Genomic DNA, 52,245 nt, shown 5'->3' with positions numbered 1-52,245 from the left:
ATTGGAGTAAATTAATAAGTATCAGAAACTGAAAACGGTAAATAACTCTGAGGTTGAATAATTATCGTACTGACAAAGACGATCTCACTCTGGCGCCATTATACTTACTTTGGCGGAACTATAGCGATTATATTTTAACTAAGACGCAGATTTTTTTAACTGTGGCGCTGAGACAGGGCCGCCACGGTAAACGGCCACGGAGAAAAATGTTAGGTTTATATATAGAGTTCGATAATGTAATAGTGTTTAATAGACAAACACTCACTCTTCATCAGGGTTCTAGTTTAACAGACAAACACTCACTCTTCATCAGACAAACACTCACTCTTCATCAGGGTTCTAGTTTAACAGACAAACACTCATTCTTCATCAGGGTTCTAGTTTAACAGACAAACACTCACTCTTCATCAGGGTTCTAGTTTAACAGACAAACACTCACTCTTCATCAGGGTTCTAGTTTAACAGACAAACACTCCCTCTTCATCAGGGTTCTAGTTTAACAGACAAACACTCACTCTTCATCAGGGTTCTAGGTTAACAGACAAACACTCACTCTTCATCAGGGTTCTAGTTTAACAGACAAACACTCACTCTTCATCAGGGTTCTAGTTTAACAGACAAACACTCACTCTTCATCAAGGTTCTAGTTTAACAGACAAACACTCACTCTTCATCAGGGTTCTAGTTTAACAAACAAACACTAATTCTTCATCAGGGTTCTAGTTTAACAGACAAACACTCACTCTTCATCAGGGTTCAATGATGTTTACTCAGGTTTCAGATAACAGAAAGGAAATTTTATAAAGTATAATCTGTTAAATCAAAAATTGTTCTAAATGGATAAAATAAGGAAGTTTTAAATAGAAATCAATTTAAAAATTTAATATTTTATTATTTAAAGAAAATATACAGGTACAAAAATCAATGTATGTTAATTCAGAGGAAATTCGGACTAAAGTTTTAATTTTTCATTTTTGTCAAAAATTTTGATTTCTTTCAATAATACTCTCGAAGTAAAGGTTAAATGTATTTTTAAACATCATTTTGCAAATATTATATGTGTTAAAGCTCATAAATTATTTCAAATAATTGAATGCTACGAAATAAAGAAATTCGAAAATATGTACAAAAACCATTCCTGACAATATATCTCAATAATTTGATCAGTGACCCCATATAATATTAATACCATGAGAATGAGGGCATCAAAAGTAATCTGAGGCTATAGATAGTTTAGAGTTCTTATCAGTCAGATTTTTGTAATATGAGATTTAAAATGGGGAAAAAATATAAATATGACAGAGGAAATTCGGACTGTTATAATTATCACATTTCTGGCCCAAACTCCTATCATTTCTTTATATGAAGCAATGCTGTTCCATTGCTATGATATTTCATTATATAAAGAGTTTAGTTACTTGTAATATTTTGTTTGTATAGAAAAAATTGGTCTTAGTGTGAAAAATTGAGGTATTTCCCGAGAAATACTCAAGGGTCACTTGCATGAAAAGTAGGTCATTGACCTAGTTATTTGAAATTGAAATTTAACACAAGAATCATTGGTGTACAATGTGCAATAGGTGGTTTTTCGTTCTTATCAGTGGAATTTTTGGTCATCTGAGTAAAGGTATACCTTAACAAACACTCACTCTTCATCAGGGCTCTAGTTTAACAGACAAACACTCACTCTTAATCAGAGTTCTAGTTTAACAGACAAACACTCACTCTTCATCAGGGTTCTAGGTTAACAGACAAACACCTACTCTTCATCAGGGTTCTAGGTTAAGAGACACTCACTCTTCATAAGGGTTCTAGTTTAACAGACAAACACTCACTCTTCATCAGGGATCTAGTTTAACAGACAAACAACAAACACTCACTCTTCATCAGGGTTCTAGTTTAATAAACAAACACTAACTCTTCATCAGGGTTCTAGTTTAACAGACAAACACTCACTCTTCATCAGGGTTAGTTTAACTAGTTTAACAGACAAACACTCACTCTTCATCAGGGTTCTAGTTTAATAAACAAACACTAACTCTTCATCAGGGTTCTAGTTTAACAGACAAACACTCACTCTTCATCAGGGATCTAGTTTAACAGACAAACACTCACCCACCATCAGGGTTCTATGTTAACAGACAAACACTCACTCATCATTAAGGTTCTAGTTTAACAGACAAACACTCACTCTTCATCAGGGTTCTAGTTTAACAAACAAACACTAACTCTTCATCAGGGTTCTAGGTTAACAGACAAACACTCACTCTTCATTAAGGTTCTAGTTTAACAGACAAAAGCTCACTCTTCATTAAGGTTCTAGTTTAACAGACAAACGCTCATTCTTCATTAGGGATCTAGTTTAACAGACAAACACCCACTCTTCATCAGGGATCTAGTTTAACAAATACCCACTCTTCATCAGGGTTCTAGGTTAACAGACAAACACTCACTCTTCATTAAGGTTCTAGTTTAACAGACAAAAGCTCACTCTTCATTAAGGTTCTAGTTTAACAGACAAACGCTCACTCTTCATTAAGGTTCTAGTTTAACACTCACTCTTCATCAGGGATCTAGTTTAACAGACAAACACTCACTCTTCATCAGGGTTCTAGTTTAACAGACAAACACTCACTCTTCATCAGTGTTCTAGTTTAGCAGACAAACACTCACTCTTCATCAGGGTTCTATGTTAACAGACAAATACTCACTCATCATTAAGGTTCTAGTTTATCAGACAAACGCTCATTCTTCATTAGGGATCTAGTTTAACAGACAAACACTCACTCTTCATCAGGGTTTTAAATTGACAGAGAACCGCCCACTTCTCATCAAGATTCTAGGTTGACAGGCAACCACTAATTTTAGAGATGTTGACTAAGTTTATATGGCAATCACTCTCCTGTTATATAGTTTCAAGGCTTATTTATATTAATACCATGTGAATTAGGGCATCAAAAGTAATCTGAGGCTATAGATAGTTTAGAGTTCTTATCAGTCAGATTTTAGTAATATTAGATTTAAAATGGTGAAAAAATATAAATATGACATAGGAAATTCGGACTGTTATAATTATAACATTTCTGGCCCAAACTCCTATCATTTCTTTATATGAAGCAATGCTGTTCCATTGCTATGATATTTCATTATTTAAAGAGTTTAGTTGCTTGTAATATTTTGTTTGTATAGAAAAAATTGGTCTTAGTGTGAAAAATTGAGGTATTTCCCGAGAAATTCTCAGGGGTCACTTGCATGAAAAGTAGGTCATTGACCTAGTTATTTGAAATTGAAATTTAACACAAGAATCATTGGTGTTTAACAGACAAACACTCACTCTTCATCAGTGTTCTAGTTTAGCAGACAAACACTTACTCTTCATCAGGGTTCTATGTTAACAGACAAACACTCACTCATCATTAAGGTTCTAGTTTAACAGACAAACACTCACTCTTCATCAGGGTTTTAGGTTAATAGACAAACACTCACTCTTCATTAAGGTTCCAGTTTATCAGACAAACGCTCACTCTTCATTAGGGATCTAGTTTACCAAACAAACACTCACTCTTCATCAGGGTTTTAAATTGACAGAGAACCGCCCACTTCTCATCAAGATTCTAGGTTGACAGGCAACCACTAATTTTAGAGATGTTGACTAAGTTTATATGGCAATCACTCTCCTGTTATATAGTTTCAAGGCTTATTGATATCTTATAACGGATCAGAACATTTCTGATTTATTTGCAGCTTATATCATATCGGAAATTTTTATGTTTATCAGTATTAACAGTTAAAAAGTAAAAAAAAAATGTTAGGAGTGTTACAATTTAATCATTACAACACTTATTTATTTGCTTTTATTAGTTAAGAAGGTTTTTTTTATGTTTTAAGCTTAGTAGTGCTAATAAGACAATTATTAAATCTGAGAAAATATATCTTTAAAACAAATTTCAAACAAGGTTTTACTCCAAAAGACCAATTGTTTGTAGTATATAAGGAAACTGCTATTCAGATTCAGTATGTACATGTTCCTATTACTATACCACCGATCATATCCTGTTTGAAAACTTGTAGGGTATATGTTTTTTTATGTTTTGTGTGAATTATAAGTGTGTAAATAACACAGACTTGTCACGCTAGCTCATCATAAAAATATGTCTAAGTGTAAGTCTTGTGTGATTTTAACTCCAATAATTCATAATAAACTTTAAAACGTTCCTTATATTTACATTTTACATATCTAAAATTACCAAAAAATAGTCAATATTTGAATATCTCTCTGTCCTTTATTGTTACATCTTTACTTAAGTCTATGTAGCCTAATTGTGATGTCAAGTTAGAGAAAGGTGAGTTAACTTGATATCACAATTAGGCTACATAGACTTAAGTAAAGATGTAACAATAAAGGACAGAGAGATATTCAAATATTGAGTATAGTTTTGGTACTTTTAGATATGTAAAATGTAAATATAAGGAATGTTTGAAAGTGCCACAGGGCTCTATTTTAGGTCCCTTGTTATTTCTGTTATATATCAATGATTTACCATTATCTGTTGAACATTGTAATGTTGATATGTTTGCTGATGACACAACAATTCATTTTCATGGTAACAATGTTTCACATATTGAAGCAACTCTCAATCATGACCTGTATCAAATACAAACCTAGTGTCAACAGAATCAGATGATTTTGAATACTGATAAAACAAAGTGTATGTTAATAGGAACACACCAAAAGAAATCAAAATTAGAAAATGTTAATCTTCAACTACAACTTTCTGGCCATCCCTTTGAAAATGTTAAAACAGAGAAATTATTAGGTATTCACATTGATCATACTCTGCAATATACTTGTCATGTAGATGCAGTTGCAAAACCCTTACTTATAAATTATTTACTTTACGAAAAATTAAAAAGTTTCCACCATTGCATACTAGAAAGTTATTTTATAATGCATTTATTTTACCATCAATTTTATATTGCCTTTCTATTTGGGGTAACTCTCCTCAAACTCACATCGATAGAATATACAAACTTCAGAAACGAGCAGCTAGGATTATTTTAAATGAAAAATATGATGCACTTTCAATGCCCTTGTTTAACATTTTAGGCTGGTTAACAGTTTACGAACTTCTATATTTACAGAAAAGCATGCTGATGTTCAACATATTTCATCATATGTCTCCGGATTATATGCATGATTTTTTTATTTCAAAGTTCTGGATCATACACGTTATGCTCAGAGACAAATTCAGAACTTCGTTTACCAAAATATAAAACAAATTTATTCAAAAATTCTTTACAATATTCAGGGGCTATTATCTGGAATGAGTTGCCAATTAGTATTAGGAATTCCCAATCCCTTGCAATATCTAAAAGAAGTGTTGAAAATTGTTTACTTATGAAACGTACTGGTTCTACATAAAATTTATGATTTCCTCTCTTTTCAATGAAATGTCAATATTTAATTTATCCTGTTGTAACAAAGTGTTTATAATTTATTGTTTCATATTTGTAATTATTGTCTTTATTGTATAAAACATTGTATATATGTTATAAAGAAGGCCCTGAGGAAGACTAGTGCTTGCACTAATCGGGTTACCTTCTATAAATAAAGTATTATTATTATTATGATTATTATTTATTATGTATATTTCTACGCGTGAGTATACACAAAAATAGTATTTAATTCAATATTCCATGCTATGATTATTATAAAAACATTGCTAACTGATACTGCTTTTCTTTCTTTAATCTTGAGGGGTTTGCCAAAGCAAAACATTGACACTGCTTTTTTTATATTGAGGGGCTTGTGATAGCAAAACATTGACATTGCCTTTCTTTCTTTGATCTTGCGGAATATGAATCTATAATAATAATAATAATAATAATAATACTTTATTTAAAGAAGGTAGTCCGATTAGTGCACGCACTATTCTTCCCCGGGGCCTTCTGTAGACAAAAATCAATATACAAATACACACAATCAAATAAATAATCATAAGTTATTTCGACATTGTTTTACAAATATTTTGACTTGATGTTTGAAAGCATTCAGTGTTTGAGACATTTTTATATGCACAGGTAAATTATTCCATAAGATAGCACCAGAGTATTGAAAGGAGTTCTCAAAGAGTTTACAGTTACGAGCTGGTACACAAAAGTCTAAATTAGATTCTGATCGAAGATTGTATTATTATTACACTGGAAGTTAAACATACTATTTAAATAAGTAGGGTGAGAGTTGAACAATGATTTATATAACAAAACATATTTATTTACAATAAGTTGCTCATACACTGTGAACCAATCTAGTTTCTCAAAGAGAAGTTGTGAGGGCGCATCAGGAGGAGCATCTAAAATACATCTCGCAGCGCGTTTTTGAAGCTTATATACTCTGTCAAGATTTGAGTGAGATGTATTACCCCAAATAGTTAGACAATAATCAATTGAAGGCATAATATATGCATTGTAAAACAGCTTGCGTGTATGAATAGGAAGAAACTTTTTAATTCTACGGAGGGCAGAAATTTTACGTGACAGTGTTTTACAAACATGGTCAATATGTACATTGTATTGTAAAGAATTATCTAAATAAACTCCAAGAATTTTTTCATTTGATACAATATCAAGTTTTTTGTTTGATACAAATAGATTAATTTCATTCTCAGAAAAAATTGATCTCTTTTGATGCGTACCAACTAACATGCATTTGGTTTTTGTAGCATTTAGAACCATTTGATTTTGAGAACACCATTTTTCTATAAAAGCTATATCCGTTGATAATGTATCTACAACAGTTTGACAATCTTTACTTGATGCATGTAAAGTGGCATCATCTGCAAATAATTCTAATTTGGATTTTGTAATACATAAAGGAAGATCAATAATGTAAAATAAAAAAAGAAGAGGACCTAGTATAGATCCCTGTGGAACTCCCGCTGTGACTTGCTGATAAGAAGAATGTTTGTTGGACAGATGGACACTTTGAAGTCTCTCACTTAAGTATGATCTGAACCATTGTAAAGTTATTGCATCAAAGTTATAACATTGTAGTTTTTTAAGTAGAATATCATGATTGACAAGGTCAAAAGCTTTACTGAAATCAAGAAAAACAGTACCAACAAGTTTACCTTGGTCCATTTCATTTAACCATTCATCGGTAATTTTTGTAAGGGCTGTTTGGCAAGAATGTAGTTCTCTGAAGCCTGATTGAGAATCTACTATAAGATCAAAATCCGAAAAAAGAGATCGTATATACTTTGCCACATGTTTTTCAAAAATTTTTGATAATGTTGGTAAAATAGAAATAGGCCTATAATTATTTGGACCTAATCTGTTTCCTTTTTTAAAGACTGGGGTAACTTTTGCAAGTTTAAAACTCTCGGGGAAAATACCAGTTATGATACTAGTATTTATAATATGGGTCACAGGTTTATATATTATTTGTGAAGTAAGTTTCAATAGACGTGGCCCGACGGTATCAACACCTGAAGATTTACTTATATCTAGTTTATTGAGTAAGGTTAGTACTTCGTCATGATTTATAAGCGGGATAGAAAACTTGTCTGCACCTAATTTAGACTTTAAAAAATCTAAAAGATTTGTAAAGTCATTTTCCTCCTTATTTATGCCTGAAAGAAGTTCTTGAGAAATATTTGAAAAATGAGAATTAAACAATTCTACTATTTCTTGTGTATCCTCTGTGATGTAATTATTTTTAGCAAGTGCAGCTGGAATATAATTACGAGATTTAGATGCTAAACTGTTTAATACATCCCACATTTGTTTTGGATTTTTGTTTAGTTCTATAGATGTTTTATAATAATTAATCTTGGCGTTTGCAATTAGTGATGTGACTTTATTGCGCCATATTTTGAAATTTTCAAAGTCTTTATTTTTATGGAGGTTATCACGCATGTGTTGAGCTTGCAGTATTTCTTGAGTTAACCATTTAGGTCTTGTGTCATGCTTAACTCTTTTTGTTTTTACTTTTGCATGTTTATCTAATACAGCATTAAAAAGTGAATAGAATTTGTCGAGTGCTTCATTAGGGTCTGAGAATGATTCCAATGTTTGGAAATTTACCTCTTTTAAGTCTGCAAGAAAATTATTTTCATTAAATCGTTGCATTATCAGTCTCTCCTCCTATTCTCCTGAACAAAAAATAATGATACTTTTACATATTTTTACATATTCTTGATTATGAAGAAAATATATGAAGAGTACGATCAGTATTCAAAACCAAAAGTCCATATAACAATGCAAAAGAGGAGCAGAGCAAACACGGACCTCCGAAACACAGATCTAGACCCCCAAAATATCAGAGGTGGGATCAGGTCCTATGGAGTGAGCATCTCCTGCCAATTAGTCACACCCGCCGTGTACTCCTTGTTGTGATCGGCAAATAACGGGAAAATACTTTGTCAATCCCAGAGTATTAATAATGCGCTAACAATTAGTATGTGGAACGTCAGTCAACATTTGACTGAATGATAAATTGTATATGCTGACAACGTCATTGTATCGACCGTTGAACTTACAAAATGATGATTTTAAATGATACTGTTATATCCTTGTTTCATCAACTTGTTTGTCAATAATTTACAAATTGTTCATGTGTATAACATGTTCATGTGTATAACATGCTCTTGCGTTTCTAATCAATTTAGAGATATAAACCCCGCATAAGATGGACATAAAGACAACGAACAGTATTCAACACCATGAATCGATACAAAACAGGAGCAGAGCAAACACGGACCTCCGAAACATCAGAGGTGGGACCAGGTGCCATGGAGGAGTCAGCATCCCCAGATGACCGGTCACATCACACCCGCCGTGTGTTCCTTGTCATGAGCGGGAAATCAAAGAAAAATCCTTCATCAATTCAGTGTATAAATAATGGACTAACAATTCGTATGAAAATGTCAGTCAGCATTTGACTCAATGATAAATTGTATTTGCTGACAAGCTCATTTTATCGACCATAGAACTTACGAAATGATTACTTTAAACGAGACTGCTGAATTCTTGTTTCATCTACTTGCTTGTCAATAATTTACCTGAGATATATATACTCCGTATGCAGGTGATAAAGGTATATTGCTGCATAAGTAAGGGAAGTTGATGATAGAAAATTTAAAAGTCATCATGTTTATCATATAGCTTGGTTGTTATATTACCATTAATGTCTTTTTCTAGTAAAATATTCAAGTATGAAAAAGATGTATTCTACTCTGTGCTACCTTTTATCTCAATCTCACCAGGATATCTCGTATCGACGTTAGAATGGAAATGACCATTGTTAATTGACAATACGTCGTCGATATATCTAAATGTCTAGTTGAAGGCCACAGCAAGTGTTTTCTTTTCGCGCATAATATTTTGTATAAATTCTGCTTCATATGAATATAAAAATAGGTCTGCTAATAATAGAGTGCAATTGGTACTTGTGGAAATTCCAATAGATTGCTGGTCTCCATAAACCACATAGGTCAATCAGAAACTCAAGCATCTCTTTGATGTCAACTTCAGAGTACTTGTGTGTGCAATTAGAATGCGTTTTAACAAAATAATTTTGCAAATGACCAATGACCGGGTAAGTAAGTAAATTTATGAGTTCCATTTTTATTGAAAGAGCAGCTGTCGATGATATCAAAAAACCTGCACTTTAATATATCGTGGGTAATGGTTGTGTATAAAGTTGAAAATTCGTAAGTTTTTAAGCTGTTGATTTTGGTAAAATCTTGTGAATTCAACTTGTGCAAAAGTTCTTTGGAATTTTTAAGTATTCACATCTGATTCACACCACTTCTTGAATATATTGTTGCACAGTATTCTTGAAGTTTTTCCTTCATTACTGTTAATATCTTAGTTGGGAGTAACGAAAGAAGAGATAAAACTATATTGCTGCATAAGTAAGGAAAGTTGACTATAGAAAAGTTAAATTCATCTCCTTTATCATAGAGCTTGGTTGTTAGATTACCATTTCCGTCATTTTCAGGTAAAATATCCATATACGAAGCAGATGTTTCACACTCTGTGATATCTTTTACCCCTATCTCACCAGGATACATTGTAATAACACAGGAATGGAAATTACCATTGTTGACAACACGTCGTCGATATATCAACATAAAGAATTGAAAACCACAGGTTTTTTTCTTTGCCTGTATAAGATTTTGGACAAATTCCGCTTCATATTTAATATGAATTCAAAATTGGACTACTAATAATGCAATTTTACATCTCCTATTTTACAATTTGATCTGACATTTATTTCGGGTCTCCCAGACCACTACATAGATTTTGCCAATATAATAATATTGGAGGCGGGGGTTAGGGTATCAATTACTAAATTCAGTGCTTAAAGTAACTCTAGGTTTTCTTGGTTTCAGTCATAATTTAAACTTTACCAATTCAGTCTGATCTTTTACAATTATTCACACAATTAAAAAAAATGTCACTTGAGCTTGCAATTTAACATCAATATTTAGTTGAGAATATAAGCAACCAATCTCTTGAACATTCGTGACAATTGACTGGAAATGACACAATCGATAGGAAGGAAACCTTTTGTTGTAATGGCAAACCTCGTCATTATAACCAACCCTTTTAAATATCTGTACAGGTTAAATATTTATTATATAATTATGTAAAAAAAAAAAAGCCCTACAAGGAAGATATAAAGTAATATTTTAGCCTTATTTTTTTCTAAAAGTTTCTATCTATTCAGGGTGTTTACTATAAATGATACCCACTGGTGTATTCGGGTACGCATAATAAATTGACATTCTTTGTGTTAAATAGGTTTACCACTCTATACTTCCTTATACGAATGTAGAGATAATCATCCAATGAAGAAAGCCATTTTTTTTTTATTAACCATTTACATAGAGTCATGTATGGTGATAATCATCCAATGAAGAAACCCGTTTTTTACTAAGTCTTTACATAGAATCAATGTATGAATCTCTGTTACAAAGATGAACATGCTAAGCTAAACAATTTTCTGGATATTAAGAACCTAAAAAAAGCACAATAAAATTTCAAACCGTAAATATGAATGAATTTTTTTTTCAAATTTTACAATTTACTATTTACAGAATAAACAATATTGTATCATCCTATGTTTTGACATTTCTTTTTGCAGCTTTGCCAGTTTTCGGTGCTATATTTCAACAAAGTCAAGATGATTATGATAACTGTAAATGCAAAGTACTTAAAAAAAACTCCTCTTTAAGTTCTTTATTTGAAAATTTTAACTTAATAGTATCAAAGAAATATTGATTAATCAAACTTGTAACTAAATATGGTGGAATCGCTCAGATATAACATCATACTATTTATTGACAAAGTCGCTTTTAACAAATAAAAACAACAAATTAAGCAAATTGATAAATTAACAAATTTGGAATGTATCTAAAGAAGGTTAGACATAAGATATTTAATACATATTAGAGTTGTGCCTCCGATTAAAGTCCGATGATGTGTTCCCGTTTTGCACACATTTGATAATGAGGTATAGAATCATATGTTTGAAATGTGTTTTGATGACAGTTATAGTCTGATTTCTGGTTAGGATTTACCTGGGTTTACCTGTATTTTACCTATTTATCATGAACAGGAAGAATAAAGTTTCATTTAATGTATATGAATATTCATTGGAGAAGGTGAATTTCAAAATTTTACTTAATTAATGACTATATTAAAACAATTACTGCCGTTTCTGGTAAACAAATAATTTTTAAGGCTGATATATTATGAAATTGACACTGATTACCGATACTGTTCATGATTGATTATTTACTTATAGTAGTATAAACTATTTTGTTATAAGAGTAAAGAAATAAATGAAGACTCGTAATGAACATAATTTTTGTTGGTTTAATCTCTATTTTCATTGTCCTATTCTCTCATATATAGGTTCACCTTTCCCCTGTCTACCACCTTTGGTATAGAATAAACCAATTAAGTATTAATCTCACCTGGTCAAATTCTCATTTTGCACACATTTTTGCTATGCCTAAAATTCAAATGCGTGCAGAACGGGAACAAACCAGTTCGATAATGTTAAGTATTATTACAAGAAGAATGGAGCTTAATTTGTGCAGGAAAACGTATGAGCTTAAAAAGTGTGTGAAACTGCATAATGATCGAGATATCCGTCAGTCTGTCTGTTCGTCCATTCATTTGTAAGACTTTAAGGTATCCGCAACTCCTTTTTTTGAAATGTCAATTATTTTGGGTCTCCCAGACCACAAAATGGATTTTGCTATTATTAACATTTGGTAAGCGGTGTAATTATTCAGTAACCACAGTGATCAAAGTACTTCTAGATTCTTAAACTTTCTGCTTTTGACTTCATATTAAATAAACAAAAAAAAAATTACTTTTTGTAACTCTATGTCAACATCTTACATGCATTTTTTTTCGCCATATGCAATTCATAGGAAGTTAAAAAAAATAATCAAACTATTAACCGCCAGCAATTGTTGACTTATTTTTCTTTTCTATTTTAATTTCATATTTTTTTCTGATTCTCTTGAAAATCCCATGAAAAATACTTTGAGGAATCTATTCAAAAAGTTAAAAGAGACACTAGAGTACAGACTTTTATCTGTAATTATGAATATTCAAAGAAATTGCAAAACACAGCTTTTTTACATTGTCACGTACGGTAGAAAACACATCTCAAGCTATCCGCTTTTTCCTAAAACTTCAACTTGCCATCAAAGTAAATACCAGTAATAACCTTAATCAACAAGAAGCCTATGAGCTTAAACGCTCACCTGGGTAACTCTGGTCAGGCTTTCCTTTACAAGATCCCCCGTGTCATACCTACTATGGTTCATGATAAGAAATTTTAAAAGGTTTCTTCTAAATAATTCAATTTTAAATTTCGATTCCCTGTTGTGGCCCCAACCCAGCCTCTGGGGGTCATGATTTGAACAATTTAAAATCTGCAGTACCTTTTTGGAATCTTTTTGTCCATATTCGCTAACGTCAGACCTTTTTTCATCTTTCAAAAGTGCATATATTACGTTGTAACTTTAGTTCGCGCGCAAATGGGTCACTTTACATGGTTACTAATACCGATTTGGTGGAAATCAATTTTGCAGACAAAATATTTATATGTAAGCAATAATGTCGTGTGTCATTTCATAGAGGAATTGCTTATATATGTATAGCCATGTGAACATTAGGAGTGTTATGTCTCTTTAAAATTCTTAATCCTGCTGCTTTTATTATAATACTGTTAAATCAAAGAATAGGATTAATTTTCTTTGAAAATATATACGATCCTTTCTTGTGTGTTTCAAAGGCCGTTTTTTTTAAATTAATATACATATCAAATTATTTGATCAGTTAATTATAAATGTAACTTTTGTCTACAATGTAATTTTGTATACAAGACAACTGCATCATTAAATTGATCATTTTACTCTTACATAAAATATGATTGAAACATTTAAGATGGTTTAAAAATTGTCTTTATTGTTTCATATTATAAGAAATCTATGTCAAAACACTAGATATAGGTCAGGAAAAACATTTTCCTACAGAAAACTGAAAATAAATCATGTTTTGAATCCATTATTTTAATTTATAATAATAGATTAAAAGAACATATCGCTCGGTCAGAAAGCTTCACTCTTGTCACATCTTCACAGATTCTAAAAATGTAAAAATAACAAACAATTAGAATTAACAAAAAAGAATGACAATTTTTAGGAAACACTTCAGTCAAATACAACAAATGTGTTAAGTTATACTTCTTACCATAGCATAAATACAACAATACAGATTACGAAATACTCACTTCTAACGAAGAAGGATATGGAGATAACGAACAGTGATCAATATCAAAATCCAAATAAACAATACAAAATTAGAGCAGAGCAAACACGGATCAGGTGCCATGGAGGAGTAAGCATCCCCTGCCGACCGGTCACACCCGCCATGTGCTCCTTGTCATGATCAGGAAATAACGGAAAAAATCCGTCGTCAATTCAGTGTATAAATAAAGAACTAACAATTGGTATGAAAAACGTCAGTTAGCATTTGCCTCAATGATAAAATGTATTTGCTGACAAGGTTATTGTATCAACCATAGAACTTACGAAATGATGAACTGAATCCCTGTAATATTTGTTTATTTTTAGTAGCATGCCACTTTTTAAATGATAGGGCACAACACAAAATAATTTTAAAATCTTGGTATTATTTAATTCTTTCACAGATAATCCAGGAAAGAAAGATTCCAAAAAAGAATAAGATCTGTAATACATTGCAACTCAAGTATCTCTTATTTTAATCAAGGTAATATAACATGACTCTCTGAAAAGTCTATCGTTTTTCTTCAATATCAGGAATACTGAATTTAACAACATATTAAGTAATTTGCCTTGAGGGGCAGAATCCAAAATTTCTTGTGTACCATGTGAAGGTCTTACCACTTACCCTTTAAGGTCATAGAGATTTAATGGCTGCATAATGGTTCGAAATATGATCTTGAATGATTGCATACTTATAAGCCATAAAAAAACTAGGTTTTAGTGCCTTACTTTTGCTTGGCATACTCTACGGTCAGATGCTGCATAAACTGACACGGTTTGATGATCAGAGATTTGAATGTTTCCAAGGTATGCATTAAAATTAAATTTAGAATGAATTTCTGAAAATTACAAAAAGTGGATTCATGTGTCCTACTTTTGACCTATTTTTGGTCAACATGATAATAAGTCTAACGAGATGATCCTAGTTCTAATAGTGGAAAAAATCTCACGATTTTGAAAAAAAAAATGGTCATATTCGAAATTCGAGCATGCCCTTTGCCCCAGGGAGATCCTTTGACGAGTTACATGTAATCTACAACATATCCTTATCTTCGAGTCTAAGTATGGCATTCATCTGTCCAGTGGTTGTTTGTGAAGATTTTAAGTCATCATATTTTTATTTCTTCTTTTTATCTCCCTTTTATTCAGGAGCACATCACTATTTTAAGTATTAAATACATCTCCTGGTTCGAAGATACCCTGTGCCAAATTTGACCACATTTTGCCGAGAAGTTCTTAAGATAGGGCCCATATTTAACAAGTTAACGCACATCACACAAATGCTAATAGCTACAAAGTCTTTTAAGGTCAAGTCGTTTTTCAAAGTTGAAAAAAAAATTAGGCACCTTTCATATACTAGATCTTGACTTTCAAGGACTTTTTTTTAATAAATTCTATATTTTCTGTATGCTCTTTTAAAAACATCGCAAGCAAATTAACCTATTTGGTAACAATTTTGTTGATTCATTTCATAAAAAAATGTTAATTTTGTGTGTGTGCTTTTACTTAATTTAATTGTTCCTATCGTATTGAAGCCCACGTGATGTGTCTGTAGAGATTTTTTATATTAATATCTTCTCAAACTTCTTCTTTTTCATGTCTTCATTCCGCAAAAAGTTATAGATTGTAAAAAAAAAATCAGGTATTTACCGGGATTCAACCCCAGGGCCTCTGTCCTACCTTTCCAGTGCTTTGAGATATTCAGACTCGATATATTTCCTATTTTTACATTTATTAATTCAATGGCATTTGTAAATCAGAACTATTTTTTCTGGAATAATTTAGATGCCTGCAGAGTCCGATCGTAGGAGTGTAATTAAGTCGAAAACAAAGGAATGTATCTTTATGGCTCGAGATCAAGACCTTATTATCAGGGGTTCTCTCTTACAGTTAATACTGGCAAACATCAATAAGTGCTCAATGACTATTCCTTTTAAAATCGAATTGACAACCGTTTACCCTCAATGGGCGAAGCAAGCATGAAACATGGAGCTCAGCTGAAGGAAAGTAGTCTTAAAGTAAGGCTAAGTCTCACAATTAACTAAAATTCTAGAATGTACATCCCAGTATGCAAAATGTATGCAATTCTTAATCTGATAGGGCTTGCAATTACATGGAAATAGACTTATCACGAACCTTCAAACTAGTCGCCCATCAAAAAATGCAATTCAAATCCAGCATCTGAAGCAAGTTTGAGAGTATTCATCCCTTGATGAATCATCTATGTAACTTTGGCTTCGACCGTATAACGGGTAATTTTAACTGCTGTAAATTTTTACGAATTTCGGTTGAAATAGGGTGATTTAATGGAAACAAAGAGAGACAACTCAAATAATCATGATTAAGTTGACAGAATTACAGGGAACATGGATTACAGTGTATTAAAATGTCGAAGTTTTTACTGGAAGGCGAAGCAAATAAAAAAGAAGAAAGGGTCAAAGTCTTAAAAAACGGATAAAATATTGAAGACTTCAGTCTGCAATAATTATAAGCCATTATCATAAATTATGCGTCCCGTAAGAGGAATCAGGTAATTGACGATGTTTGTATAATTTGTGCATTAATTAAGATTTGATCCTAATTGATATTCAATTAAAATGTTCCTAAAAATACCAACGCTTGTCAGTACTAATTCTTTAGCCTCCGGGTACTTAGCTAAAAATAAATACTCTCATGATACGATGTTCAAACTTCAGGCGAGGCGCTTTTTACTTCTGTGAAATTTTACGCGTTTAAATTTTACGGATTTATAAAATTCGTAAAAATTAGTAAAAATTATAGCAGCACGTAAAAAATACCCGTTATACGGTATGTATTATAATTTCTTGGGGATATATCTGCACCCGGCCATAACTTTTGCCTTGTCCATTATCTGGAAATTGTATGTCAGTTCAACACCTGAAGCAAGTCCCCATTAGTGTGCGTCCTTAGATGTATCGTTCATGCAAGTAAACTCAACATAGGGCTCATAGTTACTTGGAAATTAAACCTGCATAAAAATCTAGCCTTTTCACACATCCAGAAAATGTAGGTCAGATCAGGCATCTGAAACAAGCCTGGTAGTATGCATCCTTATCATCTATGAAAGTTTGGTCATAATAAGGCTCACAGTTTTTGCACTAAAAACCTGTTTACTCATACTGAATATGTAAGTTAGATCCAGCATCTGAACCTTATATGGTACAAAGAAACACATTAGAAGCATCTTACATGCATATCTGATGAATATAGGGCAATGAAGTTCTTACAAAGAAACTGCTCCAAAAACCTTAACCTGAGACACATCAGCTCCCTAAAATTCTTTATGTTATGGCTAGCTAAAAAACTGACATGTGCAGACTCATATCAAGTCAAGGAAATGTGACTCACAATATCTCCTTCTACAACGTCTGAGACAGGCGAACTTTGTCCTGAAGTTGTTTTGGTTTCCTCTACATCCGCCGTAAGAAAAAAGTTCACATCGTTTGGTCGATTTATTGTACCACCAACGTCGGAATGCTCCCCTACAAGGACCCACAACCTTTGGTTGGGAACAGACACCTCTGGATGTAGCTGAAAAAGATATCAAAATTTGGGCAAATGATGGGTGAAACCAATCAACAGAGGATATTTACTACTTTTAGGCATTTGATCCTACCTCTGGAACTAGCTAGCTGAAAAAAGAATTATAAAATTGGGGGATGTGTGAGACCAGTCAACATAGGTCTTGTTGTCCTCTTTTATTACACCTCTGGAATATCCAGGGATCCGTATTTTTCTCAGTGCACCGAGTTTTATTATTTCAAAGCTTCAATAAGATCAATCACTGTTTGCTATCATTCTAAATTATCTTATCATTAGAAGTTTAAATGAGTAATATTAATGCAAAACACGTTTCAAAAAGGTGCGTGTTCTTCTTTTAACAAGCATCGGACATATACATCAGAAACAGTTAATGTCTTTTATGTTCCTTACATGCCAATTGCTTTATTTGAATTTATATTTACATCATCAATATGTATATTTCCTAACATTTATGATATGAAGAACATGCAGCTCTTGTTCTAAACTTCTACATTAAATTTCATTATCAGTTTTAATTTTCTTTTACTTACGTTTAATACGTACAGGCCCTTAGAGTACAAAATACACGTTCATTAGAGCCACAGCAACGTTTACTTTACTGACGATTAATACAGGCTCTTAGTATACAAAATATATTTTCATTAGAGCCACAGCAACATTTACTTTACTTACGATTAATACAGGCCCTTAGTGTACAGAAAACGCGTCCATTAGAGTCAAAGCAACATTAAATGTACTAACGAATAATACAGGCCCTTAGTGTACAGAATACACGCTCCATTACGTTTTATACAGGCCCTTAGTGTACAGAATACGTTAGAGCCACAGCAAAATTTACTTTATTTACGATTAATACAGGCTCTTAGTGTACAGAATACACGCTCCATAAGAGTCAGAGCAACATTTACTTTACTTACGTTTTATACAGGCTCTTAGTGTACAGAATACGCGACCATTAGAGCCACAGCAACATTTACTTAACTTACGTTTTATATAGGCCCTTAGTGTACAGAATACGCGACCATTCGAGCCACAGCAACATTTACTTTACTTATGTTTAATAGAGGCCCTTAGTGTACAGAATACACGACCTTTAGATCCACTGCAACATTTACTTTACTTATGTTTAATACAGGCCCTTAGTGTACAGAATACGCGACCATTAGAGCCACAGCAACATTTACTTTACTTACGTTTTATACAGGCCCTTAGTGTACAGAATACGCGACCATTAGAGCCACAGCAACATTTACTTTACTTATGTTTAATAGAGGCCCTTAGTGTACAGAATACACGACCTTTAGATCCACTGCAACATTTACTTTACTTATGTTTAATACAGGCCCTTAGTGTACAGAATACGCGACCATTAGAACCACAGCAACATTAACTTACGTTTAATACAGGCCCTTAGTGTACACAGTACACGACCATTAGAGCCACAGCAACATTTACGTTACTTACGTTAAATACAGGCCCATAACGTACAGAATACGCGACCATTAGAACCACAGCAACATTAACTTTACTTATGTTTAATACACGCCCATAGTGTACAAAATACGCGACCATTAGAGCCACAGCAACATTTACTTCAGTTTTGTTTAATACAGGCCTTTTGTGTACAGAATACACGACCATTAGAGCCACAGCAACATTTACTTTACTTATGTGTAATACAGGTCCTTAGTGCACACAATACACGACCATTAGAACCACAGTAACGTTAACTTACGTTCAATAAAGACTCTTAGTGTACAGAATACGCGACCATTAGAGCAACTGCAACATTAACTTACGTTTAATAGAGGCCCATAGTGTACAGAATACGTGCCCACTGGAACCACAGGAACATTTACTGTACTTACGATTAATACAGGCTCTTAGTGTACACAATACACGTTCATTAGAACCACAGTAACATTAACTTACGTTTAATAAAGACTCTAAGTGTACAGAATACGCGACCATTAGAGCAACTGTAACATTAACTTTACTTACGTTTAATACAGGCCCTTTGTGTACAGAATACACGACCACTAGAGCCATAGCAACATTAACTGAACATTTACTGTACTTACGATTAATACAGGCTCTTAGTGTACACAATACACGTTCATTAGAACCACAGCAACATTTACTTACGATTAATACAGGCCCTCACTGTACAGAATATACGACCATTAGAGCCAAAGCAACATTTACTTTACTTACGTTAAATACAGGCCCTCAGTGTACAAAATACACGACCATTAGAGCCAAAGCAACATTTACTTTACTTACGTTAAATACAGGCCCTCAGTGTACAAAATACACGACCATTAGAGCCTCAGCAACATTAACTTTACTTACGATTAATACATGCCCTTAGTGCACAGAATACACGCTCCACAAGAGTCACAGCAACGTTTACTTTACTTACGTTTTATACAGGCCTTAGTGTACAGAATACGCTACCATTCGAGCCACAGCAACATTTACTTTACTTATGTTTAATAGAGGCCCTTAGTGTACAGAATACACGACGTTTAGAGCCACAGCAACATTTACTTCACTTTTGTCTAATACAGGCCTTTTGTGTACAGAATACACGACCATTAGAGCCACAGCAACATTTACTTTACTTATGTGTAATACAGGTCCTTAGTGTACACAATACACGACCATTAGAACCACAGTAACGTTAACTTACGTTCAATAAAGACTCTTAGTGTACAGAATACGCGACCATTAGAGCAACTGCAACATTAACTTACTTTTAATAGAGGCCCATAGTTTACAGAATACGTGCCCATTGGAACCACAGGAACATTTACTGTACTTATGATTAATACAGGCTCTTATTGTACACAATACACGTTCATTAGAACCACAGTAACATTAACTTACGTTTAATAAAGACTCTAAGTGTACAGAATACGCGACCATTAGAGCAACTGTAACATTAACTTTACTTACGTTTAATACAGGCCCTTTGTGTACAGAATACACGACCATTAGAGCCATAGCAACATTAACTTACGTTTAATACAGGCTCTTAGTGTACACAATACACGTTCATTAGAACCACAGCAACATTTATTTACGATTAATACAGGCCCTCACTGTACAGAAGATACGACCATTAGAGCCACAGCAACATTTACTTTACTTACGTTAAATACAGGCCCTCAGTGTACAAAATACACGACCATTAGAGCCACAGCAACATTAACTTTACTTACGATTAACACATGCCCTTAGTGCACAGAATACACGCTCCACAAGAGTCACAGCAACATTTACTTTACTTACGTTTTATACAGGCCTTAGTGTACAGAATACGCTACCATTCGAGCCACAGCAACATTTACTTTACTTATGTTTAATACAGGCCCTTAATGTACAGAATACGTGATCATTAGAACCACAGCAACATTTACTTTACTCATGTTTAATATAGGCCCTTAGTGTACAAATTACGCGACCATTAGAACCACAGCAACATTTACTTTACTTATTTTTAATACAGGCCCTTAGTGTACAGAATACGCGACCATTAGAGCAACTGTAACATTAACTTTACTTACGTTTAATACAGGCCCTTTGTGTACAGAATACACGACCATTAGAGCCTCAGCAACATTAACTTACGTTTAATACAGGCCCTTAGTATACAAAATACGCGACCATTAGAGCCATAGCAACATTTACTTTACTTATGTTTAATACAGGTCCTTAGTGTACACAATACACGACCATTAGAACCACAGGAACATTTACTTTACTTACGTTTAATACAGGCACTTAGTGTTCAGAATACGCGACCATTGGAGCCACAACAACATTTCGACGCCGTGGAAATGAAAGGTCGTATGTGGAATTTTGGTATTTTACAGGAGGCAATAAAAACTGTTTTTCAAAGAATATATTACACGACTGTGGATCTTAAGTTAAAGGCTGTTTTATTTTCTTTTTAGGACACAAGAGAACACATCTTTAATTTGATTAATGCATGAAAATAGTTAATACAGGCAAATATTTTGCAGATACGACCTTTAAGTATTTAGCAATACAGATATGAATTGTCGTAACTGCCACTTACGACCTTATTGTTGAAAGATTACGCAATAAAACAACCAGTTTTAGGTCGTAAGTGGCACTTCCGACGTTTCAACATCTTATTAAATCATTCGTTTATAATAGAATTTTTTGTTAGAAATAGATACCAAAAAATAATTACCCTAAAACACTTGATATAAAAATACAAGACATTCTAAGATTCCCATTTGAGTGAAAACGATCGGAAATTGTAAATGTAAAAATACAATGTACGTTTCTTTTCAAACTTTAGCATGTATTAACATTAAAGGAAAGTAGATAAAGAACATAATCAAACTGAAAAATATCAATATGATAGAAATGTCCCAATTACATCACTGTACTGTGGAATATTTATATGTCATTTCAATGATACAGCAGGCAAAAAAAAAAACTTGTCCTCTCATCCGCTTCGGGTTTATCTTAAGAATTTGGTTGTAAGAGAGTGCTATCTCTGGTTTTATGTGCCACATAATACATTTTGAAACATTGTGTGAATTCTCTTTTGCAAATGCCCTCTCTTAAAATAATTACAAGTGATGATGCCAATTTGTAACTTTGTTACACAATACGGCAAACACTACAGAATTGCAAATTTCTTTGTTGCCAGGCGCAGTTAATTTAAATAATGTATGCAAATAACTTCATGCCATATTTTGCATTTAGATTCATTTATTTACACATTGAAATTTCTGTAGATTTTTCGTTTTATCCGATCATGACAAGGAGCACATTGCGGATGTGACCATTCAACATAGGATTCTTACTCCCCAACGGGTACCTGATCCCCCCTCTGATATTTGTTTGGGTTCGTGTTTGCCCTGCTTCCGAATTGTGCAGTTTAAACTGACTTTGAGTTTAGATAATTAAGGAATCACTGTCTAGTTAGGAGAGTATGCCAGGGCATCAACAATAGTGGGAAACATGGGATAATTTGCATAACGGGCAAAGCCCGTTATGCTAAAATTATCCCATGTTTCAGAATTGTTGATGTCCCTGGCATCTCCTAACTAGAACATTCCTTATATTTCCATTTCATCATGTTTATTGTGAAATAAAATTGTAGACTTAGACTTTAAAAATGTAGATTAATAGATTTAGAGTACACGAGGACTTCCAAGCCAATTTCAATAGTCCTCACACACTGACGTCAAACCCAAAGGCAGCCGCACGAGATTTACATGCATATTTGGCCTCCTTAGCGTCAGACACAGAGACAGATGCGCACGAGATTTGCATGCGTATTAGGCCTCCTTAGCTGCTGACCTATCGACCTGCCTAATTTACATTCCAGCAGTATTATTAAGAAAAAAACTCCCCCCAACTTTCAATTAGTTATCACAGAGAAAAAAAATTAGAAATGGAAATATTGTTCGTTATCTCCATGTTCAACTTGATATAATTTCCCAACAACCATTTTTTTCAGTTTCATTTCATAGAAACCCTCAATATAACGTTGTATAGCCTTATTTTGTTTTGAAATTCAAAGTTAATACCTTTTGCTAAAGTAAGCAATGCAGACAACTACTTGTGCTGATATAAGAATTTTTTTTTTTACTAGATTTATGAGTATTTTCCTTTCTTTATAATGTCAAGGCATCAGATCAATTGAATTGACGACGAATTTTCCCGTTATTTCCCGATCATGACAAGGAGCACACAGCGGGTGTGACCGGTCAGCAGGCGATGCTCACTCCTCCATGGCACCAGATCCCACCTCTGATGTTTCGGAGGTCCGTGTTTGCTCTGCTCCTATTTTTGTATTGTTTTATGGACTTTGATATTGAATACTGTTCGTTATCTCCATATCCTTTTTCTGTATCATTAGATACACCTGTATTGGTGCAGTTTCTTTTTTGTTCTTTTTTAAGTTCCAGTGATATAAGCTTGCATCATTCAAATATGGTTTAACATAAACATTTTACTGCCACATGATAACAATGAGCGTGAATTTTCATGAAAAAAACTTGTTTTCAAAAATACCAGTTTAATTTTCATCTAGATAAAAAAAAATCTATCACCTTTTGTGATTAAAAGGATGTCTTCATTTTAAAATTCTTGTATCCCCCCTCTCAACATTAGAGTTTAACAATTTTAACCAAATATTTTGGAAAGCAAATATGATCAACATAGTTCATTACTTTGAATTTTTATGGCTTGTTTTATATTAGGTTTTTGTCTTTAAGCTAGCTGTCATCTTCTGATTGTTTGTATCTTATATTCCTGAAAAGTTGGCCCATTTAAAGAGAGGGACTTTTCTTATACTCTTTCTATCTCTGAAATTTAGTTAAACTTTTTGCTTCTTTATTTCAAAGGTTTTAAACGAATTTTTTAGAGAATTCTTCTCACTGTTATTTTTTTCTCTGATAATTTAAATATGTCATACTATCATCATAATTACAATTTTAACTGAAAATTATTGTTTCTTTCATATTCATTTAAGAGTTGGTTTTCTTAGTATCAAAGTAAATTTTAATGATTGTTTTAGAATAATTCTCGTATTTGTATCATGTACATAATATATTCAGTATAACTTAATCGCACCTGAATAAAAAAAATAATAATATGGTGTAAAACGTTCGCAAGTGAAATATACTCACAAATTACATCAACTTTAGTGTATATCACTTTAAAGAGCCCTATAACTTCTTGTTTTAGTTTTAGTTGAAAAGTTGCTTAATACGAGGGTTGATCCTAAAGTAATGTCACAGTGTCCATATCCTTTATATTTGGGTCGCATTATCAAATACAATTATATCAAAAGATGCATAAATGTAAATCTAATTTATATTGAAATTTTAATTCAATAATGTTTATTTGAATTTATTTTATAGATGTGTAAATCATAGAGCATAGGGGGTGTCGCCGCGTCACAACGGAACGTCACATTTCAAAGTTGTATTTTTTCTTAGAATGAAAAAGACAAACACATTAGAAAAAGCAACTTATCTCCCAATTTTTTAAAGGACACAGTTCTCATCATTTTCTAGTCTTTAAGTGAAAATTAAATGACGGCATTCTTATTTGTGATCATAAACATTGTTGTTTTACTTTGCTGAATTGAACAAAGGGATTGTCGAAATGGGAAAAAACGGCTCGACGATTTGTAACGCATTTTTGCTTTAAAATATGGGAATCATCACTAGCGACAATTACTTTAATTAATTAGACTTACTGAATAAAGAATGTAAATAAGAGACTTCTTTATAGATAGATTCAGCAATTTTGGCGGGTGATTGGTCACTGAATGATCAACAGAGGACAAAAAGACCGATAGGAGATCGGGCAGAAACGTTAAATGGTGTCTGACGCTGTCAAAAAAGACATACGCATAGATTGACATGTGATTTTTTAAATTTGTCTTATGCTACTGTTTAAAAGATTTTGACAAAGGGCTTAATTATGAAAAGAGTGAGTGTAGAAAGGTACCGAAAATTCTTAAAGAAAGTGGAATTGGTGTAAGTGTTTGCGAATCGCAAATATTTTTTTAATGAAACGAAGGGGAAACGCTTAAAAGTATGACGGTGCGTATCTGTCATATGACGTTGTATTTAGGCGCGGCGACTACCAAGAACGCATTTTGTTTAAAATCCGATATTTTGGAAAGTATACAACATATTTCTTTGAATTTTTCAGGTCTGATTTGAAATAAATAAAGCTTCTATCATGTTTAATTTTGTTGCTTTACGTCGATTTATACCAATTTTATCAAAGTTGTGACATTACTTTTGGATCAACCCTCGTATAATCTTTAAATAACATTTGTTTTTTACTTGGGTGCAGGTATCACAAAAAAAATAAAAAGTATGTTCTTAGTTACATTTAAGACTGTAAATACCTTATGAATTTTACTTAGAATATGATAAACTTACATTTTTTTAAACACTGTAAACTTATTACAATTAAATATTTGTTCAATTTAGCGCTTTTGGCGAAAAGTAGCTATTTCCAAATAAAATACATTCTTAAACACGTCTTTGGGTATTTATATAGACCTAGTACATTCAGGAATGTATTAATTTGCTTTGCTTTCTTATGGAGAATACAATTCCTGTCAAAAATATCACATGTAAACAAAACGTAATATATTTAAAGTACCAATTCTATATTGAGGCAGAAATATGTTAATACTTGTATAATAATTTCTTATAAACTTGTAACTTCTGAAGTATTATTTTTTATCAATGTAATTTTCATATCGAAAGCAATTTGTTCAACAATGCAATACTCTGTTATTACATGCATACAAAATCGGCAAACAATGTTTAAAAATAGTTACGGAAGTTTTAATTAAAGGTCGTATCTACCACATACAACCATTCAATTTTAACTCCATTGTACCAAATAATGTCGTATGTGCCACTTACAACCTTTCATATCGATGCGTTGTAGATACGACAAAATAATATTTAGTGTTACCATGGTAACTATTTGGAATATAACCACCATTTTTTGTCAGGAGATGTGATCTAATGTTCGCATATTGAATATCTAAAAATCACTATAAGGTCGTAAGTGGCACTTACGACCTTACAATTCCACGGCGTCGATTTACTTTACTTACGTTTAATACAGGCTCTTAGTGTACAGAATACGCGACCATTAGAGACACAGCAACATTAACTTACGTTTAATAGAGGCCCATAGTGTACAGAATACGTGCCCATTGGAGCAACAGGAACATTTACTGTACTTAATATTAATACAGGCTCTTAGTGTACACAATACACGTTCATTAGAACCACAGCAACATTAAATTAAGTTTAATAAAGACCGTTAGTGTACAGAATACACGACCATTACAGCCTCAGCAACATTAACTTACGTTTAATACAGGCTCTTAGTGTACACAATAAACGTTCAATAGAACCACAGCATCATTTATTTACTTACGTTTAATACAGGCCCTTAGTGTACAGAATACACGCTCCATAAGAGCCACATCAACATTTTCTTTACTTACGATTAATACAGGCCCTTAGTGTACAGAATACGCGTCCATTAGAGTCACAGCAACATTTACTGTACTAACGATTAATACAGGCCCTTAGTGTACAGAATACGCGTCCATTAGAGTCACAGCAACATTTACTGTACTAACGATTAATACAGGCCCTTAGTGTACAGAATACACACTGCATAAGAGCCACAGCAACATTTACTTTACTTACGTATACGATTAATACAGGCCCTTAGTGTACAGAATACACGCTCCATAAGAGTCACAGCAACAATTACTTTACTTACGATTAATACAGGCTCTTAGTGTACAGAATACACGCTCCATAAGAGTCAGAGCAACATTTACTTTACTTACGTTTTATACAGGCTCTTTGTGTACAGAATACGCGACCATTAGATCCACAGCAACATTTACTTAACTTACGTTTTATACAGGCCCTTAGTGTACAGAATACGCGACCATTCGAGCCACAGCAGCATTTACTTTACTTATGTTTAATAGAGGTCCTTAGTGTACACAATACACGACCATTAGAACCACAGCAACATTAACTTACGTTTAATACAGCCCCTTAGTGTACACAGTACTGTATAGCAGGTTAAAATCGCGGTCGGAAAAGATCGCGATTTGTTCAATTTTCAGCAAATCGTGGTAGTTTGAATTCGCGGAAAAGGAAAAACCATAAATTTCTTAAACAGTACTTGCAAGCATTTTTCTGAAGGTATATATTGTTTGAACTGCTATTTCTCGCCCAATATGGATTTCCATTTCACACCCTGTATGAATCCGTATTAGGTCACTACCTGACTGTGTAACTAATAATATTGTGGCGATTTTGATCCCGATTGCATAATAATGAAACACCGGACTGATCCCGATTTGAAGTCAAAATAATGCTACGCATTGAATTTTTTTTATTTGCGGGTCCAAATCAGAAAAAAATTTATACCGTAGTAAAAATGTTGAACTTTTAATCATATAATTGAAATTAATTAATTGTCGTTACCCTGTTTACAAAGTAAATGCCTTGATTAAAGGTAATGACTGCGTGATACGCACGGGTGAAATTAAACAAGCCTGTTTTATTAAATAATTACATCGCACGTCTACTAGATGGCAAAATTAATCGTTAGTATAGAAAGGAATTACTTAATTAATAAGCTTTAATAACAGCAACAACTACGTGTTTGTAATTGATCCAGACACTCGCATAATTATAAAGACAGTCTACATCTAATCACAGAAAATAATAAAAATTCAATTTATCCTTATAAAACTTTTTAAGAATTATTCACTGTATGTTGAATTCGCGGAATTTCATTTTCCGCGAATATAGCGAAAATTAACTCCGCGAGTTAATTTCCTGCTGTACAGTACACGACCATTAGAGCCACAGCAACATTTACGTTACTTGCGTTAAATACAGGCCCTTAGTGTACAGAATACGCGACCATTAGAGCCACAGCAACATTAACTTTACTTACGATTAATACAGGCTCTTAGTGTACAGAGTACGCTCCATAAGAGCTGCTACAACATTTACTTTACTTACGATTAATACAGGCCCTTAGTGTACAGAATACGCGACCATTAGAGCCACAGCAACATTTACTTTACTTACGATTAATACAGGCCCTTAATGTACAGAATACGCGACCATTAGAGCCACAGGAACATCTGTTACATCCATCAATAGAGGGGAAACTCTGTCCCACTTTGTAATATCTGCCATTATATCTACAACCTACAAATATAACAAACTCTGACCCACTTTATATTACCTGCCGTTATATCTACAACCTACAAATGTAACAAACTGTGACCCATTTTATAATACCTACTGTTATATCTACAACCTATAAATAAAACAAACTCTGTCCCACTTTGTAATACCTGCCGTTATATCTACAACCTATAAATATAACAAACTCTGACCCACTTTATAATACCTGCCGTTATATCTACGACATAAAACAACATATAACAAGCTCTGATATAATACGTCACGTTATACATACAACCTACAAATATAACAAGCTCTGTAGTACATGTAATACATCATGTTATATATGCAATCTACAAATAACACAAACTCTATCCCACAATGAAAACCCTCCCGAAATGTCTACAAACTACAACTATCAATTAATTCAAAGACGCTCAAAAGAACATGAAATAAAATGTGTAATGTATTAAATACGTATATTGTTCAGTCTTCAAATGTAAAAGGAAAAATAAAGTCTATGAATCACATGTACAAAAAATGTATGATGTTTTTATTAACTACTGTAGAATCACTTATATTTAATTTGGTTAACTTTGAAGTGTTCGTGGACTAGAAAACCTACCATAATGTTCTCCACGAATTACTTAATTTCAAAAACAAAATTATGAATTAGCATTTCTTCAGCCATGAAATCAATTCCATTAAAAACAATATTTTTCTACGAATCACTGAAATTATCTGCTTTTCATTTATGTAAATTTACAAAACTTGGTTTACACTAGCTAAATATACATGATTCAATATTGTTTCTACTACGTCATTTGACTGGATAAAAACTAGTTTCATCGTATAACCTGTGTTATCTACGTCACAATGACGCACTTTTTTATCCGCTTGATGTAACATTTAAAATCTGGTCAATTTTGAAGTCATTTTTTAAAGATAATTTGACTAAATTTTGTATGCCTTCTCCTACTGTATGAAGTGTTTGACACACCCATATGCTCCACATATACTAGTACTACTATTGTATACATACACTTAATGTACGTTCTTTCTGCACGACTGACAGGCCCTTTATATCTTTACGTACTACTTTATTGTATACCTAATACATGTTCTCTCTGTTCAGTTGACACGCCCATCTAAATGTATACCTACGCCTAATACATGCTCTTTCTATACAGCCCATCTTATTATATACCTACACCTTTTACAGGCTCATTCTGTGCAGCTGATACGCCCATCTTATTATATACCGACGTCTTATACATGCTCTTTCTGTGCAGCTGACACGCCCATCTTATTATATACCTATGCCTTATACATGCTCGTTCTGTACGGCTGCCCATCTTATTGTATACCTACGCCTTATACATGCTCATTTTGTGCAGCTGACAAGCCTATCTTATTATATACCTACGCCTTTTACATGATCGTTCTGTGCAGCTAACACGCCCATTTTATTATTAACCTACGCCTTATTCATTCTCGTTCTGTGTAGCTGACACGCCCATCTTATTGTATACCTACACCTTATAGATGTTCTTTCTGTGCAGCTGGCACGCCCTTCTTATTGTATACATATGCCTTATACATACTCGTTCTGTTCAGCTGACACGCCCATCTTATTGTATACCTACGCCTTATACATGCTCTTTCTGTGCAGCTGACACGCCCGTCTTATTGTATACCTACTCCTTATACATGCTCGTTTTGTGCAGCTGACACGCCCATCTTATTGTATACCTACGCCTTATACATGTTCTTTCTGTGCAGCTGACACGCCCATCTTATTGTATACCTACGCCTTATACATGTTCTTTCTGTGCAGCTGACACGCCCATCTTATTGTATACTAACGCCTTATACATGTTTTCTCTGTGCAGCTGACATGCCCATCTTATTGTATACCTACGCCTTATACATGCTCGTTCTGTGCAGCTGACACGCCCATCTTATTGTATACCTACGCCTTATACATGCTCGTTCTGTGCAGCTGACACGCCCATCAGTTCCACACGTACATCTGTTGCAACCGTCTATTGATGGGAAACTCTGCCCGGGTTTGTAAGCCCTGTAGTTGTAACTACATCCTATAAGAAATTATAGAATTAATTAAAATTGTAAAGTAGTACCTAGTTAGCTCTTTGTATTTGACAACAAGCATGCGTATGTCCTAGAAGAAAAAAATATACGCTTGTTCGCATTTAGAACAGAACTTGTTTTCAGTGAATTGAAATAAAAAAAATTCATTCAAGTGATTACTGTATAGAAGTATTAGTACATATCAAATACGAATTGAGTGGTTTGAACAAAAGTTAAGTTGGGGATTCAGACAAGGTTTATAAAGGGAAAGTTTGATTTCTAACAATTGACTTAAGGTAGAACCTATGTCGGAAAAGTCTTTGTCACAAGATTTTCAAACTTTTCAAAATGAAATATTAGCACTCGCTTATTAATCAGTCAAAAGCACATGATATGTTTCCTTGTTACTAAATGTAGTGCAGCCTGTGAAACATAGAATGGTATTTACATACTGCGACTACACATTTTCAGTCATTTTTAGGGGTACTTGACATAAAGAGAATATGAAAAATCTCAAAAATACTTATCTAAACATCGTCGTTCGTTGACTTTATTAACTGAACAGTATTAAACAGTATTTCTCAATAATAAATTCCTTTTTATTCCATCGACATAAAAGATAAGTCCACATTTAAGAAAATATAGGCTAATGAACTCTATTATTTTTTGTCAAATTTCGACCCTAAATTTGTCAATATTATTCAGAACCCTTTGTCACAATGTTTTCAAACTTTAATATGATGAAGAACATACCCAAATGATTATGAAAAGTGATTAAAATATATACCTTTCGCCTCTAATTAATAAGAGACAGGTAATTTACCGATGCTAATTTTCTTGACCTTTTTGCACTTACACGGTATTTAGTTTGGGGTTACTTTCAGATTAAAAATGTTTAACTTAAATTGTACTTTTTATTCAAAAAGATCATATTTAATAAAAAAAATTGTAATCAAACACCAAGAATATGAATAAGAAACAAATAATTACAAAAAAGGAGTGCACATCATTTCATGATAGATATCACAAAAATGTACACACGATCACACCATCTACAACACGTACATCTTTGACTTCGACACATTTCATCAATATATTACACTTTTTAGTTGGCAACTGAAGATTTCTTAGGATTTTTGCATTCCTTCAAAATAGTTACATACCATTCACATTTTAACAGTAAGTTGTATACAATGTACATGTAATTTCATTACACAAGATAATCTTGGATTTGTCAACTTCATTAAGGCCAAGATCCTGTAAATGAAAGGTGCCTACAGGTTTCTCTAATTCCATGCAGAAATATATTGTCATTAAGCATTTTAACCAAAAAATATATAAATTGAATTAAGACTTTTTCAGCATGATTTTAAATTTAATTCTGTGAATTTCAAAATGCAGTATTTTCTACCATTTCTACTGAAGCTGTAAAGTACGGGAAAAAGTGATATTGATATAAGTATGACGTCATAATGGATCTAGCAAAGACTAAACACATTCACTAGTTATGATGTCATACGACGTAGGTTCTACGTTAAAAGTGTAAATCATTGATTCCTGTTACTTACTTGTGGCACACGCTATAAGTGTACAGATAACCTACATCTATTACTTACTTGTGGTACATGCTACAAGTGACCAGATAACCTACATCTATTACTTACTTGTGACACACGCTATAAGTGTACAGATAACCTACATCTATTACCTACTTGTGACACACGCAATAAGTGTACAGATAACCTACATCTATTACTTACTTGTGACACACGCTATAAGTGTACAGATAACCTACATCTATTACTTACTAGTGACACACGCTATAAGTGTACAGATAACCTACATCTATTACTTACTTGTGACACACGCTATAAGAGTACAGATAACCTACATCTATTACTTGTGACACACGCTATAAGTGTACAAATAACCTACATCTATTACATACTTGTGTCACACGCTGTAAGTGTACAAATAACCTACATCTATTACTTACTTGTGACACACGCTATAAGTGTACAAATAACCTACATCTATTACTTACTAGTGACACACGCTATAAGTGTACAGATAACCTACATCTATTACTTACTTGTGACACACGCTATAAGTGTACAAATAACCTACATCTATTACTTACTTGTAGCCTACGCTATAAGTGTACAGATAACCTACATCTATTACTTACTTGAGTCACACGCTGTAAGTGTACAAATAACCTACATCTATTACTTACTTGTGACACAAGCTTTAAGTGTACAAATAACCTACATCTCTTATTTACTTCTGACACACGCTATAAGTGTACAAATAACCTACATCTATTACTTACTTGTGACACAGGCAATGAGAGTACAGATAACCTACATCTATTACTTACTTATGACACATGCTATAAGTGTACAGATAACCTACATCTATTACTTACTTGTGTCACACGCTATAAGAGTACAGATAACCTACATCTATTACTTACTTGTGACACATGCTATAAGAGTACAGATAACCTACATCTATTACTTGTGACACACGCTATAAGTGTACAAATAACCTACATCTATTACATACTTGTGTCACACGCTGTAAGTGTACAAATAACCTACATCTATTACTTACTTGTGACACACGCTATAAGTGTACAAATAACCTACATCTATTACTTACTAGTGACACACGCTATAAGTGTACAGATAACCTCCATCTATTACTTACTTGTGACACACGCTATAAGTGTACAAATAACCTACAACTATTACTTACTTGTGGCCTACGCTATAAGTGTACAGATAACCTACATCTATTACTTACTTGTGTCACACGCTATAAGTGTACAGATAACCTACATCTATCACTTACTTGTGTCACACGCTATAAGAGTACAGATAACCTACATCTATTACTTACTTGTGACACACGCTATAAGAGTACAGATAACCTACATCTATTACTTACTTGTGACACACGCTATAAGAGTACAGATAACCTACATCTGTTACTTGTGACACACGCTATAAGAGTACAGATAACCTACATCTATTACTTACTTGTGACACACGCTATAAGTGTACAAATAACCTACATCTATTACTTACTTGTGACACAGGCAATAAGAGTACAGATAACCTACATCTATTACTTACTTGTGACACACGCTATAAGTGTACAGATAACCTACATCTATTACTTACTTGTGACACACGCTATAAGTGTACAGATAACCTACATCTATTACTTACTTGTGACACACGCTTTAAGTGTACAGATAACCTACATCTATTACTTACTTGTGGGACACGCTATAAGAGTACAGATAACCTACATCTATTACTTACTTGTGACACACGCTATAAGTGTACAGATAACCTACATCTATTACTTACTTGTGGTACACGCTATATTAGTGTACAGATAACCTACATCTATTACTTACTTGTGACACACGCTATAAGAGTACAGATAACCTACATCTATTACTTACTTGTGACACACGCTATAAGAGTACAGATAACCTATATCTGTTACTTACTTGTGACACACGCTATAAGTGTACAGATAACCTACAACTATTACTTACTTGTGGGACACGCTATAAGAGTACAGATAACCTACATCTATTACTTACTTGCTGCACACACTATCAGTATACAGATAACCTATATCTGTTACTTACTTGTGACACACGCTATACGTGTACAGATAACCTACATCTATTACTTACTTGTGGGACACGCTATAAGAGTACAGATAACCTATATCTGTTACCTACTTGTCACACGCTATAAGTGTACAGATAACCTACATCTATTACTTACTTGTGGCACACGCTATAAGTGTACAGATAACCTACATCTATTACTTACTTGTGACACACGCTATAAGAGTACAGATAACCTACATCTGTTACTTACTTGCTGCACACACTATAAGTGTACAGATAACCTACATCTATTACTTACTTGTGGCACACGCTATAAGTGTACAGATAACCTACATCTATTACTTACTTGTGGTACACGCTATAAGTCTACAGATAACCTACATCTATTACTTACTTGTGGTACACGTTATAAGTGTACAGATAACCTACATCTATTACTTACTTGTGGCACACGTTATAAGTCTACAGATAACCTACATCTATTACTTACTTGTGGTACACGCTATAAGTGTACAGATAACCTACATCTATTACTTACTTGTGACACACGTTATAAGTGTACAGATAACCTACATCTATTACTTACTTGTGGTACACGCTATAAATCTACAGATAACCTACATCTATTACTTACTTGTGGTACACGTTATAAGTGTACAGATAACCTACATCTGTTACTTACTTTGACACACACTATAAGTATACAGATAACCTACATCTATTACTTACTTGTGGCACACGCTATAAGTCTACAGATAACTTACATCTATTACTTACTTGTGATACATGCTATAAGTATACAGATAACCTACATCTATTACTTACTTGTGACACACACTATAAGTGTACCGATAACCTACATCTATTACTTACTAGTGACACATGCTATAAGAGTACAGATAACCTACATCTATTACTTACTAGTGACACACGCTATAAGAGTACAGATAACCTACATCTATTACTTACTTGTGACACACGCTATAAGAGTACAGATAACCTACATCTATTACTTACTTGTCACACACGCTATAAGTGTACAGATAACCTAATCTATTACTTACTTGTGACAAACGCTATAAGTGTACAGATAACCTACATCTATTACTTACTTGTGACACACACTATAAGTATACAGATAACCTACATCTATTACTTACTAGTGACACACGCTATAAGAGCACAGATAACCTACATCTATTACTTACTTGTGACACACGCTATAAGAGTACAGATAACCTACATCTATTACTTACTTGTGACACACGCTATAAGTGTACAGATAACCTACATCCATTACTTGCTTGTGACACACGCTATAAGTGTACAGATATCCTAATCTATTACTTACTTGTGTCACACGCTATAAGTGTACAGATAACTTAAATCTATTACTTACTTGTCACACGCTATAAGTGTACAGATAACCTACATCTATCACTTACTTGTGTCAAACGCTATAAGAGTACAGATAACCTACATCTATTACTTGTGACACACGCTACAAGTGTACAGATAACCTACATCTATTACTTACTTGTGACACACGCTATAAGAGTACAGATAACCAACATCTATTACTTACTAGTGACACACGCTATAAGAGTACAGATAACCTACATCTATTACTTACTTGTGACACACGCTATAAGAGTACAGATAACCTACATCTATTACTTACTTGTGACACACGCTATAAGTGTACAGATAACCTAATCTATTACTTACTTGTGACACACGCTATAAGAGTACAGATAACCTACATCTATTACTTACTTGTGACAAACGCTATAAGTGTACAGATAACCTACATCTATTACTTACTTGTGGTGCAGGCTATAAGTGTACAGATAACATACATCTATTACTTACTTGTGACAAACGCTATAAGTGTACAGATAACATATATCTATTACTTACTTGTGGCACACGCTATAAGTGTACAAATAACCTACATCTATTACTTACTTGTGACACACGCAATAAGAGTACAGATAACCTACATCTATTACTTACTTGTGACACACGCAATAAGAGTACAGATAACCTACATCTATTACTTGTGACACACGCTATAAGTGTACTGATAACCTACATCTATTACTTACTTGTGGTACACGCTATATTAGTGTACAGATAACCTACATCTATTACTTACTTGTGACACACGCTATAAGAGTACAGATAACCTACATCTATTACTTACTTTTGACACACGCTATAAGAGTACAGATAACCTATATCTGTTACTTACTTGTGACACACGCTATAAGTGTACAGATAACCTACAACTATTACTTACTTGTGGGACACGCTATAAGAGTACAGATAACCTACATCTATTACTTACTTGCTGCACACACTATCAGTATACAGATAACCTATATCTGTTACTTACTTGTGACACACGCTATACGTGTACAGATAACCTACATCTATTACTTACTTGTGGGACACGCTATAAGAGTACAGATAACCTATATCTGTTACTTACTTGTCACACGCTATAAGTGTACAGATAACCTACATCTATTACTTACTTGCTGCACACGCTATAAGTGTACAGATAACCTACATCTATTACTTACTTGTGACACACGCTATAAGAGTACAGATAACCTACATCTGTTACTTACTTGCTGCACACACTATAAAACACAGATAACCTACATTTATTACTTACTAGTGACATACACTATAAGAGTACAGATAACCTACATCTATTACTTACTTGTGACACACGCTATAAGAGTACAGATAACCTACATCTATTACTTACTTGTGACACACGCTATAAGTGTACAGATATCCTAATCTATTACTTACTTGTGACACACGCTATAAGAGTACAGATAACCTACATCTATTACTTACTTGTGACACACGCTATAAGAGTACAGATAACCTGCATCTATTACTTACCTGTGACAAACGCTATAAGAGTACAGATAACCTACATCTATTGCTTACTTGTGACACACGCTATAAGTATACAGATAACCTACATCTATTACTTACTAGTGACACACGCTATAAGAGTACAGATAACCAACATCTGTTACTTACTAGTGACACACGCTATAAGAGTACAGATAACCTACATCTATTACTTACTTGTGACACACGCTATAAGAGTACAGATAACCTACATCTATTACTTACTTGTGACACACGCTATAAGTGTACAGATAACCTACATCTATTACTTACTTGTGACACATGCTATAAGAGTACAGATAACCTACATCTATTACTTACTTGTGACAAACGCTATAAGTGTACAGATAACCTACATCTATTATTTACTTGTGGTACAGGCTATAAGTGTACAGATAACATACATCTATTACTTACTTGTGACAAACGCTATAAGTGTACAGATAACCTACATCTATTACTTACTTGTAGCCTACGCTATAAGTGTACAGATAACCTACATCTATTACTTACTTGTGTCACACGCTATAAGTGTACAGATAACCTGTCCGTTGGATCTACAGGTGCATCTATTACATCCATCCCCAGCGGGAAAACTCTGTCCAACCTTGTAGAATTTACCGTTATACCGACATACTAAAAATCAAAAATTACTGTTATACTGACATACTAAAAATAAAAATTACCGTTATACCGACATACTAAAAATAGAATTTACCGTTATACCGACATACTAAAAATAGAATTTACCGTTATACCGACATACTAAAAATAGAATTTACCGTTAAACTGACATACTAAAAATAGAATTTACAGTTATACCGACATACTAATAATAAAATTTACCATTATATACCGACATACTAATAATAGAGTTTACCGTTATAAATACTAAAAATAAATATACTACATACTAAAAATAAATATTATTGTTGAGGGGGCTGGGTGGTCGTAGCCATTTTTAGACTATTTTCATCTCCATTAGAAGAAGAGCTCCATATAAAGATATAATAAAATGATAAAATTTCAAAGCTAAAATTTATGAAACTTTCCTTTGCCGAATGATAGTTGACAGCTTAAGATATCATATCCTAAAATTTAAGTTATATCTGGTGGTTAATAAAAAATAATTTGTTGACCCCCTAGCCTCCTTAAACCGACATACTAAAAATAGAATTTACCATTATATTCCGACATACTTAAAATAGAATTTACCGTTATATAGACATACTAAAAAATAGAATTTACCGTTATACCGACACACTAAAAATAGAATTTACCGTTATACAGACGTACTAAAAATAGGATTTACCATTATACAGACGTACTAAAAAAAATTATCATTATACCGATATACTAAAAATAGAATTTATCAGTTTACCAACACACTGAAAATAGAATTTATCATTATACCGACATATTAAAAAAGTATTTACTGTTATAACTATACTAAAAAAAGAATGTATATAAAATGTTATATGTATACCCAAATGATAAAAATAGAATTTACTGTTTTCCTCATACAGTAAAAGTCGGTTATAGCGAAGTCCTGGGGACCTGAGAATTTAATTCGCTATATCCGTAATTCGTTATATCCGTATAACTAATTTGTATAACCATTATAGCGAATTCGCAATATGCATGTTTTCCTTCAGGTATTACTACCAAATATGTTAGTGATATATTGTATCGGAATATCTATATGCTTAAAATAAATTTACCGTAACAGATCAAAATTAAAATTAGTGGTACCCTTATGCTGCAAATCTACTATTTTACATGCATTCCAATAAAATAAATCTAGTAACCTGAAAATGTATACTACAGAAAAACAAAATCTTGATTTTTACCTGTTTCTCTATTCATCAACTAATATAAGTCAAAATTCCAGAATTTTACTCAAATGGATATCAAAACATATATGCATTTTTAAACAAGTGTTTTCGAAGAAAAAATATTAATTGCATTTTTTTCTGCTGCTTACACTTCTATGGCACCTGATCCTATGATTGAAGATATCTGTACTTATTCTGCGTAAGATTTTAATTGTTTGAATGGAATTTTGGGCTTGATTACCGTTCCTTAAATTAGCTCCGTATTTCAAATTTTAATTATTTGTGGATTATTTAGGGTAATTCTTCTACTAGAGAGACAAATACTTTTGTTGAGCACTGAAAAAAAGTCAAACCTGTGTAATCCAACATGCACTAGATTGATTGATTGATTGTATACTGTTTAACGTCCCTCTCCAGAATATTTCACTGATATGGAGACGTCACTATTGCCGTTGAAGGGCTGCAAATTTAGGCCTATGCTCGGCACTTACGGCCTTTGAGCAGGGAGGGATCTTTATCGTGCCACACCTGCTGTGACACGGGGCCTCGGTTTATACGGTCTCATCCGAAGGACTGCCCCATTTAGTCGCCTTTTACGACAAGTAAGGGGGTACTGAGGACCTATTCTAACCCGGATCCCCACGGGACAACATGCACTAGAAGACGAAATTTGTGTCGAAATAGACAGAGTGTTGTATTCCATAGTCTAGAGAAACATGGAAAATAGAAAAAATGGGAGCAAAGTTTACCGTCGAAATTCACAATGTGACAGACTGCACATGTTTCATCTTTACTTTGATTTTGTAGGCGCTAATTTATAGGGAAAAAAAGGTTACTACGCACCCTTGTTCTTTTCTCCCTCGGGAACTTCACATCGTGTTCTGCACCCGCAGCCGAAAGAACAGCACTTCTGAACTTTAAATAAATTTAAAAAATCACAAAAGTCAATCTTAAAATATTTGTATTGTCCTGACATAGATATTTTTTACCTCCAGGAAACATTTATTGCCTATGTATTTTGGAAATTCAGCATTGACGTTTTCTGTCGAAAATTTTCACCCCGAACTACCTATACTGAATCTTTTCATCTTTGTCAGGAGAGGGCAAACAAACAATATATCAAAGGTTGGCCTACACTTACTGTCCGATTTTTTTTTCTGTCGTGCTAGATGCTTTTATTCCGTATTTAATTAAAATATCCTGTTATGTGTTTTGTTTCTATTTAATTACAGTATTATTCAGTAAATCCAACTGATCGCATATAAGTGTTGCATTCCTTGAAACGGTTAGAGAGAAAGAAATTCCATGTCAACACCAAAATATTCTTCTGTGAACAGACTGTCTAACGTTTGCCAGATAAATTCTGTAACTTTACTTGGATATTGCACCTACCTCCGGGACAGTCTTGGTCCCCATTACACCGAATGTTCGCCAGGTTACAGTCACAAGGCGTGATTTCATTAGAAACCGGACATCTCCCTGGTTTCACAATAGAGGGTTGATTTGGGCTAAATCGGTCTTTCTGTCCACCAACCTATTATGGAAAAGAAGATGATCTACGTATGATTCATTTTTAAAAAGAGACACGCTATTAACTAACACACTGATGAAATAGAATATCAGCCGTCTTTTCTAAAGTCATCATTTCGTCAGCAAATACAATTTCCCAAAGACTGAAATGCTGACTGACGTTTCATACTAATTGTCAGACCATTACTTATACACTAAATTGATGAGGGATTTTCCGTTATTTCCCGATCATGACAAGGAGCACAAGGCGGGTGTGACCGTTCGACAGGGTATGCTCACTCCTCCGTGGCACCTCATCCAACCTCGGATGTTGAATACTGGTCGTTATCACCATATCCTTCGTTTATGGTCGATACAATGACTTTGTCAGCAAAATCAATCTATCAATTAGTCAAATCCTGAAAGATGTTTTTCATACTAATAATTGGGTCGTTATTTACACCAAAAAGCTCTAAGGATTGTTTTCGTTTATACGTTAATAACATGGAGAAAAAGGCGGATATGACCAATGGAAAGGGAAGATTACTCCTCCATGGCACCTGATCCCCCTTTGATTTCTTTAAGTTTGTGTTTCCTCTGCCCTTAACTTGTTTTGCTTAAATGGAATTTGAGTTTGAATTCTTTTCGTTATGGCCATATTTCATCACATATGGTGATCAATCTAAAAAATCCATTAACAAAACAAAAAAAGGTACGTGAATAGAGCATAAAATATCCCCCTATTAAAATTGAGGTAGGATCACATGGCTTCTAGGATTAAGCAATCCTATTGTTTAAAAAAGAAAAGTAAATGTGGAATCATCTTCTGTGGGTTGTTTTCTGTTGGAATGTCTTTTTCAATAACATTGTACGTATACATTGTACATGCAATTGGAGGTAAACTTTTTTTCTTCTTGCTAATGATTAATTAATATCATACATATGAATTGTACTAAATAATTCTTTTTCGTGTTTTTTTTTTCTTTTTTGGAGACGTTATATTTTCATAACAATTTTAATATTAAAGAGAATTCTACAAAGTTGTGTAGCATTTCTTGTGACGTTTTGTTAACGATGTTGGATCCTGATATTTAAAGTCTTAAACTTTTTTGCCAAGTATATTTTCAGTTTCTACACACATAGCTTAATCAAAATTCAAATTTAAAACATGGGGGTCCATATGCTTCTTTTGGCGCTACAGTACATTTAATATGACCTTTTTGCACTGAAATTTGTGTCTTACTTTAAAAAAACATCTTCGACATTTTCCCTCCAATATTTTTTATCCAATTAAAGCATGAAACAAAATGAACTCTATTTTAAAAAAAGACACTTTAAAATTGTGACTAAGAAAAAGTTTCAAAATGCTTCGCATATTCAATTATTTGACCTTTCTGCACTTATAAAACAGGATTTTTCTGGCGTTGAAAATTTAATAAGCAAGAAAATTATTTTAAAGTCTTAAACTTTTTCTGAGTTTAAGCAAAGAGGTCAAAGTTATCTTGAATATTTAGAAAAGAACATCAAAAGTGGGGATATTTGATGTAAATTTTCAGATATTACTAAAACAATGTCAATTTTTCGTCAAAATTGGCTCAATTTTTTCCCGGATTTTCAAAATATATTTACTATATTCGTCATACTTCGTTGAAAGAATTCATAAGAAATAATTTAATAGATTTTTCAAAACCGGCATTTCACATTTCACTGCAAAAAACAACTTTGTGTGCAACCAGCATGGAAAAATAGGAATCTAAAATTAACAGTGCTGTTATAATTCATTAGTTATTTTTATATGGGAAAACTTTTTTTTATTTTCATCATTTTAATAGAGTAGTCTAAATGTAAAAAAAAAAAAAAAAAAATACTTTTTTGGATTTTTGGCTCAAATTTGTACTTTGATTGGAAGCGTTTAAAAGCTAACATAGTTCTAGTTTGTTTGGAAAATCATATTTATTTTGATATATTTTGAAAGTTTAGAATTTAACTTACATTTGAAAATTTCTTGAAGTCTTTGATTGTGTAAAAATCATAATTAAATTCATTGTTCTATTATAATTTTGAGAGGCAGAAAAGAAGATATTTTCATACGCCACCATTCCGCCAAAAATATAGTCCCAGCTAGTTTTCAAATGCAGTTTACCATTTCTATTTAAAGTTGTACAATTGTGATGAGGAAAGAAAAATATGGGCTTTTAATTCTCTTACAACTAAATATATAAGACATATAAGCAAATGTACTTTGAATGTTTCATCTAGTCAGAAACCAGAGAAGAATCTTACCTTAATCGCAATTTTTTTTTAATTGAATATAGTTTAATTTGCATTGTAGAATTCACATTTAATGTTCGAACTTAAAAATGATGCAGAATTTTATAAATAAAGGACTGACTAAAATCCGCTCAAAAGCTCAGGATCGAACGTCCTAAAGGATATAAAAGTTCTCTATAGGGCTTCACCTAAAAATATGAAGAAAAAATAAGATATACAAGACATACCACTGCAAATAGAATACAAAGGAAAACTTTCTCCATCATTCTGGACCATTGATTTAGTATTCACATCTACGTGTAAAAGCTACTTATATATACTGAAAACACGCACCTGTTTCTGTGTATCGATTGGCTAATTTTTATAGTTAGTTCTTACATGATTTTATTGTTTATAAGATTTGGATTTTGTGCTATTAATTGACATATTTGGATTTTTCATTATCATGATTATTTTTTTAATCTTTCTTCAACATGTTCAAATCATTAAGAGGTGATGTATTTATAATAGAAACATAACTTAAGAAGTAGAATAAGTTCAATTTTAATCTTTTGACAGACATCGTGACAGAAACTAACAACGTCTGTTTCTTGTGAAAATGAATCCACCGACGAAACATTGTGATCCTCCCTCTGAAATTTTATAGATCCTTGTATACTTTAGCTTCTGTATCTGTATTGTTTTAATGGACTTTTAAAAGTTATATTCAATGTAAACAAGCACTTCTAGAAAATAAATGATACAAATATGATATTTACTATTACACTCGCTGATGTTTTTTTTTTAATTTTCTTCTTTTTTTTTTTTAGTTTCTAATTTAGAAAGAAAAATGCTTTCTTTCATCAATCAGACTATACTGTAATATAAATCCACACCTGAATCATGCCCGCCCCTTTATTGTTCATACTACTGTGATTTATTATATATCTCAGTTGTATAAAGGGATTAGTAAGGTATAACTTGAAAGTAACAGCAGATTCCATGCGCATTTATTAATGAGACTTGTAATATGATAAAGACAAACGGGTTCTGTGTTTACATGTTGAGAGTACAGATATATAAAGTAAGTTACCAGTAACTGGCTACTATAGCTAGTAGCTGGCTGCAAAAAGTGGATGTTATATGTAGCTATTAGTAAATGGCTACTAGTACTAGTAAATGTGAATAAAGCTTGTTACTAGTAGCAGCTGGCTACGACATGTTAGTAAATCTACCTAAAAGTAACTGGCAACTTGTTACTGCTTTAAAATATGAATAAAGCTAGCTGCTAGTAACTGACTACAACATGTTAGTAAAGCTACGTAGTTACTATTTACTGGCTATTAGAAAGGGACTTGAAATGTGAGGAAAGTTAAGTAGCTTCTAATAATTGGCTAAACTACAAAGTAGGTTCTAGTAATTAATTGGCTAAACTACAAATATTTCATGAAAATTAGAATAATGTATTGAAGTACAAGCTTAATTCACAATATTTACATTTGCTGATGTCTTTCCTTATATGACAATGCTAATAAAAGTGAAATTCAATTTTCAATGACATGCAGTTGGTCACATGATCAGACTTTCTTGAGTATGAAAAGCAAACTGCACGAGTCATTTGGAAAGTTCCGATTGTGACGTCACATGACGTCATAGATACGTTATGTCGCATTTCCAAAGCAGAGTCGACATTATGCCTATATTTCTTTGTAACACGACTAAAAACGTCAAATATAAGAAATAAAATATCATTTTTAGAGTTTCATTGGGTATGACATGAAGTCGGTAAGTGATCAAATCTACTACTAGTATAACGCCCTTCGGGTCTTTTAATAGGCTCATGAAAATACAATACTCCACAGCTTTACTGTTGTGTCTTTTAATAAGTCCAATAAATACAATACTCCACAGATTTACTGTTGTGTCTTTTGATAAGTCCAATAAATACAATACTCCACAGATTTAATGCTGTGTCTTTTAATAAGTCCAATAAATACAATACTCCACAGATTTAATGCTGTGTCTTTTGATAAGTCCAATAAATACAATACTCCACAGATTTAATGCTGTGTCTTTTAACAAGTCCAATAAATACAATACTCCACAGATTTAATGCTGTGTCTTTTGATAAGTCCAATAAATACAATACTCCACAGCTTTACTGCTGTGTCTTTTAATAAGTCCAGGAAAGTGCAATACTGGGTCTTCATTTTTCTGTGTTAGAGGTCTTGTTATCAAGGACCAATTCAATGCACTCTTTCTACATGTAATGTAAAGTGCCACGCCACAGCATGGTATGCCCGTCAAAAAATTACAATTTTCTTAAACAGTTTAGAGTGCAAGAAAATCATGTCAACCTTGATTCTAAGATTTCCATTGATTTTTCCATTCCTTAAAATATTTATCCATCCCCTGTGATGTACGCACTAATTATCATAAATATTACATCATTGATAGATTTCTATGCTGGTTGTATTAGATCTTGTCAAATGCCCATCATATTAAAGAACATCAAATTAGTCTTAACACCTTAATCTATACCAAATTAATTTTGAAAATAAAAGGCTGGCCATCAAATGAAATATGCTATAAAACTGACCAAGTTCTTCTGTCTAATCCCCAAAGGATACAGATAAGACTGCTTGATCAGAGATGCTCTAAAGAAATGATTGATACAGCTAGCCTTCCTACATTGAATTCATTAATTAATCTTTAACTGGATGCTTGTTTACTCATTACTACCAAGAGATGAAAGGGTCTGCACTATCTACCATAAAACATTTTTAAAACATATAAAGTACTCTCAGATTTTTTTTTTGAGATTTAATGTCAGACAGGTTTTAACATGTAATTCATATGGACATGCTGATTCCAACCCACCCCATAAAATTAGTTTTTCAATTAATAATAATATACACGTATAATATCAGATTAGTCTATTATGCAATATCAAATTAGTTTTAATCATTTTTCATCAAATTCATTTTAATACTTAGGCTAGCCAACAAGAGCTATTTTTAATCCAACAGGCTTACCCATTTGCCCAATACCCAAGGGATATAGATAACATAACACTGATGCTCTACCAGTTAGCTCCTCACACTAAACTCATTAATTTCTCTCTAATTTGACATGCAATTTTCTGTTACCAAAATTCTTCTTGACCAGTGCTTGATAATTATACTCATGGGAGAAGTGGGATTTCTCTAACATACATTATCTTTGTTTTAGATTGCTGTCAAGTACATGTATATGCTTAGAAAATATGTATTTTCTTGATTTAACACTTTTTTAATAAGGATAGTGCAATACTTTACATTATTTGGGATGTGTAAACGAATAGTAAAATAACACATTTTTTTTTATTTCAATTAAATTAAAGGTCAAAGTGACCTTGAAATAGGTCGTGACACACCTTCTACCTAAGATGCATAAACTGGCCAAGTTTGATGATTCTAAGTCTTACAGTTTTCTAGTTATGGGCCGTAAAGGATTTTTCCATATTTGTCTATAACTTCTTAATTAAAGGTCTGAGCCACATACTTTTTGTGTGTGACACACCTTCTACCCAAGACACATCAGATGACAAAGTTTGATAATCCTAGGCGTAAAAGTATTAAAGTTATGAGCCAGAAACGAAAAAGCTAACAGACGGACAGATAAACAATGTAGGGGTACATTTTACAAAAGAACTTAATCAAGACTTAACCCAAAAAGATTATGTGATTGCAGAATTGTATAAAATTAATGATTTTATATGGTTAAACACAACTTGATGACAAAAAAAAACAGTTCATTCATGAAACATATCATATGAGACTCTCCTATGACAGGTGTCATGTGACACTCTTGTGACATCCTATGACATGTTTCATGAGGCATCCTATAAAAAATGTCATGTGACATCCTCTGAAATGTGTCATGTGACATCAAGTTCTTAGTGTCATGTGACATCCTACATGTATTCTATAACATCCTGACATGAGTCATGTGACATTCCATGGCATATGCCACGTGATATACTGTGTTAAAAGTCATGTGGCATTCTGTAACATGTCATGTGACATCCTATGACATGTCACATGACATCCTATGACATGTATCATGTGACATCCTATGACATGTGTCATGTGACATCCTCTTCCTCTTCATTAAATGACAACAAAGTCGAGTTCTTGACACCTTTCCCTGATTTCTTCTTCCCTCCTTTCTCTTCCTTCCTCTTCTTTGTAGAAGTTTTTAATTCTGATGCCTCCTCCCCGCCCCTCTTCACTGGCTTCTTAAATGTGATCTTACCATCAGCTGGGGGTTCTATGGAGAAAGAACATAACAACAGTAACATAAACAATACAATGAATATTATCTGTACAGAGTCAACTTCTATCTTTAAGGAAACACACAATTTACTTATTTTGGCCCAAGCAGTGCATATTCCTCTTATCTTTTTCGAAACACGCTTTTTTTTTATCTTGGCCACTCTAAAATCTTTCAGCAAACATACTACTTAGTATTTTTTTTTTATTTTGGCCTAAGCAGTGCATATTCCATCTATCTTTTAGGTAACACACTTTTTTCATTATCTTGGTTGTAGAAGCAGTACAGAGTCAACTTCTATCTTTTATGAAACACACATTATATTTATCTTTGCCTAACCTTCAGTCTTTTGCAGCCTTTCCGCCTCTTCTGCAGTTAGATCCCCCTCCCTCAGTTGTACGACCACCGGCTTCTCGTCTTCATTGTCAGGCCTGTCTTCATCATCATCAAAGTCAGGGATTTCACGCTGTTCATAAAAATGTAAACATATCGTAATACATGTAAAATCATACAAAGTCTATGGCACTTTTCACAAAAAAAATTTACGACTACCTAAAGATAAAAATTTCACAACCCTGTAAGTTTATAGTTTAAAAGGGATTGTATACATTTTTTTCTAAAATATTATTTACAATATTGTCAAAATAAACAGGGGGAAATAAGAGTTTTTGTGATCTCTTCCAGCGTAGGTACTTTTTGGGGAATATTAATTTTTTTGTCTTGGTTGTAAGATTTTTTTGTGAAAAGGGTCACTGAGATTTCAGGAAAAAGTAACGGATAAAGGAATATCCTAAAAAATCATTCTATCAGACAAAGTATACATATATATTTAAGAAATAAGGTATCATTTCGAAACATATATCAAGATGTAAATACGCGTTGGTCACAAGATCAAATTCCATGAAGCCCATGCTGAATGTTTAATTTGATCTTGTACCTACCTGTATTTACATACTGATAGATGTTTTTAAATGATACCTTATTATGTTCCCCAAACGAAGTTGGGGAACATATTGTTTTTACTCTGTTTCTTATTATTATGTTCCCCAAACGAAGTTGGGGAACATATTGTTTTTACTCTGTTTCTTATTATTATTATTATTATTCCTGGGAAAATTTTGTCCTTGAGTGATCTTGTAAAGTACACATCCGACTAAGTGTTTTTATGGTCAATAGACATGTTATGTAGATTTGCCTTTATGACCTAACATGTAAAATTTTAATTGACATAGGCGTAACTTTTTAAATTTTTGATGAAATGCATTTATATATTAGTAATATAGACAATATGATATGGTCAAAATAGCAAGGTCTCACGCGCATGCACGTGCGCTTTGCTCTGATTGGCTGAAACTAAAGTCTCAATATCTTTCTTGTTTTTTGAGGAGATCCTTTAAATTTTGACTTAGCCATGCATTAGGATATCCTACAACATGATATATATTATCATTTCAAAACACGTGCATGCACGTGCGCTGCAATCTGATTGGCTGAAACTTTAAATAGCTATAACTCCCTTGATTTTCAACCAAACAGGATGGGATTTGGAACATAGATATATAAAATGGACTTTTAAAAAAAGGTATGGTCACCATGCACATGCATACACGTTCGTGTACGTAAGCTGCAATCTGATTGGCTGAATCTTTAAAAAGCTATTTAATGGGATTTGGAACATAGATATATAAGACTACAATAATATACCATGCATATGCATATGCGTGTACGTGAGCTGCAATCTGATTGGCTGAAACTTTAAACAGTTATAACAACCAAACAGGATGTAGATATATATAATGGACATCTAAAGAAAGTAAATATACATGTGCGTGTATAAATCTGATTGGCTGAAACTTTAAACAGTTTTAACTAACCAAACGGGATGGGATTTAGAACACAGATAGATTTAATGAACTTCTACAATTAAGGTATACCATGCTCATTATGCACGTGCGTGCACGTGAAATGGGTAAAATCAAAAATACACTTGAATAAGCGTATTTTTTAATACTTTTGGATTAAATACTTTAATATTAAGTATATTAAAATATATAGATTGTGTAGACAAGATGATATTCATTACTATATGCCTTCACATGCGCACACATGCAATGCTAAAATTTGAATGAGCATGGTACATTTCTGGGTCATTGTTAAAATTTCAAATGCATAATGAAGCTTACAGGGAATAAAAAAGGGAGTCGTAATATTAGCACTAGTTATTATTATTATTATTCCTGGGAAAATAGTGATCTTGTAAACTACACATCTAAGGTATTTTTAGGGTTAGACATGTTATGTAGATTTGCCAAAAGGTCATACGTAAGAGCGCGCACGTGCAACTCGAACAATGACGATTTAATTGATATCGGCGTAACTTTTTACATTTTTTATGAAATGCTTTGAAACTCATAATATAAGGATATAGAAGTAGCATAGACAATAAGACATGGTCAAAATAGCAAGATCTCACGCGCATGCACGTGCGCTTCGCTCTGATTGGCTGAAACTAAAGTCTCAATATCTTTCTTGTTTTTTGATGAAATCCTTTGAGATTTTGAACATAGCCATGCATTAGGATATCCTACAAAATGATATATAAAAATTATCATGAAAACAGGTGCATGCACGTGCGCTGCAATCTGATTGGCTGAAACTTTAAATAGCAATAACTCCCTTGGTTTTCAATCTAACAGGATGGGATTTGGAACATAGATAGATATAATAGACTTCTACAGGAAGGTATGGTCACCAAGCACATCCATACACGTGCGTGTACGTGCGCTGCAATAAAGATTGGCCGAAACTTTAAATAGCTAATTTTCAATTAAACAGGATGAGATTTGGAACATAGATAGATACAATGGACTTCTACAAGAAGGTATGATCACCATGCACATCAATACACATGCGTGAACGTACGCTGCAATCTGATTGGCTGAAACTTTAATCAGCTATAACTCCCTTGGTTTTCAACCAAACGGAGTGGGATTTAGAACATATATAGATGTAATGGACTTCTACAAGAAGGTATGTCACCATGCTCATGTATGCACGTGCGTACAATGAATAAAATCAAAAATACACTTGAATGAGCGTATTCTTTTATACTTTTGGATTAAATACTTTAATATTTAGTATATTAAAGTATGATTTAGAAAAGATGGGTCATTACGTGCATTCACATGACGCGTGCAGAAATTTGAATGAACTTGGTACCATTCTGCGTAAACGTTGTTAAAGTCTCAAATGCATAAAGTTTGTCTTATTTAATGAAGCTTACAGGGAATATGGCACCAAAAGGGAGATGGGAAGCGTTTGGGGAACATCTGTAACGGTCCCCGTTACAATTAGCACTAGTTATTATTATTTTTCTTCTTCTTCTTCTTCCTGGGTACTTTTTTGTCCGGGAGTGATCTTGTAAACTGTTCGTCCGATGTAGGTAAAACCTTTTTAGGGTCAGTAGACATGTTATGTAGATTTGCGGAATCAAGGTCATTTTGCGCGCACGTGCTTGCAAGAGCGTGCACGTGCAACACGTGAAATGACCAATATAATGGATATTGCCGTAACTTTTCTATTTTTTGATGAAATTTTTTGAAACTCATAATGTAAGGATACATTAGAAGTATAGACAAGATAGCATGGTCAAAATATCTCACGCGCATCGCTTCGCTATTGGCTGATAAAGTCTCAATATTTTCTTGTTTCCATAATCCTTTGAAATTTTGAACATAGTCCTACATTAGAAGATCTACAGCATGATATAAAAGAATTTTCCATGCGCAAAATTGGCTGAAACTTTAAATGGCTATATATCCTTTGTTTTTTGACGAAATTCTTTGAAATTTAAAATATACTCATGCATTAGGATAACCTACAATATCGTATAGAAAAAAATCATGAAATCACGCACGTGCATGTGTGCTGCAATCTGATTGGCTGAAACTTGAAATGGCTATAACTCCCTTGTTTTTCTACCGAACCGGATGGGATTTAGAACATAGATCGATGTAAGGGACTCCTACAAGAAGGTATGGTCATCATGCACGTGCACGCACGTGCGTGCATTTAGAACGAGTATAATTAAAAATACACTTGAATGAGTGATTTTTATTACTTTTGGACGGAATGCTTTGATATATAGTATATTAAAATATATAGATAGTGTAGACAAGATGATATGGTCATAATGCACATGGATTCACATGCGCTTGGGCGCAATGCTAAAATTTAAATATAATTGGTATCCTTTTGGGAAAACGTTGATAAAGTCAAAAATGCACAGAGTTTGTCTTATTTAATGATCAGGGAATATGGCACCAAAAGGGAGTTGGGGAGTGTTTGGGGAACATCTGTAACGGTTCCCGTTACAATTAGCACTAGTTACTTATATTTTCAATGGCATGTATGTAATGCACAGAATGCAAGTTGACCCTTTATGACCTAAGTAAGAAAATTTCATTAAACATTTATGACTTTCGAGGAATCTGTATTTACACGGTTATAGATTCGCATATATTGCTTTCAGTAGTGTTATATAAAGAGAAATGTAACCGGGTTTTCCCAAATATAACGATATGAAAACTCAGTTAGGGATGTGGGTTCTTTTAATTGTTGACAATTAATATACAGATGAATTACAACCCTACAAAACATGTAAACATAATAAATATTTCATAACATTAACATACTAGGTATATATTTTCTCACAAATTATTTCATTAGCATAAAATCTATATTACACTGATATTTCTATTAATTTACTCATTATCGCTTCATGAATATTATCAAAGGGAAATAACTCTTATTTCTCCAAATGCATATAAACTCAAGTAAATCTATATAATTTACCAAAAATATTTACAAATATCAAACTAAGTACAATTATATCAATAAATACCAAATTGTGGACCTAGGCTGTCCAAGAGTAATAACTCTGGGTGTCACGTCCAAACCATATCTGACCTATATCATACAACATATTGTTGTATCAGGGCTCTCACACCACTTTTTGGGACTGGGGCTGGGGCCGTTCAAATTGGGAAATTATTGTCATTTTGGGAAAAGTTAACCAAAATTCATTTTAAAAAATCCTCAAATTTCGCTTTTCTAGCATTTTGTCATCAATTTAACTCTTGTTTTGAATAAACACGTCCATTAACCATTTTTTAATTCATATTTTGCTATGGAAATTGGGACATTTACACCTTTCTTTTGGGAAAAAAGGTACCTTTTTTGCTTTGGGAACGGGGCCGAATATCGGCCCCAGATTTAGAGAATCGAGAGCCCTGTGTATTTACCAAATCTTATAATATATACAATATTTACATATTCCTTAAAGTCAGATCTCATCATAAAGCATATTTCACATTATAACTTTAAAAACAGATCTTTAGATTTATATTCATTTAAACCATTTACTATATGATTTTACACATTTTCCATTAACTCATCAAATACTATATTTCATTCATACTCAT

The 52,245-nt window shown here is 33.1% G+C and overlaps 2 protein-coding genes across 2 annotated transcripts in view; both read right to left on the bottom strand.

Moving 5' to 3' along the window:
• Positions 1-13,543: 13,543 nt before the first annotated feature.
• LOC134283227 (uncharacterized) lies at positions 13,544-42,746 on the bottom strand. Its single transcript, XM_062765675.1, has 12 exons — positions 42,697-42,746; positions 40,082-40,223; positions 39,533-39,604; positions 37,368-37,490; positions 34,600-34,610; positions 31,924-31,954; positions 30,145-30,267; positions 28,381-28,466; positions 28,098-28,189; positions 18,187-18,239; positions 17,208-17,390; positions 13,544-13,676 (listed from the first exon to the last, which is right to left on the bottom strand). Coding segments are annotated over exons 1-12 (957 nt in total). The 5' UTR covers positions 42,736-42,746; the 3' UTR covers positions 13,544-13,674.
• Positions 42,747-46,106: 3,360 nt separating this feature from the next.
• LOC134283233 (uncharacterized protein KIAA1143 homolog) overlaps positions 46,107-52,245 on the bottom strand; it is a 7,800-nt gene continuing 1,661 nt past the window's right edge. Inside the window, exons 2-3 of the mRNA XM_062765682.1 lie at positions 47,102-47,228; positions 46,107-46,759 (exon numbers count right to left, since the gene is read on the bottom strand). Coding sequence (XP_062621666.1) covers positions 46,575-46,759; positions 47,102-47,228 — 312 coding nt within the window. The 3' untranslated portion in view covers positions 46,107-46,574. The remainder of the gene's footprint in view (positions 46,760-47,101; positions 47,229-52,245) is intronic.

Source organism: Saccostrea cucullata, unplaced genomic scaffold (genome assembly GCF_032062105.1).
Source record: "Saccostrea cucullata isolate Sc308-1 unplaced genomic scaffold, CSIRO_AGI_Scuc_v1 ctg870, whole genome shotgun sequence".
In the NCBI taxonomy this organism is placed as follows: domain Eukaryota; kingdom Metazoa; phylum Mollusca; class Bivalvia; order Ostreida; family Ostreidae; genus Saccostrea; species Saccostrea cuccullata.
The sequence above is the reverse complement of the archived record's forward strand: the minus strand, read 5'-3'. Positions and strand labels throughout refer to the sequence as shown.

Excerpts from the sequence above, each read along its gene's own strand:
- LOC134283227 (XM_062765675.1), bottom strand. The coding sequence starts at position 42,735 with ATGATGGAGAAAGTTTTCCTTTGTATTCTATTTGCAGTG. Across the intron at positions 40,224-42,696 it reads TTTGTATTCTATTTGCAGTG|GTTGGTGGACAGAAAGACCG; the intron begins GTATGTCTTGTA and ends TTTCCATAATAG. Across the intron at positions 18,240-28,097 it reads CCTGTGGCTCTAATGGTCGC|TAAATTTTGCTGTGGCTCTA; the intron begins GTATTCTGTACA and ends TCGTAAATAAAG.